The sequence below is a fragment of the Dermochelys coriacea genome, chromosome 3 (genome assembly GCF_009764565.3).
Source record: "Dermochelys coriacea isolate rDerCor1 chromosome 3, rDerCor1.pri.v4, whole genome shotgun sequence".
NCBI classification, from domain to species: Eukaryota; Metazoa; Chordata; order Testudines; family Dermochelyidae; genus Dermochelys; species Dermochelys coriacea.
In genome coordinates, this window is record NC_050070.1 from 10,387,124 (window position 1) to 10,459,212 (window position 72,089).

The window sequence follows — 72,089 nt, forward strand, 5'->3', positions numbered from 1 at the left end:
ACCCAAGTCAGATATGATGAGGATTCCTGAAAATCTTATTCATCATATAAAAAAGTTCTACCAATCCCAAAAGATCGGACATGTTAACTCCCAGGTTAATAAATATTCCAGATCTTACCCATATACATGCTACAGCCAATTCTTATTAACGAAACTAAAATTTATTAAAAACAAAACAGAGGAAAGAGAGAGAGAGAGAGTATGGTTCAAAGATCAGTGTACATACAGACATGACTACAATCTTGAAATTCAGATTCATAGCAGAGATGGTGAGCTTTGTAGCTGCAAAGAGTTTATTCAGAATTTAATCCATAGGTTATAGTCCCAATGTCCAATATCATATTCAGGACTGGTATATCATCTTGCGTCTCAAATTTCCCCTGATGAAGCTTAGCAGATCTGAGATGACAGGATCAGGACCCAAGGGTCTTTTATACAGTTTTCCAGCAGCCACTTGACCATACAGTCCTGGGTGAACAACTATCTGTTTACATGGCTTAGCATCTAAGATATTAGTAAATACACACACAATTAGTGTCACCTTTAATTCTCTAATCATACAGGTTTGCATTTCAAAGTTCTAGCCTATCTAGCAGAGAATGTCCTTAATTACCATTTCTACATGTCTCTTTCAGCTGTGTAATTAGCTTGCAGGATGCTTAACCCTTTCTGGCTATGTGTTACATTTTTTATAAGTGGGGAGAGATGGCTCAGTGGCTTGAGCATTGGCCTGCTAAACCCAGGGTTCTGAGTTCAATCCTTGAAGGGGCCATTTAGGGATCTAGAGCAAAAATTGGGGATTGGTCCTGCTTTGAGCAGGGGGTTGGACTAGATAACCTCCTGAGGTCCCTTCCAATCCTGATAGTCTTTGAACAGGCCAGGGAAACATGTAAATACTTTGTATAAGCGTCATTGCAATTATATAACAACGGTACTAATTGTGATTTGCACAATTATATTTTAACTAGATAATGTCACAGATGATAAGGACATTGCAGAGAAACTAAATGAATTCTTTGCATTGGTCTTCATAACTAAGGATGTGAAAGAGATTCCCAAACCTGAGCCATTCTTTTTAAGTGAGAAATATGAGGAACTGTCCCAAATTGATGTGTCATTAAAGAGTGTATTAGAACAAATTGATGAACTAAACAGTAATAAGTCACCAGGACCAGATGGTATTCACCCAAGAGTCCTGAAGGAACTCAATATGATACAGCCATGGGTAGGAGAATGTATATAAGGAATGAGGGCGGTGTGGGACACTAGTCTAATAGGTTATACTGGCTGTAGAATGACTGTGCCTAATAGGGTACAAAATGTGAGCGAGGCCAAACAGCAAAAATTAAGATGTTTGTACACCAATGCGAGGAGTCTAGGTAACAAAATGGAGGAACTAGAGCTACTGGTGCAGGAAGTGAAACCAGATATTATAGGGATAACAGAAACATGGTGGAATAGTAGTCATGACTGGACTACAGGTATTGAAGGGTATGTGCTGTTAGGAAAGACAGAAACAAAGGTAAAGGGGGTGGAGTAGCATTGTATATCAATGATGAGGTAGAATGTAAAGAAATAAGAAGCGATGCAATGGATAAGACAGAGTCCGTCTGGGCAAAAATTACATTGGGAAGAAAACTAGTAAAGCCTCTCCTACGATAGTGTTTGGGGTGTGCTATAGACCTCCGGGATCTAATTTGGATATGGATAGAGCCCTTTTAATATCTTTAGTAAAATAAATACTAATGGAAACTGCATGATCATGGGAGGACTTTAACTTCCCAGATATAGACTGGAGGACCAGTGCTAGTAATAATAATAGGGCTCAGATTTTCCTAGATGCGATAGCTGATAGATTCCTTCATCAAGTAGTTGCTGAACCGACTAGAGGGGATGCCATTTTAGATTTAATTTTGGTGAGTAGCGAGGACCTCATAGAAGAAATGGTTGTAGGGGACAATCTTGGCTCAAGTGATCATGAGCTAATTCAGTTCAAACTAAGTGGAAGGATTAACAAAAATAAATCTGCAACTAGGGTTTTTGATTTCAAAAGGGCTGACTTTCAAAAATTAAGGAAATTAGTTCGGGAAGTGGATTGGACTGAAGAACTTATGGATCTAAAGGTAGAGGAGGCCTGGGATTACTTTAAATCAAAACTGCAGAAGCTATCGGAAGCCTGTATCCCAAGAAAGGGGAAAAAATTCATAGGAAGGAGTTGTAGACCAAGCTGGATGAGCAAGCATCTTAGAGAGGTGATTATGAAGAAGCGGAAAGCATACAGGGAGTGGAAGATGGGAGAGATCAGCAAGGAAAGCTACCTAATTGAGGTCAGAAGATGTAGGGATAAAGTGAGAGAGGCTAAAAGTCGAGTAGAGTTGGACCTTGCAAAGGGAATTAAAGCCAATAGTAAAAGCTTCTATAGCCATATAAATAAGAAGAAAACTAAGAAGGAAGAAGTGGGGCCGCTTAACATGAGGATGGAGCGGAGGTTAAAGATAATCTATGGCATGGCCCAATATCTAAACAATACTTGCTCAGTACTTTAATAAGGCTAAAGAGGATCTTGGGGATAATGGTAGCATGACAAATGGGAAGGAGGATATAGAGGTAGATATTACCATATCAGAGGTAGAAGCGAAACTGAAACAGCTTAATGGGACTAAATCGGGGGGCCCAGATAATCTTCATCCAAGAATATTAAAAGAATTGGCACCTGAAATTGCAAGCCCATTAGCAAGAATTTTTAATGAATCTGTAACTCAGGATAGTACCGAATGATTGGAGAATTGCTAATATAGTTCCTATTTTTAAGAAAGGAAAAAAAGTGATCCGGGTAACTACAGGCCAGTTAGTTTGACATCTGTAGTATGCAAGGTCCTGGAAAAAATTTTGAAGGAGAAATTAGTTAAGGACATTGAAGTCAATGGTAAATGGGACAAAATACAACATGGTTTTACAAAAGGTAGATCGTGCCAAACCAACCTAATCTCCTTTTTTGAAAAAGTAACAGATTTTTTAGATAAAGGAAATGCAGTGCATCTAATTTACCTAGATTTCAGTAAGGCGTTTGATACCGTGCCACATGGGGAATTATTAGTTAAATTGGAGAAGATGGGGATCAATATGAACATCAAAAGGTGGATAAGGAATTGGTTAAAGGGGAGACTGCAACGGGTCCTACTGAAGGCGAACTGTCAGGTTGGAGGGAGGTTACCAGTGGAGTTCCTCAGGGATCGGTTTTGGGACCAATCTTATTTTATCTTTTATTACTGACCTTGGCACAAGAAGTGGGAGTGTGCTAATAAAGTTTGCAGATGATACAAAGCTGGGAGTATTGCCAATTCGGAGAAGGATCGGGATATTATACAGGAGGATCTGGATGACCTTGTAACTGGAGTAATAGTAATAAGATGAAATTTAATAGTGAGAAGTGTAAGGTTATGCATTTAGGGATTAATAACAAGAATTTTAGTTATAAGTTGGGGACGCATCAATTAGAAGTAACGGAAGAGGAGAAGGACCTTGGACTATTGGTTGATCATAGGATGACTATGAGCTGCCAATGTGATATGGCTGTGAAAAAAGCTAATGCAGTTTTGGGATGCATCAGGAGAGGCATTTCCAGTAGGGATAAGGAGGTTTTAGTACCGTTATATAAGTCACTGGTGAGACCTCACCTAGAATACTGTGTGCAGTTCTGGTCTCCCATGTTTAAAAAGGATGAATTCAAACTGGAGCAGGTACAGAGAAGGGCTACTAGGATGATCCGAGGAATGGAAAACTTGTCTTATGAAAGGAGACTTAAGGAGCTTGGCTTGTTTAGCCTAACTAAAAGAAGGTTGAGGGGAGATATGATTGCTCTCTATAAATATATCAGAGGGAAAAATATAGGAGAGGGAGAGGAATGATTTAAGCTCAGCACCAATGTGGACACAAGAACAAATGGGTATAAACTGGCCACCAGGAAGTTTAGACTTGAAATCAGACGAAGGTTTTAACCATCAGAGGAGTGAAGTTTTGGAATAACCTTCCAAGGGAAGCAGTGGGGGCAAAAGATCTATCCTGGTTTTAAGATTCTACTCGATAAGTTTTAGGAGGAGATGGTATGATGGGATAATGGGATTTTGGTAAGTAATTGATCTTAAATATTCAGGGTAAATAGGCCAAATCCCCTGAGATGGGATATTAGATGGATGGGATCTGATTTACTATAGAAAATTCTTTCCTGGGTATCTGGCTGGTGAATCTTGCCATGTGCTCAGGGTTAGCTGATTGCCATATTTAGGGTCGGGAAGGAATTTTCCTCCAGGGCAGATTGAGAGGGCCCTGGAGGTTTTTTGCCTTCCTCTGTAGCATGGGCATGGTTGACTGGAGGGAGGCTTCTCTGCTCCTTGAAGTTTGAACCATGATTTAAGGACTTCAATAGCTCAGACATGGGTGAGGTTTTTCATAGGAGTGGGTGGGTGACGTTCTGTGGCCTGCGCTGTGGCGGAGGGTCGGACTAGATGATCAGAATGGTCCCTTCTGACCTTAGTATCTATGAATCTATGAAAATGTGAAATTGCAGAGCTACTAACTGTGGTTTGTAACCTATTGTTTAAATCAGTTTCTGTACCAGATGACTGGCGGATACCTAATGTGATGCCAATTTTTAAAAGGGTTCCAGAGGTGATTCCAGCAATTACAGGCCAGTAAGCCTGGTTAAAACTATAATAAAGGACAGAATTATCAGTCACATAGATGAACATGATTTGTTGGGAAGAGTCAACATGGTTTTTCAAAAAGAAAAGGAGGACTTGTGGCACCTTAGAGACTAACAAATTTATTAGAGCATAAGCTTTCGTGAGCTACAGCTCACTTCATCGAATGCATGTGAGCTGTAGCTCACAAAAGCTTATGCTCTATAAATTTGTTAGTCTCTAAGGTGCCACAAGTACTCCTTTCTTTTTGCGAATACAGACTAACACGGCTGCTACTCTGAAACATGGTTTTGTAATGGGATATCATGCCTCACAACCTACTAGAATTCTTTGAGGGGGTCAACAAGCATGTGTACAAGGGTGATTCAGTGGATACAGTGTACTTAGATTTTCAGAAGGCATTGACGAGGTCCCTCACCAAAGGCTCTTAAGCAAAGTAAGCTCTCATGGGATAAGAGAGAAGGTCCTTTCATGGATCAATAACTGGTTAAAAGATACAAAACAAAGGGTCAGTTTCAGAATGCAGAGAGGGAAATAGTGGTGTCCCCAGAGGTCTGTACTGGGCCCAGTCCTATTCACATATTCATAAATGATCTGGAAAAAGGGATAAACAGTGAGTGGAAATATTTGCAGAGGATACAAAACTACTCAAGATAGTTAAATCCAAAGTAGACTACAAAGGGATCTCACAAAACTGGTGACGGGGCAACAAAATGGCAGATGAAATTCATGTTGACAAATTTAAAGTAATGCACATTGGAAAATATAATCCAACTATACATATAAAATGATGGGGTCTAAATTGGCTGTTACCACTCAAGAAAGAGATCTTGGAGTCATTGTGGATAGTTCTCTGAAACATCCACTCAATGTGCAGCAACAGTCAGAAAAGCTAACAGAAAGTTGGAAATCATTAAGAAAGAGTTAGATAAGATAGAAAAAGGCAACAAAAATGATTAGGGGCATGGAACAACTTCTGTATGAGGAGAAATTAATAAGATTGGGACTTTTCAGCTTGGAAAAGCGATGACTAACGGGGGATATGATAGAGGTCTATAAAATCATGACAGTTGTGGAGAAAGTAAACAAGGAAGTGTTATTTAGTCCTTCTCATAACACAAGAATGAAGGGTCACCAAATGAAATTAATAGGCAGCAGGTTTAAAACAAACAAAACGCACTGTCAAACTGTGGAACTCCTTGCTAGAGGATGCTGTGAAGGCCAAGGCTATAACAGGGTTCATAAAAGAACTAGATAAATTCATGGAGGATAGGTCCATCAATGGCTATCAGCCAGGATGAGCAGGGATGGTGTCCCAAGCCTCTGTTTGCCAGAAGCTCTGAATGGGCGACAGGGAATGGATCACTTGATGGTTACCCATTCTGTTCATTCCGTCTGGTGCACCTGGCATTGGTCACTGTCGCAAGACAGGATACTGGGCTAGATGGACCTTTAGTCTGACCCAGTATGGCCATTCTTATGTTCTTGTATTAAGAAGATCTGACCTCAAAGAATATTGCAAACATCTCCTACAATGCTATCTTATTTAAATACAATTATGATCATTTAATGAGTACTTGTGGCACCTTAGAGACTAACAAATTTATTAGAGCATAAGCTTTCGTGAGCTACAGCTCACTTCATCGGAGCTCACGAAAGCTTATGCTCTAATAAATTTGTTAGTCTCTAAGGTGCCACAAGTACTCCTTTTCTTTTTGCGAATACAGACTAACACGGCTGCTACTCTGAAACCTGTGATCATTTAATATATATTTAAGTGTGATAAATCAGAAAGAGAAAAAGGCCTCCGTTTTATATTGTAGAAAGTGATACATTCAGTCGATATGTTGAGAAGTGAAAATCTCTAAAATGAATCCAACTGAAATGTTATAAAGTCCTAAACAACAAAATGCCTGATCAGCTGTTGACAATCGCACAGGCAGAGCTTTATTTATGAGGTGAACCTACCGTACGGAGGGTCTGAATGAACCCTCCCCTCACATCGAGTGACAAACCAGGGGAAAAGATCTCAGGAGACGATTAGTTGCATAGACTCTCCTATTTTATAGGGAGAGTCCGATATTTGGGGCTTTTTATTATATAGGCAACTCTTACCTCCCACCCCATCCCAATTTTTCATACTTGCTGTCTCATCACCCTGTTCAGCAGTGAAGAGAAGACCTCGGTTGCCTCATTTCCAGCTGACACACCCATGACCTCAAAACCCACATGTGTCCTCCACTCATGCATGGGACGAGCCCCTGACTACCATCTCCCCAACTATCAAGCCCTCCCTGCCTCTTCAGACAGGAGTCGAGCACTTCCCACCCCCCGTCCTGCCTCCACCTCTAGTCCCTCCTAATGCCAAAATGCCCTGTTCAGTGTGGGGGTTGAGAAGTTCTGTACCTCTGGGGAAGGGAGAGATTATGGTCTCCTCATTAAGGGAAGGGTGGGGGAGGTGGAATCTATCTACATTTCTAATGACAGGTTTCAGAGTAGCAGCCGTGTTAGTCTGTATTTGCAAAAAGAAAAGGAGTACTTGTGGCACCTTAGAGACTAACAAATTTATTAGAGTATAAGCTTTCGTGAGCTACAGCTCACTTCATCAGATGCATTTGGAAATGCATTTGTCCAAATGCATCTGATGAAGTGAGCTGTAGCTCACGAAAGCTTATGCTCTAATAAATTTGTTAGTCTCTAAGGTGCCACAAGTACTCCTTTTCTTTTTAGATTTCTAATGTGTCCTTTACTTATCCTCTGACTGTGAGTGCTGTGTGCTAACCATTAGACCAAGGTGACAGAAGGCAGCTGCTCCTCTGTATGGAATATCAGTCTGGGAGGAGGGACCAGCACAGTGCAGCCTGCTGGACTTTAGTAGCAGTGCAATGGAGACAATCATGGAAAGAGGCACCCTCTGCTAAGTTAAGTCTGTGATGAGACATTCAGTTTATAACCCATATTTCTAAATTTTGTCTGCGTGATCCAATGGCAGAGGTTAATTTCTCATCACCACTGGTCTGACATTATCAAGGGTGCAATAGCAAATATCCCAATGTACAGGAAAGACAGAAGTATGGTAAGAGACCACCCTGGCTTAACCAGGTCAAATTACAAAGGATGAGTATATAGAATCAAACCATCTGATGTTTCTCATGCATTTTCTACTGGCAAGGAGCTAGCTAATATTTTGGGTTTGGTCCCCAATTGTGGTGTCCAAAAATCACCTTCTCAGCAGACATTACAGGGGGGTTCAAATTCTTGTGTTTATACACTGACATTGTAGAACAACTGTTCGTGTGGGACTTTTCCATCCCCCTGTTTATCTGCATCCCTATCCGAGGAAGGAGCAACAAGTTTGTCATCATCATATATGATAAACTTCATTACATCCCAGTAAGTAAACACCACATTGACACCATCACCACTGTTAGAACAGACAAGTCTCATTTCACTTTGAGAAGGTGGTCATCAAGCTACACCTGCGCTCCCAGAGACAGCAGGGATTTTAAAAAGCAAAACATTACAGTGACCTACACTATTAAAAGGACCCCCTGACCACAGAAACTATTACAATGCAAGGCTGGATATCCCCTTTCTGGATATCACGGAGGCTCCATGATGTACAGGGCTGGCGTGGGTGGAATAGTCCATAGACTCAGAAAGCTGTACCTCTTCGAAGACTACTAAACCTCATTGAAAAAGAGATACTCAAAACACAGCCATTGTCCTAAGCTGTTCTGGAGAATGTTGGTAAACTGGGTACACAGGAAGGATCAGGGATGTTATATATTGAAAGGAGGAAGCTTTAGAGAAAGAGAAATTCATCACAACTGCAATACAGAGGTCACCCAAAACCTTTAAAAGAAGGGCATTGACATGCAGGGCCAGCCATAAGTGAAAGACTAAGAGGAAGAGTGGGAGAAAGAGGAGGCACTTTCCACATGTTAAAAGAGAGATATTTTAATCAACTGGCTTTAGTTCACTGCGGGTCTGAAGACTATACCAAAATCAAACTAGACTTGTTACAAATAGGCCCCACAGAGACCAGCATCAAGAAAAGCATCTACAGCCATTATGAATGCTGCCCACCTTGATTTTCTTATAGCAGGGAATGGTGTACATTATATGCATGTAAACAATGTGATACTGTACCTTTGTTGCGATATTGTAAAAGAAGATACTGTAAAATTCAGCTCCGGTTGAATTACCCTGTGGCCTTATTTGCATTCAGTTGGATGTCACATTGGCAGACCACCTCATAAGACAGGTTTCAGAGTAGCAGCCGTGTTAGTCTGTATTCGCAAAAAGAAAAGGAGTACTTGTGGCACCTTAGAGACTAACAAATTTATTTGAGCATAAGCTTTCGTGAGCTACAGCTCACTTCATCAGATGCTGCCCACTTTGCATCTGATGAAGTGAGCTGTAGGTCATGAAAGCTTATGCTCAAATAAATTTGTTAGTCTCTAAGGTGCCACAAGTACTCCTTTTCTTTTTTGTGAATATAGACTAACACAGCTGCTACTCTGAAACCTGTTAAACTAGGGAAATACAACCTAGATGGAGCTACTATAAGGTGGGTGCATAACTGGTTGGAAAACCATTCCCAGAGAGTAGTTATCCATGGTTCACAGTCAAGCTGTAATGGGATATCGAGTGGGGTCCAATAGGGATCTGTTCTGGGTCCAGTTCAGTTCAATATCTTCATCATTAATGATTTAGAAAAGTCCCAGAGAGTACACCCATAAAGTTTACGGACAATACCAAGCTGGGAGGGGTTGCAAGTGCTTTGGAGGATAGGATTAAAATTTGAAATGATCTCAACAAACGGGAGAAATGGTCTGAAGTAAATAGGATGAAATTCAATAAAGTCAAATTAAAAGTACTCCACTTTGGAAGGAACAATCAATTACACACCTACAAAATGGGAAATGACTGCCTAGGAAGGAGTACTGCGGAAAGGGATCAGGGGTCACAGTAGATCACAAGCTAAATATGAATCAACAGTGTAACACTGTTGCAAAAAAAGCAAACCTCATCCTGGGATGTATTAGCAGGAGTGTTGTAAGCAAGGCACAAGAAGTAATTCTTCCGCTCTACTCCACACTGATTAGGCCTCAACTTAGGGTTACTAGATAGCAAGTGTGAAAAAATGGGATGGGGGTGGGGGGTAATAGGCGCCTATATAAGAAAAAAAATCCCAACAAACGGGACTGTCACTTTAAAAATGGGACAGATAATCACCCTATCTCAACTGGAGTATTGTGTACAGTTCTGGAAAAATGTGGGCAAATTGGTGAAAGTCCAGAGAAGAGCAACAAAAATGATGAAAGGTCTAGAAAACATGACCTATGACAGAAGGTTGAAAAAAATTGGGTTTCTTTAGTCTGGAGAAGAGAAGACTGAGAGGGGACATGATAACAGTTTTCAAGTACATAAAAGATTGTTACAAGGAGGAGGGAGATAAATTGTTCTCCTTAACCTCTGAAGACAGGACAAGAAGCAATGGGCTTTGTCAGGGTTCCTTCCCCACTTTGAACTCTGGGGTACAGATGTGGGGACCTGCATGAAAGACCCCTAAGCTTATTCTTACCAGCTTAGGTTAAAAGCACAGATTTCTTTCTTGCCTTGGGATTGCTGCCACCACCAAGTGATTTAACAAACAATCAGGGAAAGGATCACTTGGAGTCCTATTCCCCCAAAAATATTCCCCCAGGCCTACACCTCCTTTCCTGGGGAACGCTTGAGCATATATCCTCACCAATTGGTTGCAAAGGGACTACAGACCCAAACCCCTGGGTCTTAGAGCAATGGAAAAATCAGTCAGGTTCTTAAAAAGAAGGATTTTATTTAAAGAGAAAAAGGTAAAAGAATCACTTCTTTAAACTTAGGCTGGTAGTTAGCCTTACAGAGTATCAGAAAATTCAAAGAGCACAGAGGAACCCTCTCTAGCCTTAGTTTCAAAGTTACAATAAAACAGGGATAAACCTCCCTCTAGCAAAGGGAAAATTCACAAGTTGAGAAAAAAAGATAAACTAATACACCTTGCCTGGCTGTTACTTACAAGTTTGAAATATGAGAGACTTGTTCAGAAAGATTTGGAGAACATGGATTGATGTCCGGTCCCTCTTAGTCCCAAGAGCGAACGGCCACAGAAACAAAGAACCCCAAACAAAACCTCTCCCTACCCCACTCCAGATTTGAAAGTATCTTTTGTCCCCATTGGTTCCTTTGGTCAGATGCCAACCAGGTTATTTGAGCTTCTTAACCCCTTACAGGTAAGGAGGAATTTAGGCTACCCCTATGGTTATGATAGGCTTAATTTGCAGCAAAGTCAGTTTAGGCTGGACATTAGGAAACACTTCCTAACTGTCAGGGTGATTAAGCACTGGAATAAATTGCCTAGGGACGTTGTGGAATCTCCAGCATTGGAGATTTTTAAGAGCAGGTTAGACAAATACCTGTCAAAGATAGTTTAGATAATACTTAATCCTACCATGAATGCAGGGGACTGGACTAGATGACCTCTTGAGGTCCCTTCCAGTCGTACGATTCTATGATTCTAAATGCCGCCTGGACACTGTGACGATGAAAATGTTTAGTATCCCCGCAGGAAGCGGGGTCAATAGCCAGGAGAACCTGTTCTTGGGGCAGTTACCCAAATTGCTTGCCCTTGCTTTTGTGGACAATGATCTCTTCAGTGGAAATTATACTAAAAACCCCTTTCACTTTTAACATTATGATATTAGTTTTGTGGCTTTATATGTGAATGGTGAAGAGATAAGAGCTAAGCTTCTGCAACCACACTTTGCAGGTGGGAACTGTTGAGAGAGTACACAAATATGGTACATACAGACAGCTGGTAAACACATGAAAGATTGTTCTCTGTTCATCAACCGTGAGGAGTTTTCACAGGGTTACATCTGCTTTGCCTGTGGCCTGTATCCCAACCATGAATGTGCTGATCTCCATTCCCTGATTAAAACTGGGAACCTGAGAGTGGAAACATGTTTTGAAAAGGCTTAGACAGTCACAAACCCACCAAATACCAGCATCACGGGGGATCCTGACAAACTCTTTCAATACTTATTTTCACCCAATTAGGAACTTTCATCCTGTGACTTGACTGTATAGTGGAGGGAACAACATTTAGTAGAAGAACACATGAAAGCTCAAATGCATCCCTTAGTTCTTTTGGATGGATCAGTCCACCCAGAAACTTTCCCTGTTGGCTCAGACCTGCTCTTGGGGTGGTCCTACTGTGGCACCTGAATGTTTGGATCTAATTATATCAAGCCAATTATATTACCTAGAAACAAAGCTTTTAATTTGAAACCTTAATTTAAAATTTATTTGAATCGGTAACAAAGGTTGTGATCTGCCCTAATGAAATTTCCAAGATATTACCAGGGTGCTTGTCTCTGATATACAGAGAGCTCCCCAGAGCAAGTTTGCCTTGCTGTTCCTTGAAAGGCCACGGATACAGCCCTGCGATCAAGAATAGGCAAACAAACAGTAATTCTTTGAAAACAGAAATAATATTTATTTAGAAATGAGTGGGAGGAGTTTTTAGAGGGAGTCACATGCCACCTCTTGATTCAAGTTACATGTCAGTCTTTGCCTCGGGACTTGCTCTCATTGTTCAAACTCCTATTGGGGCAGGCCTATGGGTCACTGAACAGTCCCAAGATAGGCACAGAATCCAGGTCGTCTATATCTATGCTGTAGCCACTAGGCTGCACAGTCTTCCCAGTTCATACATTAAGCCCTTTTCTCACACAATGCCTTTTCCCAGTAAAGACAAGTCCCTCCAGGGCTGGTCCCTGAAAAGGTCACTGGAAGAGCTGTGAGGGGGTAGCTAGCAGCTGTGTGCAGACATGGAGGTATTCAGGTTCCAGGAGGGGGTGTACTTCAGGGGCCAAGCAAGAGGTTGCTAGGGGCTGTGTTCCTGGAGGGAGGTACTCAGGGTGCAGGTAGGGGGCAACTAGGGGCTGTATGCAGGCAGGGCTGTAGTTCAGGGTGCAGGTAGGGGGATAGCTATGGACTGTGTGCAGAGAGCACATAGCTCCAGATGCAGGGAGGGGTATAGCTCTGGGTGCAGTGAGGAGGTAGCTAGGGAATGTTTGCTGGGAGGGTGTAGCTCAGGTGCAGGCAGGGGGTACGTAGGGGCCAAAAGGGGTGTAGCTCAGGGTGCAGGGAGGGGCTGTGTCCAAGGAGGTGCTGTTGCTTCAGGGCCAGCCATAGATCAGTCCCTAGTTGGCAAAGTGGGGGCAGCTCTGCGGGTCAGTGGTTGGGGTGAGGGGCGTGCGCTGGCCACCCACTTCCGCAATGGGGGTAGGGAAGGAAACACCCCAACATTAGCCCCCACCCCATTCTATGCAGCATATTAGCAGGCAAGGAGCGATGCCAGCGGTGGCCCCATGGTGGGGGGCAGGGGCAGCATGGCTGCAAACAACAGCAGAGCAGGGCAGCAGGAGGTGGGCGGGAGGAAGGGCAGCAGCGTCCCTTCCACTGCACACTTCCTCCAAATCTGGTACAAAACTGGAGGGTGGGAGGCCTCCCCTAAATGGGTAACAATATTTTGCTGCTGCACAGAAATGGAAAAGCAGCTGTGACCTCCATTGTTTCTCCCTCTCCATGGCAGGACCCCATGTGGCTGCCTCAGTTAAACCCTTACTGGAACATTTAGTCAGGTTTCTAAGCCTGGGTCTTTGGGATTTGTGCTTCCGTTCTGGCTCCGGCAGGGGAGCCTGCTGCACAGGGCAAGGTCTGGATGCTCAGGCACAAGGGAAGGGACTTTGTGATGGGGAGGCGAGGGGAGCAGAGGGAGGGTCGACATGCCGTGGAGCACTGGTGTGGGCATTGCACACTGTGCAGCCAAGCTGGGACTGAACCCAGCTCCTCTGACAACACCACAAACCAAATGGCTTTGTCAAAGGACCAAGGAAAAGGAAAAGATTTATTCATGTGAGCTCACTGAAATATATAAATATGTATGTCGCCTGGTCTAGGACACCCCTGGGTGGATTTAACATATGGCAGTGACCATTTATTTTATTTATATTTAGTTAAAATAAAATAAGGAAGGGATTTTTATGGAAAAGAAATGCCAAAACTGCCCCCGTGTGCCAATCAAAACACTCACAGGCATATTTGCAATACACCACAACAACCAGCTACTTTTATTAAAAGGAGAAGAACAAGCTATTAGGGGTGACACAAGTGCTCCCTTGTGGGTTTTTTCCAGCTTGCGAGATTCTTTGCAGCCCAGATGAAAAGCATCCAAGGATTTTAGAAGCAAGGAGCCGCCTCCCAGATTCTCAGCGATCCTACATTGACAATTTCTGCTGCCATCGCTAACTCTCTGTACTGCAAAAAGGGAAGAAACTCTCACATTCTATGTTTATAGCCATTAAAAGAAAGACAATATAATGTTACATTGCAAATGCAAGATAAAGCAGGAATTTCCCCATCATTTAATAGCATGTGCCTATGTAACACCGACAGACCTCGAATGTCGTAGGGCGGGATCAAACCTGGGGCCTCTGGAGCTTAGTGCATGAGCCTCTACCACAGGAACTAAAAGCCAAGTGCCCCTTAGCTAAGGTTGCAGAGCAGACTCAATCTATCTATTATATCTAAACATGTACTGGCTGCTGACCTGGCTTCTGAAGTAAATATGCCGGACTTCTGAACATGGATCTCCCCTCCCTTTGCCCAACTCTCCTGTAAAGGAGGCAGATTCTCATTTTCTTACAAAAGTCCTTCCTATTAACAGTCTACACAGTTAAAGTGACAACCACAAACAATTAAGTCACCGGGTGATTTAAATAAGAACCCAGGCAAATTAAATATAAAAACTCCTGGAAATATGATGTGCAATATCATAGAAATGTTGAAATTTTAAATTCCATTGAGGGAATTAATCAAAATTGTGAATTTTAAAAATATTGACTATCTCTATGATAGATAGAAAAATAAAACCAAAAACATGTAAGATATAGAATAATATGACTCACGTCCATGTTCAGTTTTTCTTTCAAGCACACTTTTGTCCATTGCTAAAACTAAAACAATAAATATTTAATTAGAGGATAAATATGTTATTCTTAAAGAATGCATGGACTATTCTGTCTTCCAGGTTGTGGAAGCCTAAAGCCTGACCCTGTTCACATGGCAGTTCCCTACCTGAGGATGATCTCTGTACGTGCTCAGTGAAGCAGCAATGTGAGTAGCAGTGCAGTTGCAACCATGGAGCTTCTATCTTCACATCTCCTATCTCAAAACTGCCTCTATGGTACTTTAGGCCTGGTCTATACTAGGGAATTTGGTTGGTGTAACTACATAGCTCAGGAGTATGAAAAATACACACCCTGAGTGACACAGTGAAACCAACCTAACCCCTGGGGAAGACAGTGCTAGGTTGATGGGTGCATTCTCCCATTGATGCACATACCACCTCTCGGGGAGGGGCAGTGCCTACACAGATGGGAGAACCCCTCCTGTCGGTGCAGGTAACGTCTCCACCCAAGCGCTTTGGCTCAGCTGCAGTGGTGTTGCTGTGTCACTGTAGCAGTTTAGGTGTAGAGAATAAACCCAAACTGTCTGGGAAAGCCTCTCACCCCTCCCCACTTCCTCTCTGAGTCCTGTCCCTGCTGTGACATTAATTTGAGCATGCTGGGCACCTTGTACAGGTTAAAGGGAGATCCAGCAGTTAACAAGAAAACAAATAGAATTGGCTACAGATAAGCAATGAGACCAAGTTAACTTAACTGTACGAAATGTCATGTTTAAACCAGTAAAAGGAAATTCTGAGCAGGCTAGCATTGAAGTCACCAAGGTTTGTAATTGCTCTGGATTCTAAAAGGAGAAATGCAAAGGCTCCAAGTACGTACTGAGCTACCTTGAAGACTGAACGTAGCATCAATCCTTAAAGTGCACTAGTGCTTATTGAATTGTATTGCAGAGTGAGCACATCTGATAATATACGTGTGTGACCCACTGGTCAGTGTGTGTTACAAATTCCCCAAGGTGGAGGCTGTGAGTCTGTTACAGGCTCCATCTAGAGACTGGCTCTTTTGTTCAAGCTGAAGATACTTGTGCATTTAACTCTGGAGGTCTCTGGTTCAAACCACAGAGTGCTAGTCCCAGAAGGCATGGCTACCTTCACACGTGCTCAAAATCGCCTCTGTCCCACAAAAACATACAGGGGCAACATTATGCTCAACATGGCTCCTCATGTTTGCAGCATCTGGACCCAGATGTTTTTTAACACAGCTCCAAGACTGCTGCACAGCACCTGGTTATCTGAAATCCTCATATGTTCATCACTGTGTTCATTTCCAGTTTTTCACTCTGTGTCATCCCTGCCTCCAGCCCCTGCCTCCAGCCACCCCCTGCCACACCCCCTGCCCTGCCTCCAGCCACCCCCATATGCCCTGCCTGCAGCCAGCCCCTGCCGCACCCCCTGCCCTGCCTCCATCCACCCCCTGCCTGCAGCCAGTCCCTGCCACACCCCCTGTCCTGCCCGCAGCCAGTCCCTGCCTCCAGCCACCCCTGCACCCCCTGCCCTGCCTCCAGCCACCCCCTGCCGCACCACCTGCCTGCAGCCAGCCCCTGCCGCACGCATCACCTGCCTGCAGCCAGCCCCTGCCTCTAGTCAGCTCCTGCCCTGTCTCCAGCCAGCCCCACACCAACTTGCCTCCAGCCACTCCCCCACCCCCTGCTTGCAGCAGCCCCTGCCACACCCCCTGCCCTGCCTCCAGCCACCCCCGCACCCCCTGCCTGCAGCCACCTCCCATCTCCAGCCACCCCCTGCCCTGCCTGCAGCCAGCCCTTGCCGCACCCCCTACCCTGCCCGCAACCAGCCCATGTCTCCAGCGACCCCCACACCCTCTGCCCACAGCCAGCCTCTGCTGCACCCCCTGCCCTGCCCGCACCACCCCTGCCGCACCCCCTGCCCTGCCTGCAGCCAGCCCCTACCTCCAGTTAGCTCCTGCCCTGTCTCCAGCCAGCCCCACACCCCCTTGCCTCCAGCCAAACCTGCACCCTCCTGTCTCCAGCCAGCCCCACATCCCCTGCCCTGCCCGCAGCCAGCCCTGCACCCCCTGCATCCAGCTAGCCCTGCCCCATGCCGCTGTCTGCAGCTGGTCCCACGTCCACTGGTGCCCTTGCCACACCTGCTTCAATGAGGGGGGGCAGGGAACAGCTGGGACCCACACATGTGCACACCCTAGGGTGACCAGATAGCAAGTGTGAAAAATCAGGACAGGGGGTGGGGAGTAATAGGAGCCTATATAAGAAAAAGATCCCAAAATCAGGACTGTCCCTATAAAATCAGGACATCTGGTCACCCTAGCACACCCCAGGGAGTGGCAGGGACCCACACATGTGAAATGGAGCTCATTTCTAGTTCAGGCCCATCTTTTTAAAAAAGAACTTTAAGCAGGGTTAACATACATCCATATTTTCCTGGACAGGTCAGGCTTTTTGGTTCTTAAATCGCCTCCTGGGAAAATACGGACGTACGGTAACCCTGTTGGTACAAAAATACATACTGGGGCACATCCCTTAAATCAGAACTTTTTATAGGGAACCGGTTGTTAAGATTTTGGCAGCTCATCACTGCCCGTACTCTCTCCTGGGAAATTTACTTTAGTCCTTCCCCGTTGTTTTCCAAATTCTTAAATGAAACACCAGTATAGATGTACGCCACAGACTGAGCACAGACCCTGTCTGTGAAACCATGTTGGCAAGACAGAGGGGCTTCAAAATGGGTTGTGGAGAGAAACTGCAATACAGGTGCAATACCTGGCTCACAGAATTGTCCCTATTCTGCTCTCCTTGCAAGCACTATCCTGGGGAGGTGCTGGGTGTTACTGATTTTCAGAGGGGCAAGCTCTGTAGCACTGAGCACTATGGAGACTCTGGGCTGCTCTGGGTTGTGGACAGACCATAGGCAGCCTGAGTCAAGCAGTTATATGATTACTCTAACTCTAACATGTAAACCCCAGATAGTCCAGTATCCGGACAGCACAAAAGATTCCTCTGTCCCATGTCCCAGGGTTGTGCCGTGTGCTCTGAGCCTGCAAGGTCATTAAACAGCAGCTATAGAAAGGAGAGACACATGTATTCTGTTTACACAGTAATGTCTCCCTTGTGGCATCCTGAACTTACCCCTCTCTTTTTACAGCAATTCTGCCCAGAACCGCAGCTTCCAATCAGTCTGTATTTGCCATAACATATACGGCGGCAGGAGCCCCTTGCACGTCTACAAAGATCGGGGCTATTGATAAACTGGGTGAATCCTGCACAGAGGAAAAGAGTCTTGATTTTCATTCACACATAAGTGTAAACAGGAGCTGTGACTGCAGCATGACGGGTGTTTCCCATTAGCTGAATTTCCAATTCACTGAGACAAGCCACATCAGCCCAGAGATCTTCCTGTGCCCCCTTGCACTCGATCTTTGATAAGATATAAATGCCTGTAGTTCTGTGCCCGTTCAAAGGCTGCCGCTAAGAATTGAGCAGAGTGAATTAATTCAGCAGATCTGCTGGCTTCTGGCTGCAGGCTTTAGAACTGTAGCACTGAGCATGGGAGTCCTTCACAGCCCCACAGCTGTACAGTATGGAAAGCAGGCAGCTGCCTGCATCACCAACTTCTAATAGTGGGGCAGTGGTTTTGCTGCAATGGTTTTGACTCTTTCTGATTCCAAACACTCATGTACTAGGCAGTATCTATATACTCATTCCCTGAGCAGGGTTGAACCAGCTCAGCACTGGGTTGGATGGCTGGAACTTTTAGAAAGAGAAGGGTTTAAACCAGTCCCTTGCAGTCTGGATGCCTGATTGTCTGTGAGACTCGGCACTTGGGAATACTTAATAACCAATTGCCAAGCTTAGATATTCCAGACAGGCTGGTCCTTATGAGAATGTGGACCATATGTCCTTTAGGATATTAATATTAGACTATTTTTAACTAGGATTTTAGCTGTGCTTTCCTTAAAGTATCCACTGTGACATTCCCCAGGGTACAATCTGGACCACTGAACAGCCGTATTCCCTCAGTTCTCCAAACTGTGATGCCTCCTACACTGCTCTGCTGTGAAAGCAACCACTTCTGGTCCTGCTCATGCACAGCCCCTAGCATGTAAAGTCACTTCCAGCTGAATTATAGGAAAACTTCCAGTAAGACCCTCCTGAATTATCCTGCAGAGCAACACCAGCAAACTTCCAGTCCCAGCCTCGTCCCTCAAAACTGTGCATCTTGCACTGTTCAATACCATCCTGGACAACACAAGCTCCTAGAAAGTCTGTCATTTCATGAAGGAAAAGGATATGCACAGAGCCTGTTATCTCAAGTGAAGGTTCCCAAACACTTCAATCCAAACATTCCCCTGGACCAAAGGGTATTTTCATTGGGTTAGGCCAGAGGACGAGGACACAAGCTGAAAATGTCCAGTCTTTTTAATCTCTCCTCATACGAAAGCTGTTCCATACCCCTAATCATTTTAGTTGCCATTGTCTATAACTTTTCCAATAAGAATATATCTTTTTTGAGATGGGGTGACCATATCTGCACACAGTATTCAAGATCTGGGAGTACCATTGATTTATAAAGAGGCATCATGATATTTTCTGTCTTATTATCTACCCCTTTCCTAATGGTTCCTAGCATTCTGTTAGTTTTTTCTGTTTGTGCCACTGTGCATTGAGCAGATGTTTTCAGGGAACTCTCCACAATGACTCCAAGATCTCTTTTTTGAGTGGTAACAGCTAATTTAGAACCCATCTTTTTATATGTATGGTTGGGACTATGTTTTCCAAAGTGCATTACTTTGCATTTATCAACATTGAATTTCATCTGCCATTTTGTTGCCCAGTCACCCTGGTTTTTGAAAAAAGAAAAGGAGTACTTGTGGCACCTTAGAGACTAACAAATTTATTAGAGCATAAGCTTTCGTGAGCTACAGCTCACTTCATCGGATGCATTTGGTGGAAAAATACAGACTAACACGGCGGCTACTCTGAAACCTGGTTTTTGAGATTCCTTTGTAACTCTTCGCACTCTGCTTTGGACTTCACTATCTTTGAGTAATTTTGTATCATCTACAAAATTATCCCCCTCACTGTTTCCCCTTTTTCCTGATCACTTATGAATATTTTGAACAGTACTGGTCCCAGTACAGACCCCTAGGGGACACCATTACTTACCTCTCTCCATTCTGAAAACTGACCATTTATTCCTACCCTTTGTTTCCTGTCTTTTAGCCAGTTACTGATGCATGAGTGGACATTCCCTCTTATGCCATGAATGCTTATTTTGCTTCAGAGCCTTGTCAAAGTCTTTCTGAAAGTCTAATTGCACTATATCCACTGAATTACCCTTATCCACATGTTTGTTAACCCCCCTCAAAGAATTCTTCTAGATTGGTGAGGCATGATTTCCCTTTGCAAAAACCATGTTGACTCTTCCTCAGCTCATCATCTTCATCTGTGTGTCTGATAATTGTGTTCTTTACTGTAGTTTCAACCAGTTTGCCTGGAACTGAAGTATGTCTGGGATCACCAAGTCTGAAGGGACCATTGTGATCATCTAGTCTGAAGGTACTTCCCCAAAATATTTCTTAGAGGGTATCTTCTAGGAACCCCCCCCCAAATGTTTCCTGATTGAAAAACTATCAGGGATGGAGAATACATTGGTAAATTGTTCCAATGGTTAATTACTTTCACTGTTAACAATTTACATCTCGTTTCTAGACTGAATTTTTTAGCTTCAACTTCCAATCACTGGATCACAAAATACCTTTAGTTACTTGATTGAAGAGCCCATTATTATACATTTTTCATCATACACATACTTATACATTGTGATCAAGTCACCCCTTAACCTTCTCTTTATTAAGATAAAGAGATTTGAATTTTCTGAGTCTATCACTACAAGGCATGTTTTTTAATCCTTTAATCATTCCTGTGGCTTTTCTCTGAACCCTTTCCAACTGATCAACATTCTTCCTGAAGTGTGGACACCAGAACTGGATTCAGTATTCAAGATGTGGTCACATCTGGAGGTGCAAAATACATAGGTAAAATAATCTTTCTACTCCTACTCAAGATTTCCCTCTTTCTGCATACAAGTTATGTATTAATCCTTTTAGCAATTTTAAGTTGATTAATCATCCACAACCCCCAACACATTTTTCAGAGTCACTGCTTCCCAGGATGGAGTCCCTCATCCTATTACTGTGGCCATCCTTCTTTGTTCCTAGATCCATACATTTAGATTTAGCTGTATGATTGTTAACTTGTTCCCAGCTTACCAAGTGATCCAAATCCCTCTGTATGAGTGACCTGTCTTTTAATTTTTGTCACCTGCTAAGCTTATAGGTGATGATTTTATGTTTTTTTTTTCAGGTCCTTTATAAAAAGTTTAACTAGTGTGGTGGCAAGAACCAATCCCTGTAGGACTCCACTAGGTAGAACACTGGTGATAGTATTACAGGTCATAGTTCAGCCAAATCTGACTGGATCTTAATAGGAACATTAAAGACACCTTTCTCACCCCAGGACTATTCTCCAGTTAAATGCCAAGTATCTGCTGAAAACCATACAATTCTTTCAAGAAAAAAAAAGCTGAAAAAATTACAATAAAAATGTTTAGAAATCTTAGTACAGACTCACAAATGTCCTTCTATATTCTCCCTTCATTTCATTAAGATCTTACCGGGAGAGTTTTGCAGCACCAGGAAAAAGACAACAAAAAGCAGGTAGACAATCTTCATGGCTGAAGTTTGGCTGGGAACTCAACGTTGCTGGAGAGAAAAGACTGCAAAATAGACAGGAGATGGAGAGTCTCTATTTATGGGCTACCAGGGATTGTGAAATGCTGATCTGTTGAAATCTTTTTTGAAGCATGTCACATTTACTAAGTTTGTGCTGCAATCTGTTTATAATTATCATTATAATTATAATTTGTACAGCATCATAAACATTCCCGTAGAATTTCAGGGAAACACTGTAGCCAAGTTCCTGCCTTGAGGAAATTACAATATGAATATTTACGACTAGCAAACCTCTACTGCCTGATTGATAGACCTCTGAAAAAAATGGAAAGCCTCCCATTAAATTGAAATGAGGATCCTTTTGCAGAGAAGAATTTCAGAATACAGCTGTACCTTGGAAGCATTGTCAGTGGGGCATGTGCATTTGTGTATTTGTTTTGTACAATATTTAACCAATATTTTACTTGTATTTAAGGAAATTTCCTAATTTCATGCATCAAAACCTATTCCAAAGAGGTTAAAATCCTTTTTAAGAGAGATTTATGATAAATAAAGTGAATTACATTATAAATACTGTGTGCCAGGAATCCATGGATTTTTTTCTGTATATCTAAATTGAGAAATTTTACATTTAATGATGGGAGAAAACCATGAGTTTACCCTTTCTTTTTCCCCTCATAACAAGCATCAGCATTAACGATAACTATCTAAAGTAGAGTCAAAAAATGTTGATGCATCAAACATGGGGAAGCCAGTGGCATTTGCAGTTGCCAAGCTCCTTTCAGGATTTGTCTCAATCTTTCAGGACAGAGAGAAGAAGTGATTGGGCTTAAACTGCAGCTAGGGAAATGTAAGAACATTTCTAAGGGTTCTGTAGAGCTGTACTACCCCTCAAAGTTCCCTGGGGATTGAATCTAACCACGGTTCAGAGCCTACAAAATACAACCCCCTTCAAAGCTTCACAGACCCCCTCCCATTCACCTTCTTCCTCTTTCCCCCACATTTCCTCCCATTTGGAAGCACCTAATAGAAAAGTTGAGGGGAGTGAATGAAGAATGAGAATCCATGGGGAAGAGGATAGCCACAGGACATTCAATGAGGAGCTGTGACAGGGCAGGGAGGTGTCCCTCTCATCTCCCAGTCAGTGCCCTCCATTTCAACTGGCTCTCTGTTGTTGGAAGTTGCTGGTTTTCTTACCTGCCACTTTTTCCACAGAGAAAGGTCAAGGGGCATTGGATGTTTCTCTGCCGAGGGGGGACACAAGGAGTGGGCATGTCACCCTGACTGCCACCTCACACTTGTTAATTTCCCTTCTATGGTCTTGCCCTATGCACAGAGAAGTTAGATAAAAACATGTAGAGCCACAATTGATATTGCTTTATTTTCTCCTCTATGATTTATAAATATACTGTGGTTAAGGGTACACACTGTATGCTACAATTAGAGTTTTAAAGATGGTATTTGATTCTATTGATCTAGACAATCTTTGGGCAAAATTAAGATGGATGAGTATTGATCTAAGACTTCTGAGCATTTTGGAGGCTCTCCACCAGAGTGATGTGGGTCGGGTAAAGGCAATGGAGAATGTTTTCCCAGTGGCCTGTGGAGAACAGCAGGGATCTGTTCTAGCACCTCTTGATATTAATTTATATATTAATGATGCGGTGGATGTTTAAAGGAAAATAAATTTTCTCCACCACATATTAAAGGTAGACTTATCTCGGTGATACTATATGCTGATGACATTGTTGTTTTATTGCAAACTCCAAGAGGCCTCTTCTGAAATGACTTTTTCCTCTTATTTTAACTCGCAAGACCTGGTTCTCATTTATAATGAGACCAAGTCATGATTTCTGGGAAGAACCCTCTGCAAGTTGAGTGGAAGAGAGAAGGCCCCCCTGTAGAACAAATCTCTGCTTTGACTTATTTAGGGATAAAGTTTCATGATTCAAGCAGCCGGTCCCCTTATCATAAAGACTTAAAACAAAAGGTCCTTAGCTCTGCTCCAGGGGTGCTGTGTTTTACCTGCTCAGATGGTGGGAGCAGAGTGGCCCCAGTGCTAAGAATTTTTAATATTAAAATAATATTGCAGATGCTCTCTGAGTATGTCTACACTACAAAAAAAAAAAAAAAGGAAACTGCAGCTGACTCAGGCTTGCAGGGTTTGGCTGAGATGGTTTCATTGCTGTGTAGACTTCTGGGCTCAGGCTGCAGCCCGAGCTTTGGGACCGTCCCACCTCACAGAGTCCTGGACCCCAGGCTGCAGCCCCAGCCCAGACATCTACCCAGTAGTGAAACCGCCCCACAGCCTGAGGCCTGCCACGGGTGTCTCGTCACTGTGCAGACATTCCCTGTGAGGTCAAATTTGGATTGGGGTCAAATTTCAGCCTTAGAGATCAGCTATGCTGCTGTAGCTCTTGAAGTGTAGACATACCCTAAGTATGGCAGCGCCTAGCTCTTAAAAACTCACAGATCTGCTTCACTGGGTGAAAAACTAACTGTTATCAGGGGTACAGTTGTTCTCCCTCATTGATCCTACTTGGGCCCCTAGTGAGCCCTGACTCCGTTACAGAAGCCTTCGAAATTTCCTTCAGTTTCCCTGGCTACAGCTGTAGCCCAGCCACTTTTCGTTCTCTTCACCAGTGGTCACTTATATAGTACACCACAACATTTGTTTGTAATAAGGGAGCTGATACACTCTGTTGATATGTTGTGAAACCAATGAAAAGTGAACCTGTAAAGTGAAGCACACTGAAATCTCATCAGTGCTATTTGGCCATTTCGCCTGATGATCTATTGGACTGGCATTTCTGAAGAGATCTCATAAAGCCATCCTTCTACGTAGCAGATGAAGTGTAGAGAATAACCAGGTAAGGGTACACACAGGAGAACTGTTTTCTTTTACTGTGCGTCTGAAGAAGTGAGGTTTTTACCCACGAAAGCTTATGCTCAAATTTATCTGTTAGTCTTTAAGGTGCCACCAGACTCCTTGTTGGTTTTGTGCCATTAATGTTACCAGTATTAATAGTGGGAAACTGAGCAACCTGAGTGAAGTGACTTTATGTTGCAGCATGATGAGCTATGATCTATCTATCTATCTATCTATCTATCTATCTATCTATCTATCTATCTATCTATCTATCTATCTATCTATCTATCTTTTTTCTCTTTAAAATTCACCAATCCCTACCAGACCCCACTAGACATATACCACATCAGTGATGATACCTTGTTTACAATTACATTTTGAGACCTATCAGTTAGCCAGCTTTTAATCCATTTAATGTATGCCAGGTTAGTTTTATATAATTCATTTTTTAAATCCAAATCTGGTACCAAGTTAAATATTTTACAGAACACTAAGTATATTGTATCAACAACATTATCTTTATGAACCAAACTGGTATTCTCATAAAAATATATTTAGTTTGACAGGATCTCTTTTCTATAAACCCATGCTGATTGGCATTAATTCTGTTACCTGCCTTCAATTCTGTATTAATCCTGTCTGTATCAACTACTCCATTATCTTTCCTGTGACTGATGTCAGACTGAGAAGCCTATAATAACCCAGGGCTTCCAGTTCACCCGTTTTAAGTACTGGCACAACAATACCTTTCTACCAGTCTTCTTCAACTTCCCCAGTGTTCAAGACTTATTGAAAACCAACTTTAATGGTCCAGCCAGCTTCTCAGCCAACTCCTTTAAAACACACAACTTTCTCCAAAATGCTCTCAGTACTCTTTCAAGTGAGATCACATGGGTAATGAAACTTCTTCAAACTGCATGGCTCTGTTGTAGAAACCTCCAGATAGATTTTAATTTTCTATATAGTTTCTAAAATGGACATTATGCTGCCACATCAAGTCCCAGCTTGATCTTTTCTATCTGCTATGGACTTCTAGATATAAAGCAAATAATATAGAAGAAACTGATAAAAGGTGAAGTTACTTCACAAGTGAGTGAGAGTTTGTGGTTAGCTCCGCTAACAACTGTTGCTGTTACTCAATCTAACTTCTCTGTGAGCCACAGATGCAGCATCTACTATTAGACATGTTTTAAGGGCTTAGCCCTAGTTCTGCAAAGGATTCTTGCTCATCCCTGCACATATATGACACTATTAAAAATACTAATAACTTGGGACCAAACTCTATGTGTGTATGTGTGTGTGTGTGTGTGTGTATTACTTGTGCACCTTTTTCATACAGTATTGATTAATATTCTTAGTGCATGTTTTTTTTATTTTTCCTATTTTTATGCATCCAATCCATTTCAGAGATGTTTCAAATTCTTGAAAAATCACAGAATGACCTTCATAATATTAGGTTTCAGAATAGCAACCGTGTTAGTCTGTATTCACAAAAAGAAAAGGAGTACTTGTGGCACCTTAGAGACTAACAAATTTATTTGAGCATAAGCTTTTGTGAGCTACAGCTCACTTCATTGGATGTATGCTGTGGAAAATACAGTGGGGAGATTTATATACACACACAGAAAATATGAAACAATGGGTGTTACAATACACACTGTAAGGAGACTGATCAGGTAAGGTGAGCTATTACCAGCAGGAGAGTGGGGGGAGGGGGCTGGGGGGGGGCCTTTTGTGGTGATAATCAAGGTGGGCCATTTCCAGCAGTTGACAAGAACGTCTGAGGAACGGGGGGCGGGGGGAAATAAACATGGGGAAATAGTTTTACTTTGTGTAATGACACATCCACTCCCAGTCTTTATTCAAGCCTAAATTAATTGTATCCAGTTTGCAAATTAATTCCAATTCAGCAGTCTCTCGTTGGAGTCTGGTTTTGAAGTTTTTTTGTTGAAGAATTGTCACTTTTAAGTCTGTAATCGAGTGACCAAAGAGAATGAAGTGTTCTCCAACTGGTTTTTGAATGTTATAATTCTTGAGGTCTGATTTGTATCCATTTATTCTTTTACGTAGAGACTGTCCAGTTTGGCCAATGTACATGGCAGAGGGGCATTGCTGGCACATGATGGCATATATCACATTGGTAGATGTGCAGGTGAACAAGCCTCTGATAGTGTGGCTGATATGATTAAGCCCTATGATGGTGTCCCCTGAATAGATATATGGACACAGTTGGCAACTGGCTTTGTTGCAAGGATAGGTTCCTGGGTTAGTGGTTTTGTTGTGTGGTTGCTGGTGAGTATTTGCTGCAGGTTGGGGGGCTGTCTGTAAGCAAGGACTGGCCTGTCTCCCAAGATCTGTGAGAGTGATGGGTCGTCCTTCTGAATAGGTTGTAGATCCTTGATGATGTGTTGGAGAGGTTTTAGTTGGGGGCTGAAGGTGATGGCTAGTGGCGTTCTGTTATTTTCTTTGTTGGGCCTATCCTGTAGTAGGTAACTTCTGGGTACTCTTCTGGCTCTGTCAATCTGTTTCTTCACTTCAGCAGGTGGGATTGTAGTTGTAAGAATGCTTGATAGATATCTTGTAGGTGTTTGTTTCTGTCTGAGGGGTTGGAGCAAATGAGGTTGTATCGTAGAGCTTGGCTGTAGACAATGGATCGTGTGGTGTGGTCTGGATGAAAGCTGGAGGCATGTAGGTAAGCATAGTGGTCAGTAGATTTCCGGTATAGGGTGGTGTTCATGTGACCGTCACTTATTAGCACTGTAGTGTCCAGGAAGTAGATCTCTTGTGTGGACTGGTCCAGGCTGAGGTTGATGGTGGGATGGAAATTGTTGAAATCATGGTGGAATTCCTCAAGGGCTTCTTTTCCATGGGTCCAGATGATGAAGATGTCATCAATGTAGCGCAAGTAGAGTAGGGGCATTGGGGACGAGAGCTGAGGAAGCATTGTTCTAAGTCAGCCATAAAAATGTTGGCATACTGTGGGGCCATGCGGGTACCCATCGCAGTGCCGCTGATTTGAAGGTATACATTGTCCCCAAATGTGAAATAGTTATGGGTGAGGACAAAGTCAGAAAGTTCAGCCACCAGGTTTGCCGTGACATTATCGGGGTTACTGTTCCTGATAGCTTGGAGTCCATCTTTGTGTGGAATATTGGTTTAGAGGGCTTCTGCATCCATAGTGGCTAGGATGGTGTTTTCAGGAAGATCACTGATGGATTGTAGTTTCCTCAGGAAGTCAGTGGTGTCTCTAAGATAGCTGGGAGTGCTGGGAGTGTAGGGCCTGATAAGGGAGTCTACATAGCCAGACAATCCTGCTGTCAGGGTGCCAATGCCTGAGATGATGGGGTGTCCAGGATTTCCAGATTTATGGATCTTGGGTAGCAAATAGAATACCCCAGGTCAGGGGTGTGTCTGTGCGGATTTGTTCTCGTGCTTTTTCAGGGAGTTTCTTTAGCAGATGGTGTAGTTTCTTTTGGTAATCCTCAATGGGATCAGAGGGTAACGGCTTGTAGCAAGTGGTGTTGGAGAGCTGCCTAGCAGCCTCTTGTTCATATTCTGACCTATTCACGATGACAACAGCACCTCCTTGTCAGCCTTTTTGATTATGATGCAGAGTTGTTTCTGAGGCTGTGGATGGCATTGTGTTCTGCACGGTTGAGGTTATGGGGCAAGTGATGCTGCTTTTGCACAATTTCAGCCCGTGCATGTTGGCAGAAGCACTCTATGTAGAAGTCCAGTCTGTTGTTTCAACCTTCAGGAGGAGTCCATCCAGAATCCTTCTTTTTGTAGTCTTGGTAGGAAGGTCTCTGTGGGTTAGTATGTTGTTCAGAGGTATGTTGGAAATATTCCTTGAGTCAGAGATGTCAAAAATAGGATTCTAGGTCACCACAGAACTGTTTCATGTTCGTGGGGGTGGAGGGGCAGAAGGAGAGGCCCCGAGATAGGACAGATTCTTCTGCTGGGCTAAGAGTATAGTTGGATAGATTAACAATATTGCTGGGTGGGTTACGGGAACCACTGTTGTGGCCCCTTGTGGCATGTAGTAGTTTAGATAGTTTAGTGTCCTTTTTCTTTTGTAGAGAAGCAAAGTGTGTGTTGTAAATGGCTTGTCTAGTTTTTGTAAAGTCCAGTCACAAGGAAGTTTGTGTGGAAGGTTTTTTTTTATGAGAGTATCCAGTTTTGAGAGCTCATTCTTAATCTTTCCCTGTTTGCTGTAGAGGATGTTGATCAGGTGGTTCTGCAGTTTCTTTGAGAGTGTGTGGCACAATCTTTCAGCATAGACTGTGTGGTATGTAGATTGTAATGGATTTTTTACCTTCAGTCCTTTTGGTATAATGTCCATCTGTTTGTATTTGGAAAGGAATAAATAAATGGACACAAATCAGACGTCAAGAATGATAACATTCAAAAACCAGTTGGAGAACACTTCAATCTCTCTGGTCACTCGATTACAGACCTGAGAGTGGCTATTCTTCAACAAAAAAACTTCAAAAACAGACTCCAACGAGAGACTGCTGAATTGGAATTAATTTGCAAACTGGATACAATTAATTTAGGCTTGAATAAAGACTGGGAGTGGATGTGTCATTACACAAAGTAAAACTATTTCTCCATGTTTATTCCCCCCCGCCACTGTTCCTCAGACGTTCTTGTCAACTGCTGGAGATGGCCCACCTTGATTATCACTATGTAAGCAGAGTCAGGATGAGCTCCGCCCTGACATCTGATGGTGAGGTGTGGCAAGTTGTGGAAAAGAACTTCAGGGGCTGATCTCATTTGCATAGGCACACCCACCCCGCCTAGAATGAGCCCATAGCTGCCCAAATGGTCACTTTGGCTGTTGTGGGATCCCCAGTGTCTCTGTTATTGGGGCAGGAAGAATAAATTGTTATTATCCTGATTACGAGAATCAAGGACAGTGGAACTGTACTTGGCCTTTTGTTATGATGAAGGGACTCACCATCAACTAAGTAGCACTCACTAGGCAAGGGACATGGGTTCCAAAACTCTGTGAATAGAGAGAGGCTGGAGGTAGATATTAGTGCTGGGGGGCCCTTGGGCCCAAAACATCAATTGCACCTCTGTCTCTCTCTCCACTGTGGAACATCAGAGCTAATTTTGGGTCTAATAGGAGTCTAGTTACAGGTGCTGAGCTGAATTCACTTTGGCTTTATGGTGTACTAGCACTAAGGCTCCCACTAATACAAGCTGAAATAATTAAAGAGCTAAAATTACTAATAGCTGAAATCACTGAGCACTGTATTAAGTAGTGGGGAGCCTGAAGATCTATTGCAGAGCAGAGCAGTTCATGGGACGGTGGAAGCTTCTTGCAGGAGGGTGAGCGAAGCAGTTCGTGGGATGGCTAGAGAGGCTCGTGGACCGGCTGGTGGAGCAGTTCGTGGGACGGCGGGAGCTGCTTGCAGAGCGGAGCAGTTTGTGGAACGGCTGGTGGAGCGGAGCAGAGCACAGTCGAGCCCTATGGAGCTGCGGGGCGGTCAGCTTCAGATTATGTAAGGTGTCCCTTACCTCTTCTCCCCCCCACACATGCACATTTTCACCCAGACTGGGGAGTAACACTCTGCAGATGAATTTTTGAACTCTGGGGCTGGACTTTTGGGTTGTTGGACTTTTTGGAATTTGGGTGATTTTGGGGTTCCTGGACTCAAGAGATGTTTGGGTTGTTGGACTCAAGAACCCGAGGGAAAGGACATGGCCCAATTTGCTGGGGTGGATCTTTGCTCATGGTTTGGTTGATGAACCCTAGTTGTGGTGTTCTCCCAATTTAATGCTGATGTTGTTTATGTCATGTTGTTAAAGATTCTCTGCTACACCGAGACTCTGTGCTTACAAGAGGGGAAGTATTGCCTCTTTGAGGCACCCAGAGGTGTGTGTAAGATTTTCCCAGGTCACTGGGTGGGGGCTCGAGCCAGTTTTGCATTTGCATTTGCTGTGTATTGAACCCGGCCCTTGCTGCTATCAACTCGTCCTGGCAGAAGGGTTACAACTACAAAAGGTCCCCCCTGCCCTGCTCTCCTGCTGGTAATAGCTCACCTTACCTGAACATTCTTGTTACAGTGTGTATGGTAACACCCATTGTTTCGCATTCTCTGTGTATATAAATATCCTCACTGTATTTTCCACAGCATGCATCTGATGAAGTGAGCTGTAGCTCACGAAAGCTTATGCTCAAATAAATTTGTTAGTCTCTAAGGTGCCACAAGTCCTCCTTTTCTTCATAATATTGAGGATACTCTGCGTCATGAATGTATGTGTGTGGGTGGGGGCATCATGTGGCGTATAAGAATTGAGTATTATCCTTTTAAACCGTTGGGATCCCTCCAGTTGGCCTCCAGGTTTCCTACTCATGCAGCCATCAAAATTGTTTGAGCAGAAGTCTCCGTGGGAAGCCAGGCCTTGTGTTTTTGTACCCAGTAATAAACACAGTTCTGTGGAATGCAGTGGGGCCTGCCTGGTTTTCCTGTAGCCTTTGTGTGTCGTAGAGAGCAAGGGCACAACAGGTCCCTCTAAAATGACTTTGACAGTCTTTGCCATGACAAAGCCGGGATCTGAACATGATTATAGTTGATAGAGCTCCCCACAAGTCAGCAGAGCTGGCTGTAGCAGAGCTGAGTCTTCATGTAGGCTTGGGCCCTGTCCTTCCCCCTGAAAATCCGTCAATCTCTCTGTGGATTAGGAGGGCAGCACCCACACTTGGGAGCCCACTGAAGAGTGGAGATGGGGGTAGCCTAGCAGTCTGGGGAGAGAAGGGAGGGAGAGGCCATTGTGGCCCCTCTAAGGTGAGACGCAGGGGAGATTTGGGGTCTGGTAATTGGGAGTTAGAGGCAGATGGGGGGTGCTGAAGGAGAAGAAGGAGCAGTGGGATGAATAGGAAAGGGACATGTGGTGGGATCAGGGGGTCAGAGGCACATGGTGTGGAAATTAGAGGGCATAGAGTTACATGGGGGGATCCAGGAAACTGGGACTTGTGGGGTGAGACTGGGGGGACTCAGAGGCACACTGAAGGGATTTGCGGGCCACCAAAATGAGCTGAGCCCTTTTTGGGGGGAGTATATTGGGGAGCCAGGGCTTTGAAGTGTGTGTGTTGGGGGGGACATCTTTCTGAAGAGGGAAATAGGAGCCAGGCATTAGAATTGGGAGACCAGATACTGATGGGAGCTGTTTGCATAAGGACTAGGTCTGTGCCGTTTCCTGACCAGGCATAGAAGAGAGAGGTGGGATAGGAAGTGGTGAAGGGGATGTGCCTGGTGGGTGTATTGGGAGGGAGGGCACTTCCTCTGAAAACATGGAAACCCCATATTTCCCCTGGGATTGGTAATAGGAGAACCTATTGTGGAGTGTCTGGCATTGGAAAGGAGATCTGGGTGCTGTAGAGTTCCCAGGTGGAGTTACATAAAGGCTTTTTTTGGTCCCAGGTGTTGAGGGGGTGAAAGGGGCAGAGCTAGGATGTAGGCACTGTATGGAGAGTGTTGCCCTCAGAGCTCTAGAGATACCAATGTGGAAGAGAAGTGGGAGGGCTGCGTGGAGGAGGTGCTGACAGCAAAGCAATGAGCAGTATAGAGGGGGCATACAGTGCAAAGGGTCCAGCACAGACACCCCTTGGTGTTTTCCTTTATTTCTTTATTATAATATTAAGACTGGAAATCTGGCTGCCATGTGTGGTGTATGGAAAACTGTTAAAAATACAAACTAACATGTCAAGTTTGGAAGGGGTATCCTGATCCCTCTTGCAGGCTATGGGGCTCTGAGGCAACTGTGCAACCTGTGTTGTTGGCAGTCAGCCTTCAGAGGAAAAGCTTAAAGTAAGGTGGAGTGAGTTGAGCCTCTCTGTTTTAGGGAGCAGCCTGCTTTGTGTCTCTCTCTCTTTTGGAGTTCTTTTGCGTTATTGTTCTGAATTCTAACAAGTAGTGTTACATTGCAACCTTCCAGCAAGATAATTTTGTTTTATTTCTTTTCTATTTGTATACCATGAAAACAGTACCATGGAGCAATGAGATGGGGTTATAAATCAAGCTGTGAGAGAACTCACTTCCCTTAAAAACAACAAATGAAATGGATTAGTAGCAGTGGCACAAAATAAATACTGATCTGTCCATGTAAGCATGTAGAAATACAAACAGTTGCATTCCATGGTGGCCTAATCACTCATGTGTGGATTTAACATTCAATAGCGATTAATGTTTTTATTTTTAATGTCCTTTCCTTTTAAAAAAAAATGGATTTCCAATGAGAAGGACGATAGCAGGCCTGCATCCCTTCCACCATGACAAACGTGCACTTGTTAGTTTTGTGTTTTCACAACAACTAGATTTAATTATAAGTGGGGAAATCAGTCTGTTTCTGGGTGATCAAAGTCTCCTGTTTAGATTTCTCCAGATCACAAGGTTCTTTGCATCCCCAGTAATGGTGTTTCCAACCAAGTTTCATCAGAAAATTTCTGACCATCTCTAATAAGCACCTTTTCCCCAGTAGAACAGTGGCCCCAGTATAGGGTTACACTGCTTTACTTTATGGTAATTAGAGTAGCTTAATTCTAGCAGTACAATGTTTCTGTGCTTATAAAATTTGCACATGACATCAAGCTGAAAGGGGTTGAAAGCACTTTGGAGGATGGGATTAGAATATAAAAGGACCTTGCTAAAATGAAGAATTGCTTTTAATAACATATAATGGAATTCAATAAAAATTAGTGAAAATTACTTCACTTAGGAAGGCAAAATTAAATGCACAACTGTAAAATGGGGAATAACTGGCTAACTAAATTAAATTCTGGAATAGGCTTCCAAGGGAGGTTGTGGAATCCCCGTGATTAGAGATTTGTAAGAAAAGGTGGGGCAAACGCAGAGTCATATTAAGTTGACGAAGGAACATAAGATGGGCAAGCGAATGAGAAGTAGCCCGCAGAAGTAAGTTGCTGACCAGAGCTAAATCAATAATTGTTCATTATATATCCCAAGATATATGGGATATATCATGAACTGTGGCTTAATGTATCCTATGCAAACTGGGATGGCACAAGATATTTTGCACAAAGATGATGGAATTTCCCAGAGACAAAGTTGCAACAATTCTAATGTTCAAATTGAAGTTGGATATTTCAAATCTTCACTAGAACCATGGGTCATTTTCTGATTGAGGTCCTTTTCAGCCCTACATTTCCATGATTCTAAAAGACTTTAAATAAAGAATCTCTCCTGACTTCAAAATTGACCTCTCTGTGGCAGAAACAGCCACATGGGGAAGGACATAGAGTCATATCACGTTGGCCAAGGAACACAACACAGGGAGGGCAACAGGAAGTGGTCTGCGGAAGTAAGTTGCTGACCAGAGTTGATGTTCATTATATGTCCCAAGATGTTTTGCACAAACCCCTGTGTCCTAATGTGTCCTATGCAAACTGGTATGGCTCAAGATATTTTGCACAAAGATGATGGAATTTTCAAGAGACAAATTTGCAATAATTCCAACGTTCAAATTGAAGTTGGACGTTTCAAATCTTCCCTAGAACCATGGGTCACTTTCTGATTGGCCCCCCACAGTTTTCCAAGTAGAAACCAAGCCTTCAGAATCTGTATAAAACAGGCTGTTTTGGTCAAACTGTCAGTCATTGAAGCAAAAATATCTGGCTGAGAGAGACAGCAAGTTGGGCTGTTATCATCTGGATACTGAGAGCCCCCCTTGTCTGGCAACTGCTAAAGTCACATCTTAAATTCACATAATCCCCCTAATAACTCTTCCTTTAAAGTACTGTCTAGGGAGTTGCCTTTGAGATCCAGAAAGAGAAGAACACAGCTGTCATAACCCCTTGAGTCAATGAACTACCTGAATGACCTTTCTAGCTATCTTCAGAAACCACTCAAGGCTCCTGTGAAGCTATGCTGGAGAACATGCCTTCCTGCCAATTTGAATGGATAAGTAGCAGTAATACATGTGATTTATTTATCCAAATGAAAATGTGGTAATTTTAAAACTACCTGAGTTAAAATCAATTTTCAGGATAATTCCAGTAATCCAAATTCCCTTTAACCAGACACACGAGTTATCCAAATGAACAGTGTGTGTCCCCTGTAGTTCTGTGTTAGTTAATCACCTGCTAACTAACTAATATTATGGCTGTGGGAACTTCGATTTGGGACGATTTCTGGAATTAGGGATGCGGACCGCAAGAAAGGGGGGGCGGAAATGAGGGAGAAGGTAGGGGAGGAGAGAAAAGATGGGGCATGGAAGAGAGCTAATAGGTAAGAAAAAAAAGAAGGGGCTAAGATGAAGACTGAAAGGAGAAGTGTTCAGGGAAAGAAAGGACAGGGGGAGACAGGAGAATAGGGCAGAAGGGTGGGGGAGGAAGGGAGGCAGAAGGAGGGTAAAGGAGAGAAAAGGAAAGAAGGAGGGAAGAGCACAGGGAATTTGGCCAGCTCTTTTTTTAACATCCCCCTTGTGCTGACCCACAGAGCATGTGTATCTTTCACATGCCTCTCCCCCCCCAGGAGCTGACTTCGTACCTCAGTCTATGGAGACTCCTGCATGTCACTCTGTAGGTCTCTGCTTCTATTTGGTGATCAAGACAGCCGTTGTGTCACCTGTTCTATGGCGCTTCTGTCCAGGACACTCTCACGGGTGATATATGCACACCATTGTGCTTCTTTCCAGATACAGAGCAGCAATATTTATTGAACGCTTCTGCCCTTTCTGTATCATTATAATTATTTTACCATCTCCATGGAGTAATGGGGCTGTACCAGTGTTAGAATCTCTTGTTCCTGAAATACATACATATATAAAACCTCCCTGTTCTCCTTGGTCCTGCCACCATGATATCTTCTCTGACCTCTTGAGCTTCACTTATATTTCTTCAGTTCATTACTTCTAATTTCTGCGCATTGCTATCTACTTCAGCTGTTCCCCAATTTTTTAATTTTTTTCTAATTGTTGTCTATACTTTCCGTGCAGACTGATACCGGGGAGACAAACACACTGCACTCTCTTCTGGGGAATCTGCTGCATGACAAGCACAGTCGGCTGCACTTTAGTGGCAATAAAACAGAGAGAATCATTGCAAGACTAGAGCCTCTGCCTAGTTAAGGCTGTGATAAGATAAAAGATTGTAGGGTCCAGGCACAAGATGAACCCAACCCAAAGGGGGAAGCCTGGGATTCCATGCCTAATCCAGAAGGCTACCCCATTTTTGAACTCTTTGCACAAACCCTGAAAGCATGGACTTGAATATGAGATCTGGCTGGAGGGCCGAGTCACTGAAGGGACAGATCATTGCAGGGAAAGGGGAGCTCCTGGAAAGAAAACAGCCTGTTGTGCCCCCTAACCTGAGGTGGTGCTGGGGGGAGTAGGGGAGGAGAGTGGGGGAGGAAGGGAGGCAGAGAGGAGGGTAAAGGAGAGAAAAGGAAAGGAGGGAAGAACACAGGGAATTTGGCCAGCTCTTTTGTTAACATCCCCCTTGTGCTGACTCACAGAGCATGTGTGTCTCTCACATCCCTCTCCCCCCCCTTCACAATCCTCCACATCTAAAGGGCAGATTTAAATAATAACCCCCCAATCTGTGTGACATTTCTGAGGTCCAATGGCCAAGGTTAACTTCAGGGAGTCTTTAGGGTAGCATTGGATAAGGCTTTTGGTAGATCACTCAGGATTCAGTCTTCATCGTAGTTCTTAAGATCATCACATCCCTCCTGCCTTTCCCTGCTCTCCTTTCCAGAGAGATTCCCAGCAGATCCTACCAACTTCGTTCAGACTGAGAACAGCAGGCACTTCATACCCAGCAGGCTTTTTTAGCAGCCTAAACCTCCCATTATTGCTGGACTACAAGTCCCAGAATTCAAGGGGTGCAGTCATTTGGGTTCACGCTAATGGGCGGTTAAGTAATGTCTTTCTTCCTGCCTGCTGTCTTTGCTGCCACTTGGAGCTCTCTGCTACTGTTATCTGAGCAAAGATTTGCTGCTGCATTCTAAGGTTCCACCACACACCCCAGCTCTTAGCAATTTCACTGGGTAGCCTGGAGCCTTCTTACTACCGCAGCCTCTGCCTTCTCTCACAGCACAACACTGTCCTTGTGTTATATCTAAGGCTCCATCTCTAGATCTGCTCATAAATGATTTCATCTCTAGTAATCACTGAGAAGAAATAATTGAATTGAATCTTTTCAACTCTGTCTTTAAGCACTGGGGAGAAAAGGATCCATTAGTATCTAGCACTATATACAGAGTCCATACTATCCAACAGAAACAACTGTCCAAGATCCTCCTGACTTTTTCATAGATTTGGCATCACTCCCGCTCCTTAGTGAGTGAGGTTACTGTTACCCATTCAACTAGGTCATGCTAAGAACAGTTCTGCTGCCCTTTATTTATGCAATAAGGATAATAAGATTTCATTACCCCTGCATTCTATACCAACGTGAGTTTTCACCCAAACCAACTGTAAGCAGGGTCTGAATGAACTCTCCTCTGACACCTAATGACAGACTGGTGGAAAAGACCTCAGGAGCAGACTGTATCTGCATAAACACATGACTCTGCCTCGGGACTCAACACATAGATCTGTATTGCCAAAGTGAACAATTTTGGCTGTTTGGGGTTAAAATTAACTTTAGTGTTGAATGGAAGGGTAATGAACTGTTTTTATCCTTAGTGTGTTAGTAAAGGGAAGCAGAACTGTACTTAGCAAGCCCTAACTGAGGGGGCTACCCTAACTTGAACATCACTTGCTAAGTAGTGGGCAATGATGCCAAAGATAAGTAAGTGCTAGAGAGGATTTAGAGACAGGTGTTCCTTTCTGGGAAAGGTGGGTTAGTTTAAGGAGCCCTACAAACCATGTGACTCTTTCCCCTTCTCCCCTGCCTGTTTAAAGACAGAGGTAAATAGCCCTTTTTAAGTGTTCTGGTTCTTACTCAGTGGTTACTAGATCTGAATTTGCTGATAAGCTAATTTAAGGGGATTGGATGTTAGAAGGACTATGGAGACAGCATTTTGGCCACAAGTAGTGCAGGAAAAGACAGCTTGTCATAAATATAAAGGGAAGGGTAACTACTTTTCTGTAGACAGTGTTATAAAATCCCTCCTGGCCAGAGGCAAAACCCTTTCACCTGTAAAGGGTTAAGAAGCTAAGGTAACCTCGCTGGCACCTGACCCAAAATAACCAATGAGGGGAAAAGATACTTTCAAATCTGGAGGAGGAGAAACAAAGGGTCTGTCTGTCTGTGTGATGCTTTTGCCGGGAACAGATCAGGAATGCAGCCTTACAACTCCTGTGAACTTAGTAAGTAATTTAGCTAGAAATGTGTTAGATTTCCTTTTGTTTCATGGCTGGTTGTTCCACCGGTTCTGGTTCTGGGACTGGCTCTGTCTGGGTCTCTGGGACTGGATCCACTACTGCTGTTGCAGACGTTGGCATGAGGTCCGGTTCCATCATTCCTGACCGGGTCCTGGTAGAAGTTTCCGGAACAGAGCTAGGTGTGACAGCTTGCTTGGCCTGGCTGCGGGTGACCATTCCCACCATCTTGGCTAGCTTCACATGATTGGTCAAGTCTTCCAAAAGATTAGGAACACTGTACATTTTTACAGTTTTTGGTAATAGCAACACATTAGTTATAAGAATTACCATTAGCAATAACAACAAATTCATTTCATAGTAGCAGCCGTGTTAGTCTGTATTCGCAAAAAGAAAAGGAGTACCGGTGGCACCTTAGAGACTAACAAATTTATTAGAGCATAAGCTTTCGTGAGCTACAGCTCACTTCATCGGATGCATTTGGTGGAAAAAACAGAGGGGAGATTTATATACACACACAGAGAACATGAAACAATGGGTTTATCATACACACTGTAAGGAGAGTGATCACTTAAGATAAGCCATCACCAGCAGCAGGGGGGGGAAAGGAGGAAAACCTTTCATGGTGACAAGCAGGTAGGCTAATTCCAGCAGTTAACAAGAATATCTGAGGAACAGTGGGGGGTGGGGTGGGGGGAGAAATAACATGGGGAAATAGTTTTACTTTGTGTAATGACTCATCCATTCCCAGTCTCTATTCAAGCCTAAGTTAATTGTATCCAGTTTGCAAATTAATTCCAATTCAGCAGTCTCTCGTTGGAGTCTGGTTTTGAAACTGTACTCCTTTTCTTTTTGCGAATACAGACTAACACGGTTGCTTCTCTGAAACCTATTTCCCCATGTTTTTCTCCCCCCACCCCACCCCCCACTGTTCCTCAGATATTCTTGTTAACTGCTGGAATTAGCCTACCTTGCTTGTCACCATGAAAGGTTTTCCTCCTCCCCCCTCCCCACCGCTGGTGATGGCTTATCTTAAGTGATCACTCTCCTTACAGTGTGTATAATAAACCCATTGTTTCATGTTCTCTGTGTGTGTATATAAATCTCCCCTTTGTTTTTTCCACCAAATGCATCGAATGAAGTGAGCTGTAGCTCACGAAAGCTTATGCTCTAATAAATTTATTAGTCTCTAAGGTGCCACAAGTACTTCTTTTCTTTTAACAAATTCATTGCAAGTGTCCATTTACAATAATTTTTGTCATGCCACACCTTTGGCTCAGTACCATTGGGGGTTTGGGCCTTTTAGCATTAGCCTGTGGCTTCCCTTTGCAAAATTAAGGTCTCTCTTTCCTTCCTGTCCTGAAGGATCAAACCCTGATTTCTCTTGCTTAACAGAATTCACTGGCTGATTGGGTGTGCTCTCTGTGCTAACAGCTATTAGCAAGTCCTTCTTCTCCCTGCCAGCCAAGTAATTTGCATCAACATAGACCTTAGCTTTTAGATTCTTAGCTGCTACCAGTTTCAAGGCTGAACACTCATTCTTCCCTTCAGCAGGATAGGGTTCTTTCCTCCCACACCTTTTGCTTAGAAGGTTGGAAACTGAAACTTCCTGCTCACATGAATTCCTTTGCTTGCTAGGTGTGTTCATCAACTGCAGCCCTCAAGCACAGATTGCTCACTTAAAGAATTAGCATGGAGACATTTCTATCCCAAGGCCATTGTCTTCCCAACAAGCTGGCCATAAACAGCCACTTAGTCATAGGGCAGTTACAATGGGTGAGCAAAGAGCATAGGAGGGCCTTGAAAGCCCTGAAAGATTTGTGTTCAGAAAAGGACATCTAATGCGTTTCTAGCTAGATTACTTACTAACTAACAGAAGTTCTGAGACTGCAGTCCTGATCTATTCCCGGCAAAAGCATCACACAGACAGAGAGGCCCTTTGTTCCTCCCCCTCCAGATTTGAAAGTATCTTGTCCCCTCATTGGTCATTTTGGGTCAAGTGCCAGAGAGGTTACCTTAAATTCTTAACCCTTTATAGGTGAAAGGGTTTTGCCTCTGGCCAGGAGGGATTTTATAGCACCGTATACAGACAGGTGGTTACCCTTCCCTTATATTTATGACACAGCTGAAGAGAGGTTCTCTGTTAGCCAGTGAAAACACAGAGACTTGAGCTAAGTGGTGTAACCTCAGAATATTATGTTGTGGAGAGAAGTGGTAGTGATGGTGATTGCGGAGACACTCATGATCAGAGGTGGAGGCATCACTCAACCACTCTCTCTCCTCAGGGGTGGAAGATAAACACACACCTGGACTCTGGGGACCTTGCTGATCTCAGACAAAAAAACTGAGAGTGGGGGGCAGTGGAAGGGAAAAGGGATTGGCATGTTAGAGACATTCGTTCCTTGGGCTTTGACACCACAAGGTGGGAAACTGAGAAAAGGGACACTGCTCAAGATACTGTAGTGTGGGTGTCTTACTTATTGGTTGTGTACATTCAAATCCTTGTTGCAGAGTCTTCCTAAATTAATGTTGTGTTTTCTTCTTTAGTAAAAGTTTTCTTTTGTTATAGACACTCAGTGCTCACAAGTGGGGAAGTATTGTCTCTCAGGGGCATCCTGTGGGGGGGGTGTCATTTTTCCTAGATTAGTCAGTGAGATCTCAAGCCGGCTCTGTTTTGTGTTGTTAAGAGGAACCCCTAGATATTGACCCTGGCCTTTGTTCCTTCTTACATTACCTGGCAAAAGGGTTACATGGCCAAAATTGATCAGTTTGGCAAAGCAGGGTTGTCTGTTTATTATCTAGGCAAAATAGATGTGTCTATTGAAATAGAGTCTTCTCCTGAGATCCCCCCCACGGGTTTGGTGAGAATTAGCTTTGCCAGGCACACCTGACTTTATTTTCTTTTTTTTTAAATAGAATTATGTACTTAGTGGCTGAGCAACACATGATAAATATAAGGTGTTTGAATTTCTCTGGAGAATTTATTCCAGTCAAAGCGACATTGTCCATTGACTTCAACAGACTTTGAACCATGAGATAGGTATTTAACAGGTGATTAGTTGGACAGGATCTCTTTTCCATAAACCCATGTTGATTGGCATGAATTCTATTACCCGCCTTTAATTCTGTATTAATCCTGTCGGTATCAACTGCTCCATTAGGTTTCCTGCGACTGATGTCAGACTGACAGGTGTATAATAACCCAGGGCCTCCTGTTCACCCATTTTAAAAACTGGCACAACAACAGCTTTCTACCAGCCTTCTGGAACTTCTCCAGTGTTCAAGATTTATTGAAAATCAATAAATCTCCCCCCCCCCAAATGTTCCTCAGACGTTCTTGTCAACTGCTGGAAATGGCCCTCCTTGATTATCACTACAAAAGGTGTCCCCCCCCCCCCCCCGCTGGTAATAGCTCACCTTACCTGATCAGTCTCCTTACAGTCTGTATGGTAACACCCATTGTTTCATGTTCTCTGTGTATATAAATCTCCCCACTGTATTTTCCACAGCATGCATCCGATGAAGTGAGCTGTAGCTCACGAAAGTTTATGCTCAAATAAATTTGTTAGTCTCTAAGGTACTCCTTTTCTTTTTGCATATTATCTGTGTCGTTGTTACAGCTGACAAACCTTTCTGGAGGAAATTATAATCTTGGTTGAAATATTGCTCCCATGGAAATCAATGGGAGTTTTGTCATTGACTTTCATGGGGCCAGGATTACAGCCTAAACATCTACACCAATTAAACATCCTCAGCCTGGTACAAAAGTGACTGAAGTTAATGGAAAGAAACTCACTGGCTGCAATGGGCTTTGGAGGTGGCCCCATGGCTCAGAAAGAAATTCAGGAAACAAAATGCCCCCCTCAGAAGTAAGTTGGCATCAAACTCTGTGTGTTTCTGCAGGTTGTGTCCCTTTTTATACAGTATTGATAAATATTCTTAATGTCTGTTTTTATTTTTCCTATTTTTATGCATCCACCCCATTGTAGAGATATTTCAAATCCTTGAAAAAGCACAGAATAATCTTCATAATATTGAGGATACTGTGAGCCAGGAATATATGTGTGTGGCTGGGGGCATCATGTGGTGTATAGGAATTGTGTATTGTCTTTTTAAACCATTGGGATCCCTCTAGTGGTCCTCCAGGTCTCCTACTGATGTAGCCATCAAGATTGTTGGAGCAGAAGTCTCCATGGGAAGCCAGGCCTAATGTTTTTGTGCTCAGTAATAAACACAGTCCAGCAGTGCCTGCGTGGTTTTCCCTTATCCTTTGTGTGTCATAGAGAGCAAGGGCACAACAGGTCCCTCTAAAATGACTTTGGCAGTCTTTGCCATGACAAAGCCGGGATCTGAACATGACTATAGTTGATGGAGCTACCCGCAAGTCAGCAGAGCTCAGTCCTCATGTTGGCTTGGGCCCTGTCCCTCCCCCTGAAGATCCATCAGTCTCTCTGTGGATTGGGAGGGCAGCAGCCCCCCTTGGCACCCCACTGAAGAGTGGAGTTGGGGGCTATCAAGGCTGCATCCCCACTCTGTCACTTTGAGTGCAGAAGGTGGGGGCCTGCAAGGATTTTAAAAAATAATACTTGCCACTCCAGGCTTGTATTAAACTCCCAAGGTTACAGCTTTTCTCTGACCTTGGCTTGGTAAATGCTGCCACCTCCCAAATGAAAAAAAAAAAAGCCTTGGACCCAGGAAGGAGCACTTGGGAATTCCTCCCTGTGGGGCACTCTCAAGCCCTTTCACCCCCCTCCAGCCCCCCCACCCCACCCCGGGAAGAGCTGAGAAAGGAAACAAAGGAAATTAGCTGTTACTACCAGCTAATCAAACAACATGCACAAACCTCATCGGACACCAAAAATCCAAACCTGTGCTTAAAAAAGGTAAATTTTATTAAAAACAAAAAGGAAGAAAATACATCTGGAGCTAAGATTTTTGCTAGATTTTCAAAGAGCAATTCCAAAAACTAAGCACCCAAAATAGCACAGAGGAGTGCACAAGACTTAAAAAATAAACAGAAATAAACCTAATCACGTCTATTTAAATGTGCCCTCTCCAATGATTTCTTCTAGGTATGGAAGGTGAATTTTTATACCTGGTTCAAGCCTTACATAGCATTCCTGCTGATAGCATTGCTTCTCTGTGTCTACTTCTCTGGAGAATGACAGACAAAGGGAAAGTTTCTTTCCCAATTTTAAAAAGTTCTACCTTCCCATTGGCTCTTTTGGTCAGGTGCCCACTTTTTTTTTCTTTACCTGGGGGACTTTTTAACCCTTTACAGGTAAAGCAAGTAGAGAACAGCTACCAAGAGGGATTTTACAGCTAACTGGCTGGCTGGGTGTCCATCAAAGGAAACTACCCCGCCCCTCTTCATTTATCACAGGGGTAGCCTAGCAGCCTGAAGATAGAGGGGAGGGAGAGGCCCTTAGGGCCCCTCTGAAAACACCCCTGAGGTGTGAGGCAGGGGAGATTTGGGGTCTGGGGATTGGGAGTTAGAGGGACATGAGGGGGGTTGAAGGAGAAGAAGGAGGGGGTGGGATGAAGAGGAATAGGACATGTGGTGGGATCAGTGGAGTCAGATGCACATGGTATGGAAACTAGAGGGGATAGAGTTACATGCGGGTGGGGTATATCCGGGAAACTGGAACATGTGGGGTGGCACTGGGGGGACTCAGAGGCACACAGAAGGGATTGACGATTTGGGATCCACTGGCAGCAGAAACCTCAGGGGGTTGAAAATGCTGCAGGCCTCACTCCCTGACATTGGCATTGACCAGGACCCTTCTGTGGGGTGGAGTAGGGAGCCATTGTTTAGGAAGCCAGTAGTTTGGGTGGAGTGAGGATGTGATTTGGGGGTGCCAAGATGGGGATTTGGGGGTGCCAAGCTGAGCGGAGCCCTTGGTTGGGCAAGATATTGTGGAGCTGGGGCTTTGATGTGTGTTTAGGGGTAGGAAGAGGTTGGGTTCTGAAGAGGAAAATAGGAACCAGGCATTAGAATTGGGAGACCAGATACTGATGGGAGCTGTTTGCATAAGGACCAGGTCAGTGTCAGTTTTCTGCTCAGGAAAAGTGGAGAAAGGGATAGGAGATGGTGAAGGGGTGGGTCTGGTGGGTTTACTGGGAGTGAGGGAACTTCCTCTGAACACATGGAAACCCCATCCTTCCCCTGGGCTTAGCAACAGGAGAACCAGTTGCAGTGTCTGGCACTGGACAGGAGATCAAGGTGCTGTAGAGTTTCCAGGTGGGGTTACATAAAGGCTTTTTTGGAGGGAATAAGTCCCAGGTGTTGAGGGGGTGGAAAGGGGCAAAGTTAGGCTGTAGCCATTCTATGTAGAGTGGTGCCCTCAGAGCTGTATAGATACCAGTGTGGAAGAGAAGGGGGAGGGCTGTGTGGTGGAGGTGCTGACTGTGAAGCAATGAGCAGTATGGAGGTAGCAGGCTGGGCTGCACTGAGTAGAAGCTGGTATACCTGCAGAGGGCCCAGTGCAGACACCCCTTGGTGTTTTCCTTTAGTTCTTCATTATATTAATAGGACTGGAAATCTGGCTGCCATGTGTGCTGCATGGAAAACAGTTAAAAGTACAAACTAACACTTCAAGTTTGGAAGGGGTATCCTGATCCCTCTTGCAGACTATGGGACTCTGAGGCAACTGTGCAACCTGTGTTATTGGCAGTCAGTCTTCAGAGGAAAATCCTAAAGTAAGGTGGAGTGAGTTGAGCCTCTCTGTTTTAGGGAGAAGCCTGCTTTATCTCTATCTGTTTGGGAGTTCTTTTGTGTTACTTTTCTGAATTCTAAGAAGTAGCATTACATTGCAACCTTCCAGCAAGATGATTTTGTTTTAATTCTCTTCTCTGTTTGTATGCCATGAAAATAATACCATCGAGTAATGAGATGGGGGTTATAAATCATACAATCAAGCCGTGAGAGAACCTGCTTCTCTTAAAAACAGCAAACAAAATGGATTAGTAGCAGTTGTAAGAAATAAATACTAATCTATCCATGTGAGGGTGTAGAAAACAGCTGCAAATTTCAGTAGAATGATTGGTTAAGGTATAGCTAAGACTATTACTATATAAATTAGGGACAAACAGGAAATAAGTTGGGATTCGAAAATAAGGAAAAAAGAACTTGGATTTAAGCTTGCTGGAAGTTCACCCCAATAAACATCGAATTGTTTGCACCTTCGGACTTCGGGTATTGTTGCTCTCTGTTCATGCAAGAAGGACCAAGAAAGTGAGAGAGTGAAGGAATAAGCTCTCTAACATCTTGGTGCCGTGACTCGGATTGTGCAGGGGACTTGATGACATGGGTAGGAGATGGCTTCAGAAGATTAACATGGGGAGAAGTGCATAGGTATTCAAAATGCTCAGTTAATAATGTTAATGGATATTATGAGAGATGCTTGGTCAGAACAATGGCCTTCAGTATTAAATTGGGAGGCTAGCCCATATTTATCCACAACTGCAAAAACATACCATCTGTCTGGAAAATAACATCCCCGACCTGTGGGGACAGTTCTTGTGTAATTGTTACTATGATACCATGGGAAGGAAATGCAAATAAGGTGGTTCCCTTGAACCCTATGGGATTAACTAGAGAAGGGGGAGCGCATTGGGAGCCACTAGGAAATAGGTGGGTGGGGTGGAATGGCGTAAATTGGATTGTCATCACATTAAGCAGTTGTATATCCAGAGGAGGAATATGGATGTGCCCCTCAACTATGACTATGGAAGAGCAGGATCAATGGCCTATTGCAAACGGGGGGCATTTAGGGGTAATGTATATGGGGTACGGTGTATTCTGTTGGGAATGTATGCAATCCTGCAATATAACACTAGGAGGCAAAATCCTTCCAGTGTATGACCAAATTATGAACTTCTATACGCTGCCATCTGGACTATGGTGCACCAATGGATCAGTGGACTTAATCGTTGTAAACAATCGAACCGGCACCTACTACCCCATACCAAGTAGTTAAATTGGTTTGGACAATACCAAATTTCACTGTGGCTATTCAATGGGCACATAATATGGATAAAAGTACACAAAGATTATAAGAGCAACTTGCTGCAAGCACCAACAGTTGGACACACTTACAATACACACTACAGGATGGCGCTGACAAAATTTTAACCTTATCAAAGGAGGAGAAGCAGTGTTTTTGGTGGTGGCCAGGATGTTGGAGCATACTGCAGTGGTCAGGACTCTCGGTGTTGCTGTGGATTATCATAGCAGCTGGTGTATTGTTAACTATACGTGTGTTACATTGCATATGGAAACAATCAAGGGGGGCACAACCCTCTAGAGAACAGCCACTAATTATAACCTATAAGTAATGTAGTAAGCCCCCCTCACCCCCCCAGGGTACTAGACAACCTGGACCCAACCTTCTCAGGCCCACTATACTGGGAAGTCTGGAACACTAATTGGAATAGGTGCAGTATGCCCATATGAGAGAAGGTGCAGGGCATGGTACTACACAAGGGGCAGTGGGACAGATGGAGCATCGACACTTTCCACCTTGATGCTTGGCCCTATCAGAAAGTGTGTCGCCATATGTCCTATGCTTTTCCAGGGATACCTGGGCAGGAGGATCCCAAAAGAAAAAAAAAAAGGGTGGAGTGTTAGGATATAGATATTCAGGCCTGTCTGTAAAGGCCTATGCTCTAAGAATGTAGGTATATGTTTATCATTTAGCTGGTAATAGAGGTATACAAGAATGAATCTGTGTAAGGGACTTCTCTCGCTGTGACGTCTGAGCCCTGTTCTTAGGCTAAGGCCTTTGGCTAAGCAGCAGGGGCAGCCCTAAGCTGGGAAGCGACTGGTCACCTCCTCGCATTCCAAACGAGTCAATTTGGGGCTGTTAGGAAGGAGCTATCACCTCCAGGGAAAGGGAAGAGCCTAGAAGATGTAAAAGGAAATTTAGGTTGATAGTTTTCTGTCTGGTAAGAACTCGCTTATCAATAGACACAGCTGGGAAACTCTTACGTCTTTATAGATGTAGTTGTGAAATCCTCACTTCTGTATTGTTTTGTCATTATAGTTCCCACTTTGCTATTGTTTATTTGCATGGTCTCTGTCTGGTTCTGTGATTGTTTCTGTCTGCTGTATAATTAATTTTGCTGGGTGTAAACTAATTAAGGTAGTGGGATATAATTGGTTAGCTAATCATGTTACAATATGTTAGGATTGGTTAGTTAAATTTCAGTAGAATGATTGGTTAAGGTATAGCTAAGAATATTACTATATAAATTAGGGGCAAACAGGAAGTAAGTTGGGATTCGAAAATAAGGAAAAAGGAACTTGGATTTAAGCTTGCTGGAAGCTTAACATCAAATTGTTTGCACCTTCAGACTTCGGGTATTGTTGCTCTCTGCGAGAAGGACCAAGGAAGTGGGAGAGTGAAGGAATAAGCTCTCTAACAGTGGCCTAATCGCTCATGTGTGGATTTACATTCAATAGGGATTAATGTTTTTATTTTTTAATGTCCTTTCCTTAAAAAAATCGAACGGGTTTCCAATGAGAAGGACAATAGTAGGCCTCCACCCCTTCCCTTCCATGAGAAATGTGCATTTGTTAGTTTTGTGTTTTTCACATCATCTAGATTTTATTACAAGTGAGGAAATCAGTCTCGTTCTGGGTGATCAAAGGCTCCTGTTTGGATTTCTCCAGATCATAAGGTTCTTTTCATCCCCAGTAATGGTGTTTCCAACCAAATTTTATCAGAAAATTTCTGACCATCTCTAATAAGCACATTTATCTCAATAAAACTGTGGCCTCACTATGAGGTTACTCTGCTTAACTAGACCAGCAATTAGAGTAGTATAATTCTAGCATTACAATGTTTGTGTGGAGACTCAAAAATGTAAGGGGAAAAAAAAAACTATCATGTTTCTTGTGACTCTACATGATCACAGATGTGTTGTCTCAGGTGTATAGTTTGATGTATATCCAAAATGTAATTTATGTTCTCTATTCTTAGTGGCTCATTTAAACACAAAAGTTGCTATATTGCTATTGATATACAGGTACACCCTATCCCACAACATCCCTGTTAAGTAGGGAACAAAGTACCTGTGGTTCTAGTTAAGACATGATCTGTCTTGATTTTAGTAAGGCTTTTGACAGTCTGGCAAAAGATTCTCATGAGCAAAGTAGGGAAATGTGGTCTAGATAAAATTACTATACGGTGGGTGCACAGATGCAAATGTTGAAAGACCAGATGCAAAGAATACATTTGCTGTCAAACTGGGAGGGTGTATTTAGTGAGGTCCCATAGGGGTCAGTCCTGGGTCAGGTACAATTCAATAATTTCCTTAATGACTTGGATAATGGAGTGGAGAATATGCTTATAACATTTGCAGATGACACCAACCTGGGAGGGGTTGCAAACACTTTGGAGGATGGGATTAGAATATAAAAGGATCTTGCTAAAATGAAGAATTGCTCTGAATAAAATACAATGGAATTCAATAAAGACTAGTGCAAAGTACTTGACTTGGGAATGTAAAATCAAATATACAATTGTAAAACAGAATTACTGGCTAAGTGCTGGTACTGCTGAAAAGGATCTAGGGGCCATAGTGGAGTACAAATTGAATATGTCAAGAAGGTGATGCAGTTGTAAAAAAAAGGTTACTAAACTCTCTCGTGTATTAACACAAGTATTGTATGTAAGATGCGGGAGGTAATTATCCTGCTCTGCCCACTAGTGAAGCCCCATCTGGAGTGCTGTGTCCAATTCTGGGAGCCACACTTAAAGAAAGATGTGGCCAAATTGGAGAGAATCCAGAGGAGAGCAATAAAAATTATCAAAGGTTTAGAAAACCTGACTGTGACAAGGTGCTGCTAGAGGCCTTAATTAGCTCCTGCTACTCCAGCCCCACTCAGGCGGTAGATCTTGCTGTCAAATACCAGCCAAATATCGTAGAGGCCACTGTCAAATTCACTGAGGAATATACAGAGGCAGATGTTCCTCGAAAGGAGGGTCAGACAGTCCGGGACCTGGACTGGGGGAAGAAACCCTGAGAATCCCTCCATACCCTAGGAGAAGTCCAAAGAAAAGAAAGGAGGAGAACAAGGGAGCCCCTAGTTTCCTGGGACAGTTGGTCTGCTGGCAATGTGGGTGGCCGGGACGTAAATGCAGAGATTGCCCAGAAATGGAGTGGGTGGGGAGGAAGCCCCAGAGGGGCTTAGTGGACCTGGCCTTGGCTCATTCCCTCATTCCAAGAGGGCTGGTGAAGCCCCAGTGGTTTATTCCAGGGGCGAGAAAGGTGCTCAAGTGGATCCACGGGGATTGGAGACCCTGCCCCATATCCCAGGTGCCTCTGGAGTTCAGGGGCCGGATTGCCTAGCAACAAATGGGGGTGGTAGAGGGGTGGCTGTACCCCATTGTACTGAGGACTGATTGTGGTCCCATCCCAAAGGGGAAAGGAGGCCATGGGAGGGGACCCCCTGGCAAGAAGGGAGGGGAGCCTCGAGAACTGGAGGGGAGACCCCTATACCTGGCACCCCAGGGAGAGTGAGAACCCAGGTCCCCAGAAGACAGGGGAGAAAGACCCTAGACGACAGAGCCAGAGTGAAGATGGGAGAGAAGTAGAGGATGAGGGACCGAAGAAGTGTCCCATTATAGAACCCCAGGGGAAGGGGCCCGAGGACGAGAGAGGGGAGGGCCCCAAGGAATGCCTGAAGATGGAGCCTCCAGGCAGGGAAAACCAGACTCCCTTGGGCTGGGTATCTGAACTTGTGGGCCTGGGTGGCCGGGACAAGGTACAGGCCCACCTGGCTACCGTGCTGACAAAAAAGTGGGAGCAGCCAAGAGTGTCACCGCAATGCTGCAACTGGTGTGAGGACCTGTGGGTAGCAGTAGACCTGTGGAGCAGTCTGCCCCCGACCCAGTGAACCTTTTGTGGCAGGGGGATGGACCAACCCCACACAGAAGGCATCAGTGGGCCTCCCCAGTGCAGCCTCCTGGGTAGGGCCATCCCAGCCCTGCCCCAGTGGTAGTTTAAGGGGGGAGGTGTGTGGCAGGGTGCTTCTAGAGAGGCCTTAATTAGCTCCTGCCACTCCAGTCCCAATCAGGGGGATTTGATTGGGGGTGGGTAGATAGCCTGACACTTACTTGGTAACAGACCACACCTGCCAGCTCATTAGCAGGAGTTATAAGGCTGGGAGGAAATGGGAGGGGGGGGGCAGAGACCAGGAGGGGAAGATCAGGCTCAGACTCGCATGAGAGCCTCCTAATCTGTTGCTGGCCAGGCCTGTGGTAGGCCAAGCTGTTGTAAAAATCCTGTATATAGTTGGAAACTGGTGGTGGGGGCTTGATCAAAAATAAAAATCATGGGTGTTGCACCAGCCTGAAGTGTCCCTGAGTCTCAGGGGAGAGGGGTCACACAGGAGCGGCATGGCATGTGCCCATTACACTGACCTATGAGGAAAGGTGAAGATAACTGGGCATGTTTTGGAAGAAGACTGAGGGGGGACCTGATAATAATCTTCAAATATGTAAAGGGCTGTTATAAAGAGGGTGGTGATCAACTGTTTCTTAGATTTAATGAAGGTAGGAAAAGCAGAAATGGACATAATTTTCAGCAAGGGGGATTTAGGTTAGATATTAAGAAAACTTTCTAACTCTAAGGGTAGTTTAACTCTGGAATAGGCTTCCAAAGGAGGTTGTGGAATCCCCATCATTAGAGGTTTTTAAGACCAGGTTGGGTGAACACCTGTCAGGTATGGTCCAGGTTTACTTGGTTCAGCCTCAGCACAGGGGGCTCCCTTTGAGGTCCCCTTTGATCCCTTTGATCTCCCTTTGAGGTCCCTGTCAGCCCTGCATTTCTACGATTCCAGAATACTAAAAGACTTTTACATAAGTAAACTCTCCTGACTTCAAAATTGACCTTTATGCAACAAATCAAAGTGCTGACAAAGAAACTGCCACATGGGGAAGGACACAGAGTCATATCAAGTTGGCCAAGGAACACAACACAGGGAGGCAATGGGAAGTGGCCTGCAGAAGTAAGTTTCTGACAGGAGCTAAACCAATAAATGTTCGTTGTATGTCCCAAGAAGTTTTTCACAAACCACTGTGACCTAATTATCTTACACCATCTGGGATGGCACAAGATGTTTTGAACAAAGACCATGGAATTTTCCAGAGCCAAATTTGCAATAATTCCAAAGTCCAAATTGTGGCTGGACATTACAAATCTTCACTAGAACAAATGGTCACTTTCTGATTGGCCCCCAGCAGTTTTACCAAGTAGAAACCAAACCTTCAGAATCTGTATAAACAGGCTGGTTTGGTTAAAGTATCAGTCCCTAAAATGAAAATATCTGGCTCACTGAGACAGCAAGTGGGACTGTTATTATCTGACTACTGAGAGCCCCCCCCTCCCCCTCGTGTCTGGCAACTGCAAAAGTCACATCTCAGATAATCCACTTAATAACTCTCACTTTAAAGTCCTATCTAGAGAGATGCCTGTGATGCTTGGACCCTGCAGCCTGGTTCAAAGCCCATTGAAGTCAATGAACAATGTCCCTTTGATTGGACTAAATTCTCTGGAGAAATTCAAACACATTACATTTATTGTGTGCTGCTCAGCCACAAGTGTATAATTCTATCATAACCTGCCCAAGGCTCCATTAGCCGCTCCACTGGCACTCTTCTTTTACTCTTTGATTTGGTAGGGTAGAAGTTGGACTTAATGGACTGTAATTGCCAGAAAATAAAACACAGCCCAGGCGGATGGTCTGATGGTTTACTGACTAGACTGGACCTGAGAAAGTCATGACTAAGTTCCGAGCTCTGCCACCCATTCTTTGTGTGACTTGGGGCAAGTCACTTCATCTCTCTGGGCCCCTGTTCCCCACTGTAAAAAAGAATTCTGTTGTTGCATAGAAATCAATCCTTGAGCAGAAGAAGCTGCAGGTTGCGAGGACCTTGGGACAGGCCCACAGAACAAACTCACGAAAGAACAATGCAGTTATTAGGTAACTATAACGACTGTGTTTGACCCAGACTGGGATTCACTGACGATGCTGCATAATCCTCAAATCAGCGTGAGACACATCAGATGAAAGTAAGGGATAACCTTCACTGCTAAAAGCGTTTTTTCTCACCTTGGGGTGACTAATCAGCATGAGCTATTTCAAGGTGAAAACATATTGAAGACAGTGCTCGTTAATTCTACTGTGAGGTAAATTCATCCAGGTCAACAACAGGTGGGGGTATAGGGCTGACTTTGCCAACTTTACCTTGCAGTTGAACTAAAGTACCTTGTCTTCACTGTGTTTGACCTTGGGACAGCTCTCGTGCATCAGTTACATCAGGGTAAACAAGGCAGCTGGTTAGCAGTGAAAATAAAATCTCAATTACCTGATTTCCAGCTGACATACCTACAGCCTTAAAACACACCTGAGTCATCCTCACATGGACAACCAAGCCCCTGACTCCAACCTCCCCAACTATCAAGTCCTCCCTGCCTATTAAGACAGGACTCTACCACTTCCCACTGCCCAACTCTTCCCACCACCAGTCCCATTTCCTCATAGTGACAAGTGTGCCCACTTTGATGTGGGGGTTGAGAAGTTCTGTACATCTGGGGAAGGGAGAGATCAGAGTCTCCTCAATAGAGGAGGAATTGAAAAGGTGAAATTTATCTGACTTTCTAATGTGCCCTTTAGTTACTCCCCGGCTCTGAGTGCTGTGTGCTAACCATTAGACCAAGGTGGTTGAAGACAGCTGCTCCTCCTCATGGAATATCAGCCTTGGAGTAGGAACCAGCACATCACAGCCTGCTGGACTTCTATAGCAGTGCAATGAAGACAATCATGGAAAGAGGCACCCTCTACTTAGTTAAGTCTGTGATGAAATGTTCAGTTTACAGCCCTCACATCTAAATTTTGTCAGTGTAATTCAATGGCAGACATTATTTTCTGACCACCATTGGTCAGACATTATTAAGGGTACACGAGCAAATTATCCCAATGTATAGGGAAGATAGGAAGCAAGGTAAGAGACCACCGTGGCTTAACCAGAAGAACTTTAATGACTTGAAATTCAAAAAAGAGTCACACAAAAATTGTAAACTAGGTCAAATTACAAAGGAAGAATTTATATATATATATCAACACAAGCACGAAGGGACAAAATTAGAAAGTCGAAGGTACAAAACAAGATTAAACTAGTGTCATCAGAGGTTGGCTGCTGTGATAAATGAAAGGAGGAGGATAGCTCCCTTTTATGGACACCCAGCCAGCCAGTAGATATAAATTCTCTCTTAGTAGACGTTCTCTAATTGCTCTACCTGTAAAGGGTTAACAAGTCTCAGTGCTATGCATAGGTAAAAGGAAGGGAGTGGGCACCTGCCAAAAGAGCCAACGGGAAGGCCAGAACTTTTTAAAATTGAAACAAAGACTCCCCATTTGGCTCTCTGTTTTGTTCTCCCTGGAAGAAGTGAACAGGGCAACAACTATGGTGTAAAAAGCTTGGGCCAGGTATGAAAAATCCTCAGTATCATACCTAGAAACTACTCATTTGAAACTCCAGATATATAAGTAGATCAGGGAATATCTAGGAAGATACAATTAGGTTTTTCTCTTTATTTCTTTATGGCTTGTGGACTCCTCTGTGCTAACCCCAGGTGCTTTTGTTTTGCTTGTAACCTTTAAGCTGGATCACAAGAAAGCTATTCTTGGTGCTTAATCCTTGTAATTATTCTTTTAAAATCTAGCAATAGCCTGAGTTCCCAGGTGTATTTTCTTTTTTTTTTAATTAATAAAATGTACCTTTGTTAGGAACAGAACTGGATTTTTGTAACTTAAGAGGTTTGTGCACATGTTGTTTAATTAGCTGGTGGGAACAGCTGATTTCCCTTTTTTTATTTATTAGCTCTTTCCTGAAAGGGGGTGTGTGTGAAAAGGCTTGAGGGTACCCCACAGGAAGGAATTCCCAAGTGCACCTTCCTGGGATCTCAAAGGGGTTCTGCACTTGGGTGATGGCAGCATCTACCAATCCAAGGTCAGAGAAAAGCTGTAACCTTGGGAGTTTAATACAAACCTGGAGTGGCCAGTATTAATTTTTAGAATACTTGTGAGCCTTCACCTTCTGCACTTGAAGTGCCAGAGTGGGAATTAGCCTTGACAGCTGCGTATGTGTTTTCTCTGCGTGTTGCACTGGCTGTGGTCAGATAGCCCATACAGCAGGCTCCCATTGTACTGCCCAATAACTAGAGACCCATTAATAGCGCAGGCACTCGGTCAGGTTTATTGCAAACCAAGCCTAGCACTTCTCAGGAATGTGTGTGTTTTTGCAATATCAGCCCTGTTCTTGACAGGTTCTGTGATCCTGGACTCAGGCAGAGCTTGACTTATGCTCACAACCTGTCTCTTGCTAACTTTGCTTTATATTAGCAAGGCTTGATCACTACTTTAGTACAGTCCTCAGACCTTACACCGGGCCTCTGATACAAGGGCTGATGTCTCAACATCCTTTTCTACTATAGCTAAGAACATAAAAGATAACAAGAAAACATTTTACAAATACATTAGAAGCAAGAGGAAAATCAAGGACATGGAAGGCCCATTACTCAGCAAGGAGGGAAAAAGAAGAAAACACCACAATAGCCAAAGTGTTAAATGCCCTTTTTGTTTCAGTTTTCACCAAAAAGGTTAGGATTATTCGACCCATTAACATAGTGAACATCAATGTTAATGGGATAGAATCTGAGACTAAAATAGGGAAAGAACGAGTTGAGAATTATTTAGATAAGTTAGACTTCAGTTCAGTAGGGCCTGATGAAATATCCTTTAGAATTCTTAAGGAACTGGCTGAAGAGATCTCTGAGCCATTAGCATTTTTGACTAATATATGCTCATCATCATATTAATAATATATGCATTAAGCACGAACAATACACAAAAAATATTCTAACAGTGATACAGGCTAAATTGGCCGATAGCATAAATAAACAGGATTATGGTAAGTATCATATAATTCTTTGCACTTATTGAAATAAAGAATTGGCATAAGCAGATAGGAAACTTGTCAAAATCAAGATACATTTTCCTATGTCTTAGTGCAAGCTAGGGGAGTAACTTCACAGACCGGTACCTGGAGTGGATATACCCAAAATAAGCATAAGGGTATATCATGATCTGGAATGCCTGATGGGTTCAGAACAAAGATAAGGGGTACACCATGGTACCAGAAAAAACAAGATAACAGCTAATTAATTGAATCTAGTTTCAAATGATGTTTACAGTACCTTTTACTGGGAAACAAGTTGGGTATGAAAAGATGGCTTTAGAGGTTTAAGTGTGGGGAAAACACCTTCTGCATAAGGTGAATATAACATTGCTACATGGGATAGCTAATCAAAGATTAGTATTGTATAGAACCTTTTTCCTGTACCATATTAATAAATATGACTAACTGGTTATTTGGCCTCTTGAGTATATTTTGTAATGAACCAAAGGATGGTAAGCAATTGAGTATACAATTTAGTAACAGTGATTATCTTTGAGAACTCGTGGAGGACGGGAGATATCCCAGTGGACTGGAATAGGGCACATATTGTACTTATCTACAAAAAGGGAAACAAGGACAACCCAGGGAATTATAGACCAGTTAGTTTCACTTCAGTACCTGGAAAGATAATGGAGCAAATAATCAAACAATCAATTTGTGAGCACCTACTATAAGGTGGTGCACAACTGGTTGGAAAACGATGTTTAGAGAGCAATCATCAATGGTTCACAGTCAAGCTGTGACTGGAAGTCTACTGGAAGTCTACTGTAGTCTGGAAGTCTACTGTAAATTAAATGTTGACCCCATCCCCATGGCACCCTGCCAAACTGCCACCATAAGCTCCACTCCCTGAGGGTATTACATGTGACCAGAAGTAAGAAGTGGCACATAACCTTGCTAAGAACTCCCACCACACTGTAACAGCTTGATTGGGTTTCAGGTCCATAGGACCATCCTAAAGGTGAGTTTGACCAACCAGGGAAAGTTCCAGGGTAGGTTGACCCAACTGGAAGAGGGTCATGTGACCCCTTTAAGAACTCCCACCACCCTCTCCCAACTGGTATGGGTTTCACGTCCTGGAAGAAAAATGTGTACCAATTAGAACAGGGATATCATGAAGGTCTAGGCTGGAGCCTTGGATCTCTGGAGCTTGATGGTTTGATATTTGACAGTACTGCCCCACAGAGCTACATGGATGAGGCTGTCTTGTTTCAAGAACGTGATTTTCAGAAATTGTGAAAATGTTGAGAGGAAACATGGCTCCTTTACTACCCCCATGAGAACTTTGGAATTCATTTGAGCTCCAAGGCTTCTCGGTCACCTGCAGAGAAAGCACTCTATCAGTCCCAGTTCTTAGGAGGAGGTCATTTGTACCTTTGTACCAGGCCATTGATAGATGCACTGGAATCTGACCCTGAGACCCGACCACTCTTGAAGCACTCTGATGAGAGTGATGGCCATTTGTCATCTACTCCCATGAAGGAAAGTGACCAATCCTCTTCTGAGTCACCAATGGACAAGGTGAACGGAGAAGATGTTACTCGCGTAACTAGATGATGAAAACTGGGCTCAAGGAGGGGGTAGGAATCTAATTGGGAGTGCGTAAATCTAAAACCAGAGGACTTACAGCTGCTTCTTTTCTAAAAATTTCTCAACAGATCAACAATGCCTTACTTGAGTCCTTTGAGAAGCTACATGTGGATATTCCAGTGGGGGTAAATCAATCCTGCATCAGCTGTTTTTTCTCACTCTGAGACACAGATCTCAAGAGGAGACCCCAGAGAAGAACAAAATGGACGAATGAACTAGCTTGGAACCCATAACGATTGGAGTCCTGGCCTCCATTTTCCACAGGCAACTGGAAAAGGCTCTGTTAAACTATGTGAGTAATAAACTTGTAAACCTGTATAAATGTGTCATTGTGAATGTGTCCCCTCTGTACTCATGTTAGTAAAAGGCATTGCAACTAACAGTCATGTCTACAGAGGTGACTGTCACAGAAAATATATTATATCCCCAGGGAAGTTGGGAAGTTTGGGGAGGTGAATCCTCTTTTTCATCCGATGAAGTGAGCTGTAGCTCACGAAAGCTTATGCTCTAATAAATTTGTTAGTCTCTAAGGTGCCACAAGTATTCCTTTCCTCTTTTTCAAGTGTCTGATAAACATAATAATTATTTGAATAGAAGACAGGGAACTCCTTGACTTTCACACCAGGATGCTTACACTTTACACAAACCAACACGAACACACTCAAAAAGAAGCTAGTGTTTTTTCAGATGTGGATGGACAATGGCAGGCAAATTTAGTGGATACGTTGCAATTCTCCCAACACAACAATGTTTTTAATGATATCTTAACAGCAATAGACTTTCTATTTAAATATGCCTGGGCCTTAGGCCCTAAAGATAGGAGGGTGCTAATGTATCCAAGGCTTTCAGAGCTATTTTCAAGGAAGGTTGTGTGCCTCAAAAATTACAAACCAATTGGGGAAAAGAAGATTTAAACAAATTGTTTAAGCGACATGATTACCAGTTTGTTACCAAGAATGAAGTCAAAGCAGGGGATATTTTACATCCCACAAGACTTTCATTACATCACCTGAGTTTCAAGAGTTACAACCAAAGCTGTAACAGAGCAACACATATAAGACCCGCTGATATTAACCCCTCAGATTCTCTGAAGGCATGGAAAATGGTTCGTGGAGACAGTTTTAAAATAAAGCAGGCTGTTGCCCCTTTTAGAAAAGGTGATCACATGAGACCATATAAAACCAAAAGAGCTTTGGAAAAAAGTTATGAACAAATGTTTACTGATGAGATATTCACAGTGGATGAAACATTAACCAAGGCATAGAGACCTGTACAGTGATTAAAAGATATCTGAGTGAGACAGTCTTTGGATATTTTTATCCTGAAGAATTACAGAAATGTAACCCGAAAGAGGACAGGATTTACAGGATTGAAAAAGTTTTTCAAAGCTAAAAGTTCTTTAGCTGAGAAAAGAAAAGGAGAAAAAAAGCAGCTACTGGTGAAATGGTTGGAGTCGCCTGATAAGTTTAACATCTGGGAAGAAGCTACTCAACTCACTGATATTTAGACAAGAAAGTAAACAATTACTCCTGCAAAGAGAAAAAAATGAGCAATGGTGGTTTTTATATCACTTTACCCAGCAATGCCAGCTCTGGGGTGTTTCCCCCAAAACACCAGCTCAAACTTTGTAATGTAGCTAGTCAAGCCCTTGGATCTTCTGGAGATCTGGGAGGTAGGAATTACTAGATCATATGAACAGTACCAGGGGTACTCTTCCAGAAATACCTGAGATGGTCATGACCTATGACCCTGTGGGAAGACAAGTTAGAATTAAATCCTCTGATGTTGCTCATGGTTTTCTACTGGTGGGAAGCTTGCTAGTGTTTTTGATTTGGGCCCCAAATGAAGTGTCAAAAAAATCCCCTTCTCAGCAGACATTACAGTGGTTTTCAACTCCTTGCATCTATACATAGATATTGTGGAAAACCAGTTTGTGGGGGACTTTTCAGTAGCCCTTTGATTCTGCATCCCCATCTGAGGAAGGAACAAATTTATCACCATCACGAATGATGGTCGTCCTTCGTCTCCCCGGAGTACACTGCCAGTGGTAATCCCAGAAGCTCCTCAGCATCAGGCGTGTCTGGCAGTTCTGGCATCTTGAGTGTATCCTCAGTGGAAGTTTCCTGCGGGCTCTGGCTCCATCAGCGGGCTGGATGCATCTGTATCTCCCGGGTGGCTCCAGCACAACTAAGCTACAGGGCCTGCCTATTACATTTCCTGTTCCTGTCCGTCCCCTCTGCTTCCAGCGTGTTGGGCATGGACTTCCTGGTTCTGGCCACCATGGGGTGTGAGGCCCTCCCTCCTGTTAATCTCTGAGAGAGGCCACACCTCTTTGCTACATACATCCTTACCACTCAATTTTCAGCTGGTCTGTGTTATAAAGACTCTCCTGGACAACACAAAGCAATGGAGCTCGATGGTGAGAATCAAGTGTTTGTGTGGTGGCCAAACCTGATGACCCAGAGCAGGAAGACAGAGCTGCTGGGTCATCTACATTGGAACCTGTTTGTTCAAGGAAAACTTCTGTTGAAATGGTATGGATGTGAAAATTAAACTGACATGCAGTAACGACGCCTTCTGCTTAATGGGCAATGCAACCCAAGGCTTTAAAAAAACAGGTTATATCAGCATCCCTTTTTGTGAAAAAAGTACAGTTGGCCCTAGGTGTCTGCCTGGGGCAACTAAAAGCCCTGCTTATTGCTAATGCTAAATATCCCATGGACTGTGCGGAGATGAAAGTTTTTAGCATCTCCACAGACAGCAGGGTCAGTAACCAGGAGAACCTGTTCTTGAGGCAGCTACCCAAAATACTTGTCCTTGGTTTTGCTATGCCTTTAGTGGAAATTACAGCAGATCCTAATATGAAAGATAATTTATTAATTTCTTAGATGTCTCCCCTTGTGATAGCCTGCCACCTTGAAGTCAATCTTAGAGACCCAAGGTTTGGTGGTCAACACACACCTACACAACCGACAGGGTGAACATTGGCTCACTTTCTGCTTGGTGGAGCTGGATTATGTGTTTTTTCTTAGAAGCATTATGAAAGATTTAGAGAAAAAAGTCACCAATACTGTGTTTCACACCTGACAATTAGAAAACTCCCTCCACCCCTGTTTCACACTTGACAATTAGAAAACTCTCTCCACCCCAGCTCTGTTGCCTGTGGTTATCCCTGCATGTTTTTCTTACATCACCATAGCAAGAGTTTGTTTTCTTGAGATTTCAAAACTGTGTTCTAATAAATTAGCACTGCAAAATGACTGGACAGTGATGCATTTTGTAAAAAATAAAAACATAAACACTCTGGTTCTGTCTAAGCTTACTCAAAATATGTTTCAACAAGCCCAGATGTGTATATCTTGCAATGACTTCCATAGCTATGTTTCTCAATAAAGTACCCCCCACGTGGGAGTTTAAAGACAATTGATGTCTGATGGGTTTTTTTGTTTGTTTTTTACAATGGCAAATCAGAGAAACTATACAAAGATAGTATATTTTTTTAAAAAAAAATATAGAAATGTCTTATTTAAAGCAAAATGTTATCATTTAACAAAAATATTTTAAAAAAAATTACACCCTGAGCCATTTGGGTATTTAACCAAATTTTCACTTTCTAAGAGGCAAAAAAGGAGGTGGTGTTACCCGGGGTTCTTTTAACCCAAAGATCTTGGTAACTTTTACTCTGTGCCGGATGGTGTCAGGAAATAAATCAGGGGAGACACGGCTGTCCGACTGATAGATGGCTGGCACAAACAGGACAACACAAGAGTGCTTTCACTTAAAGCTACACTTTACTTAGTCTCAAGCACTTACACACATCTGCAACAGGTTAGTTAAACACCCCCAACCCTCAATAATTACCGAAGCTGAGTGTGGCTAAGGCCATGTAGTAATTTTTGTTGTCGGAAGGGGTCGCAGTGCAATGAAGTTTGAGAATCCCGGTCTACGGCACCCCAGATTCAGTTATGGAAAATCTGAGATGGTTTAAAGTGTTTAACAGCAGGTTTCTGGTGATCAACCATCCTTCCAGGTGCTAGGGATTAAGATATCAGTCTCTTGGCTCTTAGAAATCCTCTCTGAACTGCTCCACATTGCATGTTCTTACTGATTTTTTTATAGGTTATTCAAACAAAGAGAACATACAGCATATAAGCAATGTTCCTAGCTTCAGCAAATAACTTTTATTTTATTTGTCAGCAAAGCAACTTCTAATCACAGCAACAGCAAGAAACTCATAACCAGAGGCACCCAGATCCAAGGTCAGTTATCCACACTCCCTCCCTTTCTCATGAATCTGTCACTTTCTTTATTCTTAGCAAAACCGCAGCTGTGCAGCTGGTTTCCTTGCTCGGCTTACACAAAGGCCAAATTATTTCTGATGATGTGGTGTTTTCGCTTCCAGGGAATGGTGGCTGACCAGCCCAAAAAACATGGCTTCAGTTATGTCCAGTCCAGTTTTCTCATAACAGAAGAGTTGCACTGGTCTGATTAGGAAAACAAAGATGTTCTAATTTAGCATCAAATAAACATTTTACAAAATTCACAAAAAATCCTTCTACAATCTCTCTTTCTCACAAAATCCACCCACAGCTATGTATTTGATTAAAACCAAAATTGTTTAAACAACAACAAAAAAATCAAAATATATTTACTGGGGTTCCATCATCTGCCAGCTGTTGATGCTGGAGAATTTTCCATTTCAGCGGTCTTTTTCTCTTTAATTTTGAGCCTGTTTACACTCTGGATTAAGTTTAGAAGTGTGTGCAACAAGAGTGATGTCATGGTGGGAGTCTGCTATAGACCACCGGACCAGGGGGATGAGGTGGATGAGGCTTTCTTCCGGCAACTCACGGAAGCTACTAGATCGCATGCCCTGATTCTCATGGGTGACTTTAATTTTCCTGATATCTGCTGGGAGAGCAATACAGCGGTGCATAGACAATCCAGGAAGTTTTTGGAAAGCGTAGGGGACAATTTCCTGGTGCAAGTGCTAGGGGAGCCAACTAGGGGGAGCGCTTTTCTCGACCTGCTGCTCACAAACCGGGTAGAATTAGTGGGGGAAGCAAAAGTGGATGGGAATCTGGGAGGCAGTGACCATGAGTTGGTTGAGTTCAGGATCCTGACGCAGGGAAGAAAGGTAAGCAGCAGGATACGGACCCTGGACTTCAGGAAAGCAGACTTTGACTCCCTCAGGGAACAGATGGCCAGGATCCCCTGGGGGACTAACATGAAAGGGAAGGGAGTCCAGGAGAGCTGGCTGTATTTCAAGGAATCCCTGTTGAGGTTACAGGGACAAACCATCCCGATGAGTCGAAAGAATAGTAAATATGGCAGGCGACCAGCTTGGCTTAATGGTGAAATCCTAGCGGATCTTAAACATAAAAAGAAGCTTACAAGAAGTGGAAGGTTGGACATATGACCAGGGAAGAGTATAAAAATATTGCTCGGGCATGTAGGAAAGATATCAGGAGGGCCAAATCGCACCTGGAGCTGCAGCTAGCAAGAGATGTCAAGAGTAACAAGAAGGGTTTCTTCAGGTATGTTGGCAACAAGAAGAAAGCCAAGGAAAGTGTGGGCCCCTTACTGAATGAGGGAGGCAAGCTAGTGACAGAGGATGTGGAAAAAGCTAATGTACTCAATGCTTTTTTTGCCTCTGTTTTCACTAACAAGGTCAGCTCCCAGACTGCTGTGCTGGGCATCACAAAATGGGGAAGAGATGGCCAGCCCTCTGTAGAGATAGAGGTGGTTAGGGACTATTTAGAAAAGCTGGACGTGCACAAGTCCATGGGGCCGGACGAATTGCATCCGAGAGTGCTGAGGGAATTGGCGGCTGTGATTGCAGAGCCCTTGGCCATTATCTTTGAAAACTCGTGGCGAACGGGGGAAGTCCCGGATGACTGGAAAAAGGCTAATGTAGTGCCCATCTTTAAAAAAGGGAAGAAGGAGGATCCTGGGAACTACAGGCCGGTCAGCCTCACCTCACTCCCTGGAAAAATCATGGAGCAGGTCCTCAAAGAATCAATCCTGAAGCACTTAGAGGAGAGGAAAGTGATCAGGAACAGTCAGCATGGATTCACCAAGGGAAGGTCATGCCTGACTAATCTAATCGCCTTTTATGATGAGATTACTGGTTCTGTGGATGAAGGGAAAGCAGTGGATGTATTGTTTCTTGACTTTAGCAAAGCTTTTGACACGGTCTCCCACAGCATTCTTGTCAGCAAGTTAAGGAAGTATGGGCCGGATGAATGCACTATAAGGTGGGTAGAAAGCTGGCTAGATTGTCGGGCTCAACGGGTAGTGATCAATGGCTCCATGTCTAGTTGGCAGCCGGTGTCAAGTGGAGTGCCCCAGGGGTCGGTCCTGGGGCCCGTTTTGTTCAATATCTTCATAAATGATCTGGAGGATGGTGTGGATTGCACTCTCAGCAAATTTGCGGATGATACTAAACTGGGAGGAGTGGTAGATACGCTGGAGGGGAGGGATAGGATACAGAAGGACCTAGACAAATTGGAAGATTGGGCCAAAAGAAATCTAATGAGGTTCAATAAGGATAAATGCAGGGTCCTGCACTTAGGATGGAAGAATCCAATGCACCGCTACAGACTAGGGACCGAATGGCTCGGCAGCAGTTCTGCGGAAAAGGACCTAGGGGTGACAGTGGACGAGAAGCTGGATATGAGTCAGCAGTGTGCCCTTGTTGCCAAGAAGGCCAATGGCATTTTGGGATGTATAAGTAGGGGCATAGCGAGCAGATCGAGGGACGTGATCGTTCCCCTCTATTCGACACTGGTGAGGCCTCATCTGGAGTACTGTGTCCAGTTTTGGGCCCCACACTACAAGAAGGATGTGGATAAATTGGAAAGAGTACAGCGAAGGGCAACAAAAATGATTAGGGGTCTAGAGCACATGACTTATGAGGAGAGGCTGAGGGAGCTGGGATTGTTTAGTCTGCAGAAGAGAAGAATGAGGGGGGATTTGATAGCTGCTTTCAACTACCTGAAAGGGGGTTTCAAAGAGGATGGCTCTAGACTGTTCTCAATGGTAGCAGATGACAGAACGAGGAGTAATGGTCTCAAGTTGCAATGGGGGAGGTTTAGATTGGATATTAGGAAAAACTTTTTCACTAAGAGGGTGGTGAAACACTGGAATGCGTTACCTAGGGAGGTGGTAGAATCTCCTACCTTAGAGGTTTTTAAGGTCAGGCTTGACCAAGCCCTGGCTAGGATGATTTAACTGGGACTTGGTCCTGCTTTGAGCAGGGGGTTGGACTAGATGACCTTCTGGGGTCCCTTCCAACCCTGATATTCTATGATTCTATGATTCTATGGTCTAAGGGTCTCTCTTGTTTTGACTGTATTGTGGAGAGGACATTATTACAGGAACACATGAAAGCTACAACAAATCCCTTAGTTCTTCCATGGGTAGTAAAGGCGGACATATTTTCTCTTGGTGTTTCAACGACTTCTTAAAATCAGGCTCTTGAAACATGACAGCCTCTTCCATGAAATGATGGGGGATGATGCTGTAGACCAGCCTAGACCCATAGAATCATAAAAACAAAGGATTAGAAGGGACTAAAATGGTCATCTAGTCTATACCCCAGCCAAGATGCAGGATTTGTTGTATCTAAACCATCTAAGACAGATGGCTATCCAGCTTCCTTTTGAAAACCTCCAGTGAAGGCGATTCCATGACTTCTTAAGTTTGTTTGTTTCATTGTCCTACTGTTCTTACAGGTAGGAAGTTTTCCCTGAGATTTAATCTAAATCTGCTGTGCTGGAGTTTGAACCCATTGACTCTTGTCCTGCCCTCATAGAACCAAATGATTAGAAGGGACTGTATTTTTCTCTGTGTTTTTCATGGCAGCCTTACAAGTATTTGAAGACAGCTGTCATGTCCCCCCCCCTTAATCACCTCTTTCCCAAACTAAGCTACCCCATTGCTCCAGCCTTAGCTCATATGGCTTGCATTCCATCCCTTTTGATACTCATTGTTACTCGCCTCTAGATTCTTTCAAGTTTCTCTATATTCTTTCTATACAGAGGTGACAAAATTGGGCACAGTTCTCCAGCTGAGACCTAACCAGCGCTGAGCAGTATTATCCCTTCCCCTGACTTGCATGCTATGCCTTTGTTCATGCAACTGAAAACTGCATTTACTTTTTTTTGCAATAGAATCATATTGCCAACTCATGAGGAAGTTGTGCTCCACAACATCTCCCAGATCCTTCTCTGCAGTGCTGATGCCAAGCCAGTTATCCCCCATTCTGCATTTGTGCATTTGTTTTTTGTCCCTAAGTGTAACACATTACATTTGTCTTTCTTGAATTTCATTTTGCACTATAACTATTCTGATTGGTGCGTATTCCCCTTCCTCAAGGGCCTAGAGGTTCAAAACCCACTCTAATTGGTAGAGGGTGGCAGGAAGAGTTATTAGAGGCATCACATGATCCTCTTCCATATGGGTCAACCCATCCCAGAACTGATTGGTCAAACCCACTCTTGGGGTAGTGTTATACACCTGAACCCTACTCTGACTGGCAAAGAGTGGTGGGAGGAGTTCTTAGCGGGAGTCTCATGACACCTCCTGCTTCGGGTTGCATGTCAATCTCTACCACGGAATTTACCCTAATTGGTCAAACTAGTTTTTGGGGCAGGCTTATGGATCACCCAACAGGTCAGAGACAGGCAGAGACTGGTCTCCTATATCTCCTAGTCCAATGCTCTAGTCACTAGGCTGCACTGCCTTCCCTGTTCATGTATTAACAGCTTTTCCAACACAATGCCTTTTCCCTGTAAAGAAAAGTCCCTCCAGGACTGGTCCCGCAGATGTCACAATAAGGACTGTGAGGGAGAGCTGGGAGCAGGGCCGGGGGATATAGCACTGAGAAAAGGAGCTGGTTTGTGGAGGAAGGGTGGAGGTAACAATATTTTGCTGCTGCACAGAAATGGCAAAGGGACTGTGACTTCCATTGTTTCTCCCTCTCCATGGGAGGACCCCTTGTGGCTGCCTCAGTTAAACCCACACTTGCAAATTTAGTCAGGCTTCTATAATCATGGGTATTTGGGATTTGTGCTGCCATCCTGATTCCTGGAAGGGAGCCTGCTGCACTTGGCCATGTCTGGAAGCTCAGGTACAAGAGAAGGGGACCTCGTGGTGAGGAGGTTTGGGAGGTGAGAGAAGCAGAGAAAGGGTCGACATGCCTTGGAGCACTGGTGTGGGCATTACACACCGTGTAGCAAAGCTATGACTGAACCCAACTCCTCTGGCAACACCACCAGCCAAATGGCTTTGTTAAAGATGTAAGGAACCTTTAAAGATTTATATCAGTGTGCTCACTGAAACATACAAATATATAAGTCCCCGGTCTTGAACACGCCAGCGCAGATTTAACATGTGATAATGACCTTTTATTTTATTTATATTTAATTTAAAAGAAAAGAAGAAAGAGATTTTTATGGAAAAGAAATAGCAAAACAGCCCAGTGTGCCAATCAAATCACTCCCATGCATGTTTGCAATACACCACCACAGCCAGTTACTTTTATTAAAAAGAGAATAACAAGCTCTTATTGGTGACACAAGGGCTCTCTTATAGTTTTCTTCCAACTCAGGGGATTCAAGACAGTCCAGATGAAAAGGATCCAAGGATTTTAGAAGCAAGGCGTCCTCTGCCAGATCCCCAGAGATCCTGCATTGACAATCTCTGCTGCCATCCCTCACTCCCAGAACTGCAAAAAGAGAAGAAACTCTCACACTCTATGTTTATAGCCATTAACATAAGAAAAATGCGGCATTGCACTTCAAATCAAAGGCAAAGCAGGAATTTCCCCATCACTGAACGGTGAGTTCAGATATTCCTGGTAAACTCCAGAGCAGGGGATTCTTTTCTCTCCTGCAACGTTCTTCTACAGACTTTTAATGAAGATAGTCAGATATAGCTAAACATGTGTACTGGCTGCCCACCTGGCTTACCAGGTAAATATGGCCTGGCTTCTGAACTTGGATTTCCCCTCCCTTTACCCCTAACTCTGTAGTAAAGGATGCAGATTCTCATTTTCTTACAAAAGTCCTTCCTATTAACATTTTACACAGGTAAAGTGATAACCACAAACAGTAAAGTAGCTGGGTGATTAAAAAAAGAACCCTGGCAAATTAAATATTTAAATATGATACATAACTGTCACTGAATGTTCATCAAAACTGTAAAAAAAAAAAAAAAAGTCTAAATTTGAAATTCCATTGAGGGACTTAATCAAAATTGTGACCTTTAAAAATGTTGATGATCTCTGTGATATATAGAGAAATAAAACCAAAAATGTATAAGATCTAGAAGGATGTGACTCACGTCCATGTGCAGCTTTTCTTTCACACACATTTTTGTCAATAGCTAAAACTAAAAGAATAAATACAGGAACTCCTTCCCCCCCTCACCCCCCCACTGTTCCTCAGACATTCTTGTCAACTGCTGGAAATGGCCCAGCTTGATTATCACTACAAAAGGTTTTCTTCTCTCCCCTCTTTCCCCCCCCTCCCCCCCCCCCGTTAGTCTGTATTCGCAAAAAGAAAAGGAGTACTTGTGGCACTTAAAAGAATAACAATTGTTAGTCTCTAAGGTGCCACAAGTACTCCTTTTCTTTTCACTTAACATTGTAGTTCTGTTCCTGAAACATGTGACTTTAAGCAAAACAATGTGAAGCAAATCCAATTTCCCCATAAGAATTACTGTAAATGAGGGGGTTAGGTTCCAGGGAAATTTTTTTCACCAGACAAAAGACTATATTACATATATACATACTGCCTTGTTAATTCGATCTGCAAGCTGAGCCCAGCAGCTGCTGCTCCCTCCCTCCTGAGAACCCTGTCGTGTGTCCCCCCTGCTCTATGGAAGATGGGGTAAGTGGGGTGCAGGGGCAGGGGTACATCCTGACATTAGCCCCCATCTTCCTCCCCTCCACCCCCAACACAGCAAGCAGGAGTCTCCAGGAGCAGCTCCAAGGCAGAGGGCAGGAGCAGCACAGGCAGTGGGGGGAGGGACAGCTGAACTTCCGGCAGTTGATAGCCTGCTGGCGCAGCTGCTGCATGGGGAATTTAGGGGAGCGGGGAGCTGCTGGGGGGGCTGCCGGTCCACCCAGGGTCCAACCACCCACCAGCTTGCTGCAACGGGTGCTCTTCTTGCAAGCAATGAACAAAGCAGGTGGCTGACAAATGAGGTTAGAAGGGAGCATTGCACAACTTTAAAGGAGCATGTTCCCTAATTGATCAGCAACTTAACATCAAAACAACGTTAACCGGGACGACTTTAAGTGAGGAGTTTCTCAGTTAATTATGTGATAAATAAGTGATTCTTAAAGAATGCATGAACTATTCTGTCTTCCAGCTCATGAAGACTAAAGCTGATCCGATTCACATGGCAGTTTCCTGCTAGAAGCTCTGCCTCGTAATAATCTTGGTACATGCTCGGTGAACCAGCCAGGAGAGTAGCACTGACATTGTTACCACGGAGCTCCTTGCTTCACATCCCCTGCCCTGAAGCTGCCCCTCTGGTGTTTTAGTCCTGGTCTATACTAGGAAATTAGGAAGGTGTATCTACATCTCCGTTGGTGTACCTACCACCTCTCAGGGAGGTGGAGTACCTACCCTGATGGAAGAACCCCTCCCGTTGGTACAAGCAGCATCTTCACTGTAGCACTTTGGGGCCGATGCAGTGGTGCTGCTGTGCCACTGCAGTGGTTTATGTGTAGACAAGCCCACACTGTTTGGGAAAGTGTTTCAGCCCTCCCATCTTCTCTCTGAGTCCTGTCCCTGCTGCAACATTAATTTAAGCATTTGGGGGCACCTTGTACAGGTTAAAGGGAGATTCAGCAGGTGACAAGAAGAACACGGATAGAATTGGCTACAGATAAGCAATGAGACCAAGTTAACTTTACTCCAGGAACCCTCATTTTTAAACCAGTAAAAATAAATTCTGGGCAATGTTAGCAAGGTTTGTAATTGATCTGGCATTCTAAAAAGAGAAATGTGAAGGTTCTGAGTATGTACTGAGCTACATTAAGGACTGAAAGTAGCATAAAGCTCTGGTTCAAACCACAGACAGCTGGCCAAGAAGGCATGGCAGCCATCACACGTGCTCAAATGAACCTCCATACCACAAACCCACACAGGAGCAACTTTATGCTCAACGCGACTCCTCGTATTTGAACGCTCTTTACCCAGAAATTCTGTTACACAGCTCCAATAATGCTGCCCTGCACCTGCTGGATCTGTAGTTCTCACATGTTCATCATTTCCAATTTTTCACACTGGGTCATTCTGGATGGAGACTATACAGAGGACCAGGCCACAAACTGAGTTCCATTGTTCATCCATTTTTGATTGGAGTGATTTGAAATTATAATTTTACTATGGAAAAGCATGGTTATATCTATGCTGTGAGGGTCCAGCTTACCTTCTCATCATCAGACTTCATCTGTACCTCAGTGTCCCCTGTTGGGTGTGTGGCTTAGCCCCCAGATGAACCAAAACCTCCCCCACCTGGGGCAAAACAATGTCAAAAAGAAAAACAAAACAAAACAAAATTCTCTGGGCTACAGGTGCTTCCGCCAGGGCCGAGTGAAAATTTGTCCCTCTCAGCTGTTTTCATGTATGGTTCCCACATTCTCCTCTACTCAACTCTTCTCTGAGCTCTTCCCAGTTTGCTCTTGCAGGTTTCATTTTTTAGCCTTTTTTGGGGGGTGGGTGGTCAAGATCAGTTCTCCGGCTCTTTCCTGCTCTCTTCCTTGCCAGAGAGACTCACAACAGGTCCTACCAATTTCCCTCAGTCCGAGAACAGCAGGCCTTTCAAATCCAGAAATGCTATCCAGGTAGGAAACCTTTCCAGAAATGGGGAAGCATTTGAGAAGAAGGGGTTATAATGGGATCAGACTGGCAGCTGTCATTATGGTGAGTGCTACCAAGGAAATTCCAGTGTTGAATGTGTCCGCAGCTATTTATTGAAAATAGGATCCTTCTGTCAGTGACTGGAAGAGTGACATATAACATTTCTGAAAGGCTTAAAAGTATAAATGCAAATCAGACACTGTGTTGCTAGTTATTCTAGTTTTTTCTGTGACAGATTTGATCATTTTATATGGGGTATGTTAGAGCCTACACACACACACGTATACACACACACACACCCAGAAACATAGCTAGTTTTTGAAAATAGGATCCTGACTGGGAGAGTGACATATCAAAATCTAGAAAGATTTAAAAGTATCAGCCTCAATCAGAAGCCGACACGTGGCTACTTATTCTAGTTTTTCTGTGATAGATTAAATCATTTTGTACTATGATATAACACACACTCCCCCCACGCACCCAAAACATCGCTCAATACTTGTACACTTTTCTTTTTGGTAAATTAAGCATTAAAGTTGTAAAGAGCAGTCATTTTGATCTTATAGGTGCTGCACAATGATCCAAAGGAGACACATCCCCCATGCTCTCTTGAGGACTTTACTTTTGTCCTTCCCTTTTGTTTTCCACATTCTAAAATGAAACAATGTAGACGTATGCCACCGTCTAGCCATAGACCCTGTTTGTATGATGCCATGTTGGCAACACAAAGGGACTTTAAAAGGAGTTGGGGAGAGTAACTAATACATGAGCAATACATGATTCACATAATTGCCTCATGCTGCCCTCCTTGCAAGTACAGTCCTGGGCTGGTGCTGGGTGTTATTGGATCTCAGAGGGGCTAGCTCTGTAGCACTAAGCACCGTGGAGATAGTGGGCTCCTCTAGGCTGTGGCAGCCTGGGTAAAGCATCTCTAAGGTTACTCTAACATGTAAACCCCAGACAGTCCACAATCAGGGCAGCACAAAAGATTCCTTTGTCCCATGTCCCAGGGTTGTGCCTTGTGCTCTGAGCCTGCAAGGTCGTTAAACAGCAGCTGTAGAAAATAGAGAGACAAATATTCTGTTTACACAGTAATGTCTGCCTTGTGGCATCGTGAACTTACCCTGTCTTTACAGCAAGGGATCCCAATAGCACAGACTCCAATCTGTCTAGAAGGTAAGCAACATCTAGTTCTGCAGAATTCTCCACGACCTGCACATTTTCGGGGGTCAATGAATCCTGCACAGAGAAAAAGAGTCTTGATTTTCATTTACACAGCAGGGTAAACAAGAGCAGCGATTGTAGCATGACAGGCATTTCTCATTAACTGAAATTCCCATTCACTCAGACCAAGTCAAGTCTCCCCAGTTATCTTCCTGTGCCCCCTTTCACTAGATCTTTGATAATCCATAAATGTCCATAGTTCAATGGGTGTCCCTAATAATTAAACAGAGAGAGTTAATAAACCAGATGTGCTGGCTCCCCTGCTTAGGGTGATCATATTTCCCAAAGGGAAAATAGAACACCATGGGGGGCTGGCCTGAGGCCCCCTGTCCTGAGGCTTGCCCAAGCCCCCCTCCTTGCACAGGGGCAGGCAGGGCTTGGGTAAGCAGGAACACACATCCAAAGGCTGGGGCTGGAGTTGCTGCTCACCTAAGCCCCGCCTTCCCCCTGCCGGAGCCCAGCCACCCACCACCCTTATGCGGAGTGGCATCGCCGCTCACCCCAACATGTTCCTCCGCACCCACTTTTTTGACAGAAGTGGGCAGCTGGCAAGAGGAAACGGAACAAATGCCCACTTTTGCCAAGAAAATTGGGAAGGCAGGGGCAGGGCTTAAAAAAGGGACTGCCTGGGCCAAAATGGGACGTATGGTCACCCTACCCCTTCTACATGCTTCCAAAGCATATCAATGAACATGGGGATCCTTCCTAGCCCCACACCTGTACAGGATAGAAAGCAGGGAGCTGCCTGAATTGCAAACTACTCATGGTGGTCTCTGATGTGGTTTTGACTCTTCCTGATTCCTAACAGTGAGGTACAAGGCAATATCATAAATGCTGATTTGCTGTGCAGGACTGAACTGGCTCCGCACAGGGTTGGATGGCTGGTACCTTTAGAAACAGAAGGGTTTGAGCAAGTCCCTTCCAGTCCGAATGCCTGATTATCTGTGAGACTCTACATAAAGATTCCTGTGAAGACTCACCACTTGGGAATACTTTCTCAAAGACCAGCTGCAAGGTTTAGACATGCCACACAGGCTGATCCTTTAGAAAACACAGTCCCAATGTCCATTAGGATATTTTGATTGGATAATTTTAAATTAGATTTTGGCTGTGCTTTCCTTACAGCAGCCACTGTTCATGGATATCAGCCCAAGACCTAAACAGTATTGTCTTATTGCTTCCTTGTGCACCATCTATCTGGCTGTGTTTCCTCTCTTGTCTTATATTTGGATTGTAAATTCTTTGCAGCAGGGAGCATGTCTTTGCTGTACAGTAGAAGAGATCCTTACACAATGGGGTCCCAGTCCATTACTGGGGTTCTCAGGTGCTAACTGTATTATAATAAATTGTTATTATTATAAATAATAATAGTGTTAAACAACAATAACCCAGGCACATTGTCATTTTTGCAGAAACTTTTCCAACTCCACACAATGACATTTCCAGTACTGAAACCAAACACAAAAATATGGCAGATTATTTCCAGGGGACAATACGGCTAAGACATTGGGAAAATGATCTGCCACATCATACATCTGGTTTCTATTCCCAGATTATTCCCTCACTGGGGTGTGAGACAAGACTTAACAATAAAGCACGTAAAGAGCCCTAAATAGTTCACCCTAATTGGCAGAAGATGTTACATTCCAATTCATGGTCTCCTGCTTCCCATCCCAGTTCACAGTGCCCTAGCCCAAAGGGTATTTTCATTGGGTTAGGCCAGAGGA

General features: G+C 43.7%; 2 long non-coding RNA genes across 2 annotated transcripts; one reads left to right on the top strand and one right to left on the bottom strand.

Moving 5' to 3' along the window:
* Nucleotides 1-13,849: 13,849 nt before the first annotated feature.
* Nucleotides 13,850-21,559, bottom strand: LOC122459173. The gene is made up of 3 exons (XR_006279680.1): nucleotides 21,421-21,559; nucleotides 17,870-18,004; nucleotides 13,850-14,059 (listed from the first exon to the last, which is right to left on the bottom strand). It is a non-coding gene; the product is annotated as an uncharacterized LOC122459173 (long non-coding RNA).
* Nucleotides 13,986-35,840, top strand: LOC122459174. The gene is made up of 3 exons (XR_006279683.1): nucleotides 13,986-14,063; nucleotides 24,308-24,319; nucleotides 35,831-35,840. It is a non-coding gene; the product is annotated as an uncharacterized LOC122459174 (long non-coding RNA).
* The last annotated feature ends 36,249 nt before the right edge of the window (nucleotides 35,841-72,089 follow it).